A 71988-nucleotide genomic window follows, 5' to 3' on the forward strand; every position below is an offset into this window, starting at 1 on the left:
AAAGTTGTATTGACGTGAACAGCCTATAAACCTATGAAAATATATAAATCACAGGCAGATCATTTGCACAACTGTATGTTCTACCCCCAAAGTGTTATATAGCTGTACAGCATCCCCTCCCCCCCTTTTTCTTCCTGCAGTTAGAGAATCCTCCACACATGAGCAGCCATTCCTGATTAGCCACACATTCGAGAAATGTCAGAAATGTCAGAAATGTTTCATGCGCCTTGTCTCAGCTCAACTGGTGCAGTCAGATGTCCGTACCGGGCTGATAAAGGCCATGGCTCAGGGAGCTGAGGGTTCAGAGGGGAGGCGCTGCGGGCCATGGGGCCACTATTTGGTTTAGAGCATGAACCCTCAGCCAGCTTCTGCTACCCTCAACGTTTCCGAGAATCGTGCGCGGAAGGAGACACTGATGTCTTTCTCTGAGAAATCAAATGACAGAACTGAAATCAGTCCATCATCAAGGACTCGGCCACCTGAACTCCAGTTGCCCGACAGCCCATGAGACCGTAATGGCATTTGCAGAAACACTTAACTGAGCAAATATTTTTATTTCTGGCAAAAAAGTGGGTACAGTCCGTCAAAGTGCCTGGCTCGGGACGAGAGTGGGAGAGGGTGCGGTTGCTGGTGGAGCTGCCATGTGCCATGTGTGGATGGAGGAGGAAAGGGGGACGGATGGGGTAGTGGAGCACAAAGCAGAAGAAAAGTGGAGTCTGGAAAAGACTTCAGTTGGGGAAAAAAGGTGTAGCAGCATTTTTTTCATGTACTGGTCATCTTTATGATATCATTTAGAATAAGTGGTGGTGTGTTCGTGGCTGCCACAGTTACACACTACAATATGACCCCACCATGAGTAGGTTTTTATTATTTTAAGTTTCTACAAAAATGAATGCATTCAATGATTTTGTAAATCTAAGTGTACCCACAAAAACACTCCGGAGAATGATGTTGAAACTATACAAATCTGCTGCTGTGAGATCAGGTAGCAGCCAATACATCAATATAAACCACAACTGTATTAAATACTTTGGTCGATGTGGTTTGCTTGAACAGCGTACGCAGAGAGAGAATTCATGTCTGGGTTTTGACTTTTGCGGTCGCTGCATGGCGCCCGTAAATCGAACCAAACAAGGACCGTGGCCAGATATCATGCTCTCTGCAAAAGCCGGAGCCTCTGAGCCATACCGAGATAGAAGGAGAGATTCACTGATCTCAGAAATCCCCCCGTGGCATGCAGCCTGGCCTGCTCTCATTCAGCCGCTGTGGCCGCTGGATCGGGGCCCATCAGTGGCTCGCAGAGTTGATCAGTCTCGCAGAGCTAGAAACTGTTCCACACTACTGGGGTTGTTGGGTTGTTGAATGTGCGTGAGTGTGCAGGCTTAAAGTGCTCACTGCAGGTTTATTGCTGACTTTGCTGATGCGTGCACGGGGATTGACTGACTATACCTTCATACCAGCGCTCATCCAAGTAAAAACCATTAAGTCGAAATATTTCACTTCTCTGACATTGTTGACATTGTTCTACAAACTTATGTTCAACTCTAGGTCGCTGCGTAACAAAGACAGCATGAACCAAAGTCTCTTTCAGCAGTGATTCAACGCTCAGGTCAGCATGTGAGGCCGCAACGAAGAAACTTGTTGGCAGAGGGGATTTCTCAGAAAATATCCCCTCCGTTGGTTAGCAAGCCACAAATCCCTGCTTTGGCCAGAGGACTCTGCTGAATGTGCAAGAAAAAATATAGGGTAGCAGATGAGAAAAAAAGGAAGGAAACAGTGGGCTGCCATACAAATTAAATGCAGATTCTGTATATATGTATGATTTGTATGTCGAAAATGGAAAAGATAAAAAATGGAGAGAAATAAACATCATGGGGCTGGCTGGGCCTCTGTTCCATTTGGCAAATTGAGCCTCAGTACCATTACGACCCAGTCATTACCCAGGAATCCAGTTAGGGAAAAGAAAACCAGGACTTTTCTCCCTCTTTTTCTTCCTCTCTTCATCTCTTTCACTCAATTTCGCTCACCCTTTACTTCTCTTTGCGTCTCCATTTCCTTGTCGTCTTACTCGTCTGTCTCTGGTTTGTTCCCTCTATTGTCTGTTCCCTCAAGGGCATTTTTAAGGCAGTTCTAATTCACTTACAAGCCCCTAAAAGACCCCAACGTGCTGCATAAAGGGACTATTTCAGCCTTTTTAGGGGTTTAGAATAAGTCTACTGTTGGTGTGAGTTTGGACTGAGAAAGATTCTCGAGTGCAACACTTTGAAAAAGCAATAGATAATTTTGGGGTTAGTGTTCACGAGGCACTCTGGCAGCCAATATTGTAACATGATGAATAATATAACAAAAACCTGATCTGCAGAGCTGCGGGAAAGGAAGTGTTTTGGGCTCTGGTCACGTTATTAGTATTATTCTTCATGAAATGTGTTCCTTTCTGGTGGGAACGAGGAGCCTCAGAGTGAGCCCACGTCGGTCTGTGGCCTCCGGGTTTTACTGCTCAGTAAACAGAGTGGGGAAGAAGATGGTCTACACCACACATGTAGAGAACCCAAGAAACTTCAGCGCTTGAATCAAAAACGTCTGTGCAGGAAATCTCTCGAAGCCTGGTGCCAGCTTCACCACACAGGAAATACAGCAGCTACATGCGAGGAGAGAGAAGAGGAGCGTCGGGGTTTTGGGGTATAAAGTTGGGAATTGAGTGAAAGAAAATGGATTTTTTGTGCCCCCCCCCCCAAAAAAAAAACAGCAGGAGAATGCAAATTAGATTTTGTGTTTTAAATTTGGTATTATGCACTCCCTTTTTTCCCCAATACAAAAAATAGTAATTGGTGTCATTGGATATACAGACAGATGGAGTGAGATACACAGAGACAAAGACAAAAACCATCATGCATGACCTGCATTATCCCTGGTCACCACACTGGAACCAGGTTGTCGTCTCTGTGGAAACCACCATCACAAACTAGACACTGAAACTCGCTCTCATTCGCAAGGAAAGACATATTCATTATCCTTTTAAGATAACACCACATGTGACTTTTCCAGAAAACGTTTTTCTTGCTGTGGTTTTTTCACAGCACTAACCTGTTTATGTGTTTGTTTGTGTGTGTCTGTGTGTGTGCGTGTGCGTGTCCGAGGCTGCCCCTTCAGATTATCTCATCTTCTGACAGTAAGCCTCCTCTCTCCCTCCCATAAGTTTCCTTTTAATTCTTCTTCGGTTCTTCGGCAGCTGGCTTCAGACAGGGTGAGCTGTGTTCCTGGCCTGCTTAGGAGACTTTCCATCACACTGATGTGTGTCTGGAGACAGGACCGGGCCTCTGCTGGCTGGGATACACACACCCCCGGCCTTCAATGTAGGGCTGAGATATGGGGCTGTGGTCGGGTACCAGCATGGTGTAGGGTGCCAATCTGGACAGATAGAGAACATCTCTAGTAACTGTATCCTTTTGGGAACAAGGTAAGATTGAAATATCAGTGTATGTGCTACTACCTAGACCTGGAAATCATACGCAGGTACCCTAACCATAACACAAACAAAAACGGTCATTTCCAGACAAATGCTGGCATTGTACAGTGAAACTAAATCCATCTTGGAAGTTTGAGCTGCAAAAGTTTTTTTTTTAACCTTTACTATTACAGGAAACACTTCCAATTCAGCATTAACAACACTTTTTGCTTGCGTGGTTTATTGCAGCTCAGTTGCATGCAAATCTTCAGCTAATTTTAGGGTGTCGCTTAGAACTAAGTTGCATGAAAAGGTTCCCTACAGTTTGATGAAATCTTCCTTTGCCGCCGAGTTGTAGGTTTTCAGTTAACCTATCCACTTCTTCTTTGAATAACAGCATTAGATGATGCAGATACACAGAGGGTGGCCTGGCACTTATAGAAAGTACAGATGGAGGAAAGGGTAAGTAAAGTGTTGGGAAGTGGCCTTCAGACAGAGATGTTTCACAATCTAGACAGGAATGGGGGGGAAAAGGCAAATCTGGCTATTTAAAGTATGTAAATAGCTGAATTACTGAACTAACCTCTCAGCAAGTCACCAAAACTAGGAGTTTGGTCAACAGTACACTTTATGGTGCGAATTGGATATGATAAATAGAAAACACTTTTTTTTGTATCCAGCTTGTGTTGGTTAATATGAACTGAAACATATCAAAACACACCAGAGTCTGATCAGAGACTCTGTAGCCAAATTGGTACCAAACACTAAATATCCTGTGATGTTGTCGGACACAGCGCTGTGCTCCGAGCCTCCTGCCAGGAGCATCTGTGTCATTGTGCCAGGGGGGAGGGTGGCATCAGTGTCAGTCTTTTCACACCGCCCACCATCCCTTGTGGGCAGATTTAACATGGTGCATTCTTCCTTTTCAAAGAGTCTGGAGGGCCACAGAAGGAGACCCTGTTCATGACTGGACGAAGTGGAGTCATTGGGCACCGTGCCCACACTCTCTCCTCCCCTCCTTCCCCACTGGTGGACTGACAAGGGGGCAAGAGTGCGAGGCTGAAGCTTTTGTCTGTCATATTAGTGAGTGGGGGTTTGGGTGTATTTGGAGTGGGCGTGGTGGGTGTGGGGTGACAGGGCTTGTCAGTCAGAGGGGCTGACAGACAGGCGGGCTGTGGGAACGGGTGACAGAGGCCATCCGAGGCCTTCATGGGCTAACTTGGGGGGCCTTTTATGGGTTTATCAAACCGCTGAACCCCCATCAGGAAACGCTCTGGCAGATGAATGGAGAGATCATGGCGATGAGGAGGATGGGGCCTGCGGGACAAGAGGCTGGGTGGGGGTGAGTCATGTGGAAGGGGGATGAGCAAGGGGGAATTGTAGGTGAACTTGGTTGGTTGGGATGGAGCTTCAGAGAGGATGAAGCTCATCCCTCTCTAATTTTAACCTCTAAAATGTAGAAAGTAATATACTGAACAACTGAACAGCTTATAAATTCAACATACCATTATTTGCTTTCTTACTGAGAGTTAGATAAGAGGATCAGTACCACTCTCTCATGTTTGTACAATAAATATGAAGCTACAGACAGCAGCGTGTTAGCTTAGCTTCGCACAAAGACTAGAAACAGCTGGAAACAGCTAGCCTGGCTGTGTTCAAAGAGTATGTAACAAAATCTTCCCATCTAGCTGTCGGCAAGAAAGCAAATAAGTATATTTCCCAACATGTCAAACTATTCTTTCAAACTACTCTTGTAGATTCAATGACAACAAAAATGTGTTCAAACGTCTTCTTCTGAGACCATCACGTCACCTTCGTGCTGCAGATTCTGAGCTTGAGGCTAACTGTGGGAGTCGATTCTGATCCCCTTCAAACAGCCTTTTGTCGTTTCTCTCCCTCCGCCTGGAGTATTGGTAAACAGATCATGTAGCACTGCAGCAGTGAAGCAAGCAGCCGCAGACAGATCAGCTGGATGATAGAGAGGGATGGCAAAAGTTAGCAAGAGGGAGGGGGAGTTATATCAAGAGAAGGGCAGAGGATAAGAGCATTTTGAAGTTTCAGAAACGTATGTGATACAAACATTACATGTAACATCAAGTGTGTGGGCCTATACTTGTCAGTTTAAACATCGCCAATATGGGGTAACGATCTTAATCTGAATCTGCATTTATAGTTCTTTCCTCCAAAAATCTGTATTGTAAAATTTATTTACATAAAAATCTGCTTTTCATCAACCATCCATGTGGGAGTTATAAAAAACACATCTCACCCTGAGACAGATATGTGAAAGAATAACATAAGAAGTGGAACATCAATCTCCCATTCAAAGCGTGTGGAGCTGAACACATTTATATGAATCTGACCTGTAACCTCTATAACTGAGTTTAAGGCCAGTGAAAGTAAGCCACCATGGCTCTCTCTCTCTCTCTCTCTCTCTCTCTCTCTCTCTCTGTGTGTGTGTGTGTGTGTGTGGGTTGGTTTGGTCCAAGCTGGCCTGTCTGGATTTAAGACCAGGGCCCCTGTACGCTGTGTGTCTGGGTTCAGGTGTCCTCCTCTATCCAGGCTGGCTTATTTATGACCTGAGCCGGGCCCGGACCAGCAGCCAGAGACATAGAGGAGTGGAGGGATCGAGCGCTGCATAACCCTGGTGCATTCCTACGCACACAAGACCTGACTGACACACATTCGCAAAAAACACACACACAGACACACTACAGATAAGAAGATGGAAATATCTCCCATGATCACATATCAGAAACTTTGAGTGCTAGGCTTCAGAGTGGGCCACTTTCCCTCCCTACTATTTTCTCTCAAAACCTTCTCTCTCTTTTTTTTCTTTGTCCAGCAATCACTGTAGGCATCTGCTTTAGGGTCACGGCCCAGAATTTACCTTAAATAATTGAAAACAGAAACTGAATGCCATTTACAGCCATACCTGACGAAAGAGAGAGAGAGTGTTTCACAATATCTATCACACTCTTCTATAATGTGCTTTAATTCCTGTTAAATTGTGCATGCTTTTTTTTTATATTAACTATGGTAAAAAAGCTCTCATTCTAAACACGAATTATATAAATTCAGCCAGGGTTAATCAAGAATCTATAAGCAGGTTCGGCTGCAGAGAGAATCAATTCTGTGACGTCTCGTTTGAACAGCATGACGCCCCACATTGCTTCCATTTTCTGCCCCATTTCAGTTGACCTTTGAGATGTTCACATGGAGCATTTTGAGCCTTAGTGCTTTATGTTATGAGAGCAGACGCAGGCTGTAGATGCTGATGGTGCACAGATTTTCTCAGTTGAGCTGTGGTTTCATGCTGATATATCAAAGTGATTCTTATCTTCTCTTTAAGGTACTCAGGCCTCTTGGATTAGAGAGGATACAGTTCAAAAACTGTGGATTGACATTAAGGCCCTCTTATGCATTCTTTATTTCTTCCCTCCCTGCTGTTTTTTCACCTTTTGCCCCCATATGTAAAGGCTCAGCCATATCTTACATCTCTGCTCAGTAATCTCTGTGTCAGTGAGCGCTTAAATACCAAAGTGCTTGTATGTGGTTGGACAGGGGCACTAAACATCTCAGCAGCAAACCCCGAGGCTGTCGCTGCTGACTTTTTGTGGTGGACATGTAAAAGAGTAGGGACGGATAAGAGAGCGCTTCACTGCACCTCTCTGTTGTTGTTTTTTTCAAATTCGCTCTTCCTTTTTTGTGGTTAAATGCCGCGGAAAATTGGACGGCCTGGCAAAGCAGAGGTGGATGTTTTCTCCGAAGCAGAGTGTGGATGGAGCACATTCCAGGGGAAAGCTGTGTAAATCCCTCCATTGATTTGGTGCGAAACCCTCCTGACCTCTGGAATACATTAGCAGATTAGCCATGGAGGCCATGTGCACACAGCTCTCTTAGCTCAGCCGCCGGCCTATTCAGACTCCACGCCAGCAGCAGTCTGCCCATGGCCCCCCAAACACAGAGCCCAGATACCAGGGGCAGATGGGCCCACACACCCGCTCTTATACTCTCAAAGCCCAATTACAACTCTGTGTGCAGCTTATGTACTTCATGTATTCACTTGGAGTTACGTGCATTTTGTTAGTTTCATATATGTGTTGGAGTGGTGCAGTGTGCTGTTGGTATTATCACTGAACTTGAAGTGGAAAGGTTTTAAGCTTTCTTTAGTAACTTCAAATACTCCTTAACCTTCACTTTCTAGTGTCAGCCTTCCTTTTATATGCGGGTTTACTAATTGATTGCTGCTGCATGACATTGTACTGTCTGACACAGGGTAACTGTCTGTGATCAGTTTAATGAAAGTCTACAGAAAAAACCTGTAAAAACAGAGAAAACTCAATGATGCAGACCGTTTTTTCTATTATCAGTAGATTACAGTCCTATTAAACTACAGCTGCATCATCTTTTCTACATGCCAAACACACGCACACAGTGCAATGTGCTTGGGATGGGAGGTCTGTGGTGTGTTTTGGGGCTGTCTTTGGTAGAGCCTCATAGCTTTCAAAATAAATTCTTCATCCCATCCAGTGTTTTTTTATTTTGATGTTGGGACCTACATGTGCAGGTAGGGAAGATTATGTTTTAACATAGATTTATAGGACTCTTCCAACTAAGGCTGTAAATGAACGACCAGATGGAGAATTGCTACTTTTGCCTTGTTGTCCTGAACAGTATATGGTATTACTAACTTTTACCAGACCCAGAGTGTGAATCTGGTCGCCAGCTTTTCCATTGTACTGCAACCTTTGGACATGTGCTTTTCATAACATTGTAAGCTCATATAAAAGCTAACAGAGTGTTAATGGATTGAGCAAGTGGCCATTGACCTGGTATTGTGCATGTGTGTTTGGATGCGTGTGTCTTGTTTGGGGTGAGGGGTGGTGCTCTGGGTCAGGGGAACAGGCATCATGGTCACAGGCTACAAGGCCCACCAGGACCCCTGTGCCCCCCTCAGAGGGGACACATGGCCCGACACCCCCTGACAGACCCCGACACCATAGGCAGGCAGTTCACCCAGCAGCCAAGCAGCCTGACGCACAGATGGTGGATCCATCTTCTGGCGTGAGACAGATGAAATGAAATCAACTCATCTGTCATCAGTGTGTTTGTTTGTTTTCTCTGAAGACTGAGTGATCCACTGACCTCTGGAAATAATAAAGATATTAATAAAACATATGACCAATTCTACTCTGCTCTACTCCATACTACCACCCTCTCACACTTTATCCTTTATTACTGTGCTGTACTGTGCTGTACTGTACTCTGCTCTACTCTATACTACTGCCATCTTTACTCAGACCCACCCAGCCACAGTTTATTCTTTACTACTGTACTGTCCTTATTCTACCCTACTATTCTCTAGTCTACTCTTCTCTACTCTACTTTACTTTAATGCCTTCTTTACTCAGATCCACCCACCTAGTTTATTTACTACTGTACTGTACTGTAATTTACTCTACTCTACTGCCCTCTTTATTCACACCCACCCACCCAGTTTATTCTCTACTACTGTACTGTACTTCATTCTCCTCTACTCCACACTACTCCTCTATTCTAACCTAGCTTACTCTACTCTACTTTTTGCACTCTACTGTACTCTTCTGCACTGCTACAGTACATGCTATACTGACTTTACTCTATAGCATTTACACTGCTAATTTCTGCTTTACTCAACTGTGCTGTATTCTACCGTGCTTTACCCTAATCTGTTCTACTCAAATATACTCTACGCTACTGTACTGTACTGTACACTACTCTACTCAGTTTTTGTTTTATTTCCCTACCATGCAAACTTGTCAGTTTCAAAAGAACTGTACTGTGTAGCATGCAATGCGTACTGTACTCTACACTGTCAGTTGTGAAATAGCACAATGTGCAACATACAAACTGGCACACAGATGCTGGTTAAAAATAAATATCCAAAACCACAAAGCTAAACATCCTCTCTGTTCGATTTCATTGTGGGCAGCTGACACAGTCACTACTAACCCTAGGCATAATATTACAGATGGGACAATTTGCTCACATGCATTTCTGTGCTGTTGCAGTGGAGTAAACAAGTTCCCTGTCTAGACTGGCTGGGGGCTGTGATGGTCCAACACAGAGGACATCCAATGAAATACACATGGTACACATGCCACCACCACCACCACCAACACACAACGGCTGTAAGAGCATGATGAGGAGGAGGTTTAAAACTTTAAGCACTATCACTACTAAATCTTAAAAACCTGTTTCTCTTATCTACAGGTTGAGGACTTTCTCCACTCTCTGTTTGCCTGCTTGTCATGCCGTGTATGCATGAGTGAATTCCTTCTTTTTCCCTGAACGAGTTTCCCGCCCTCCAGCTCTCTGCACCCTGGTTAATGTTTACGCAGTGATTGATTTGGCTCTTCAGAGTAATGGTAGATAAACAACAACTGATCAGTACTATTAGCACATGAAGCCTCAGAACTGGTCGCGCTCTGCTGAGAAAAGTTTGGCTCCGCGGTTGGAACGCAAAACAGAGAGCCCAAAGGTGTCGTGTTTTCACGGCATCTTTGATTTATGCCTTGTCTTTGGCTGAACCTTGGGTCATGTTCCCTTTTCTCTTTCTCTCCCTCTTTTCTCCCAGCATCCCTTCCTGCCTCCTATTTCCATTTCATTCCTATTTCTCTACTTATTGGTATTCTTCCCTTTGCTCCTATTTTCCTTCATTTCCCTCCCTGGCTTTTTTGTCCACTTTTTATGTACTTAAAGTCTCTCAGGGAAAGAAAATGCTCCTCAGACCTGAACAAAACCTCGAACTAAGCGCTGCAATTGAGAAAGGGTGTGAAACTTAAACTGCCCCCCCTCACACCACCTCTGTCTTTTTTCTATGCTTCGGGGTCAGAGGTCACCAGCCTACTATACCTCAACCTATCAACCCGTCTGACAGGCCCATATTGATTGTCAGCCTCATTGTGGCCTTTTGTAATAACAACAGCTGTATAGCAAAATATATGTTTTTTGTCATAATGTGGAAGGAAATATTAAAATGACTTTTGAAAAAATATGACAGATAATGGGTTTATATACATGACAATAGCTTCCCCTCCCCTTTTGGCCCTTTCCTTCTAGTCTTTCTACCCTATGCGCCCTCTTTCGCTTCTCTTTGTCCCCTGCTAAATGTCCCCGTCTGCACCCTCACTTCTTCTCTCTCCAACTCTCCAACTCTCCAACCCCCACCCCTCCCTCAGTTTTCTGAGAGGGATCATGGGTAGTGTGTAGCATGGCCAGTTGTTTGTTGTCACTGTGAATTACGGTGACATACTAAAGGAGTGACAGCTCGTGAAGGGTAGCACAGGCAAGGGAGAGAGAGAGAGAGAGAGGCCGGGCCAGGGGTTGAGATGGGTGTTTGTGTGTGTTTGAAGTGGGGGCGCTTTCTCCTGCAGCTTTACCTAAGCAGAAAGGAAAAAAAAAAGGGGGGGGGTGGGGGGGAAAAAACTGGGGGGGAAGAGGGGTGTGTCTTTATCTTTTAATTAAAAAAAGGGGGGGTGGGCAAACGCTAGGGAGGGGAAGGGGTGGAAATTAAAAAAAAAAAAAAAACCAGGGAAAAAGATTTGTGTTTTTTTCTTAGGGCTGTGCAGACAGGAAAAAAAAAAAAAAAGGGGTTTTTTTTTAAATATCATTTTTTTGAGGAGTTTTTAAAATGGGTTTTGTTTTTTTTTTTTTTTTTTATATAATAATAAAAGGGGGGTTTTTTCCATTTTTTTGTTTTTTTTTTTTTTTTTTTTTTAATTAAAACATATTTTTTTTTTAAATATTTTTTTTTTTTTTTTTTTTTTTTTTTTTTGACAAGGCATATCATCTTGTTACACAAATTCATCCATTCTACTACAGGTTGTTTATATTGACAGTTTACCTTAAAACATGCATAAGGTAATACCAAACAGTACATTATAAATGTACAGATTGGTATTACCTGAGATTATTTTGTTAAAAACCCTTTATTTAGATTTAAATAAACATGGTTAAACATGCTCTATGTGTAATATGTGTGCTATTAAAGGAACTACAACCCAAACTAAATATTACTTTTTCCTAATGAAAAATATACGCCTCACGCCTCACAATACTACATAAATGGTTAGACGAAGATCCTCCTAATATTACAATGTGGTATGAAAAATGTATGTCCATCTTGCCATTGGACTACATCACATGTACTAAGAAATATGCTTGATGTTTTTGTAAGGGAATGGTCCCCATTAGAATTATACCTAAAAGAAGAATGGTCTAGAGTAATGTGTATATACAATTCAATTCAATTTTATTTATAGTATCAAATCATAACATAAGTTATCTCGAGACACTTTACAGATAGAGTAGGTCTAGACCACACTCTATAATTTACAAAGCCCCAACAATTCCAACAGTTCCAGTAATTCCCTCAAGAGCAAGCAGTGCGACAGTGGCGAGGAAAAACTCCCTCTTGGGAAGAAACCTCGGACAGACCCAGGCTCTTGGTAGGCGGTGTCTGACGAGCCGGTCGGGGGTGTGATGAACAGTGGAGATAGTAGTCACATTAATAATGGAACAGTGACTGGATGTAGCGGGAAGCTGCAGGGTTATATATATATATATATATATATATAGGGTATACGTAATGTGTATATGTATAGGGGTAGGAATTTGAGTTTGGAATGTGACTGAATAAGCACATGAAATATTAAATTTTTCACTGCAACTGCTAGTTTTATTTTACCTTACTTTTATTTATTTATTTTTATTTTTTTATTTTTTTATTTATTTTTCATTTTTTTTCCTTTATGTGACTGTCTGTCTTGTATCACTTGTGGTTTCTTGTATTGTCTCACATTAAAATAAAATTGAAAAAAAAAATTAGAGTGTAGAGACCGAGCAGCTGTTGTAAAACAGGTGTGTATATTACATGTTATTTTTGGGAAATGAATACAAATATTTCAATTAACAAATTAATTTTTTAATGCATTTTTGAAAGTATCAATTACATAATAATAATACATCCATTTATATTTCTCCTTCATTCAGTTACTACAATAAAAAGTAGCCATATGAAAAAAAAGAAAAATACTTTATTTACACTATGTTTTCTATATAGAATATTTACAAGTTGTAAGTAATTGCTTTAATAATGATTAATAAATAGATTAATAATGGTTTACAGATCAATAATAAGACATTGCGAAGGATTTTTGTGTTGCCCTAAATTGTACAAAATCTATTTGGCTGATGCATCTCCTCTTCCTGCACAATTTGTTTTGAGGAGTAATTTTTATTTTTTTAACAACTGCAATTTCATTCATGAACAATATAACTACAGTACTGATGGCTTATTAATAGGTGAGGTAGTCATTATTAAAGGGTTCTTTTCAAAAATATAGTCAACCATGTTAATTATTACTTCAGTAAGAAATTATAAGTATTTTTAAGTGGTTAAACAGTCCATCGGTGGGATCATCCTCATTAATTAAAGCTAAAATGACAAAGGACATTATGATGAAAGAGGATATATTTTAGAATTGTTTTTCTTTTCTTTTTTTTTTTAACAATCTTGCAACCCACAAGTCTTTCCTTAAAATGGCCTATTACTAATCTATAATGCATTAATAAATGTTTTATAAAAAGTCATTAGTTACCACTTGGAAACCCCTTAAACCTTATAAAGTAAACCTCACTTGAAGGTGCATGAACCAAACAAAATCAAATCCTGAGAAACATTTTATTACATCTCAACTCGCAGATGTAATTCTCTGCCGCTCTCTGTACTTCTCGACACAAACCACATTTACAATTCCATCATTCTTTGCTCAAATTCTGCCCTGTTGGAACAGTTCTGCACGTTGGCCTCGTCCCACTTTTCCAGAGTGATTTGATCATGATTGATGGAATATGCACTAACGGGGCACCCATAGTGCTTTGAAAGGAAGTGTAGCATTCAGCTTGATTAATTTATTTGTACGGTGCAGTTTTCCAACGAGTGAAGTGTACATTAGCCGAGACATGTTCAGGCATACATGTCTGTTTACATGAAGAGAGAATTGTAAAGACTTTTCCCGGCACGTCTCCAAGGTTGGTGTAGGTATAATCCTTTATATAAATGAATTAGTCAATAGGTCTTTTGTCTTGAGGGGCATTCAGTTCTACAGAGTAGTCTATGCAGGTGCCTTCATAAGTACTTGGTTGCTTTATAGGCCTAGTAGGAGTTTTTAATCTGCTATTCTTTGCACAGCTCAGGGTTTCTGCCATCGCCTTGGGCAAGAGGGCAGGAGAAATAGAAACGGGTAGATGCTGAGAGATGGGTTTTTCAAGGGATGCCATTGCTCAACAGCATGATTAGGACTTGCAAGTGCAGAACAATGTGGAAGACAACAATGTAAATCTGTCAGTCTGCTGCGGAGGTGGGCATGCTGCAACCTGAAGCCTTGAGTCAAGCCAGCTCGCTCACAGCCGCTCCTCTAAGACTGGGAAACTGTGGAAACAGGGGTGTAAACAGTAAGCACAAATGCACGCAGAGAAAAATAAGTGGAAATCTAAGTTTGTACGTTTTAAACTTGTATTTTGAGAGTTGTGGTGGTTCTGCGATGTGTGCACAAGAGTTGTTTGTCAGGATGCAGGGTGTAGAGATGTTTAATAAGACATAGATCTCTGTCATTTTCCTTCTCTTCCTCTATCTATCTATCTATCTATCTCTTTGGATGTAGTGCAGAAGCAGCTTGAGTGGGTCACAGGTCAGGGCCCTGGTGAGGAGGTGACTCCTCAGGAGACCGTTCAGCTCAAATTAGCCCTCAGATTGGCGTTCACGGTCAAAATAGTTAACCTCAGCTCACCCCATCGTCTCTTAAGAAAACATATGCTTTGCCTCAATGCCTTAGTCTCATTTCAACAATCTCTGTCAACCACACAAGGGCAAACATGCTTCGTCATACAGGACCACCGACACATGTCTAAATATCTCCTGGATGAACAGATTATTTCAAATACAGCATATTAGCACAGAGTAGAACAAGAATAAGGAGTTGTTATATGTTACTAACAGGACCAAATAAAACATGATGGAGCAATATTGTTTACTGCGCCCATAACTTATTATTTCTTGTGCTCCTGCCACTGGACAGAGTGGTAAGTAGGGACACAGAGAAACAATAAACAGAGTTAAATGTGGGAGCGGGGAATGGAAAACAGCACCAAGCCAAGGTCAAGTCTATAAGTGCCGCCCTGCAGAGTGATTTAGATGCTGTGACCAGAGGGCTTGTCCAATAGCAGCTCAGCAGTGTGAGTTAGGGTGGGACGGTAGAGGTGTTGAGAGCCTTGGTGGTAATGACTTGCTGATGGCATCGGGATATAGAGCAGTCTTTTCTCTGCCCCGGGGGTTAAAGGTCAGACAGCCCATTCACTGACCTCGTGATTTATTCCCTGGGCCTCCCTCGATCTATAATCACAATGAAAGCTATGTGTATGCTGGGAATGCATGACTCGCTCTGAGGGAGGCACTCCAGAGAGACGCTAAATACGTTCGGTTTGTTTCTTCAGCCCTCTTTAGTCCTCACTTTATCACCGTCTGCGACAACAAACGCTGTCTAAGGATCAGCCACATGACAGGCTCTGCTCATCTTCAAATGGCGTCAAGACTCTCAATAGAAAACACCTGCTTTCAAAATGCAGTGAAAGTCTTTCAGAAGCCCCACTGCCTTTAGAAGAGAGTCCATGAGGACACGCTCAAAGATAGCATCAGTTCTCTTCATGGCACCGGATAGCGCTGCTGGTAAGAGCAGTAGATTACAGGTACTACAAATCACTAGTCCTGTCAGTTGTCACTCAGAGCTGCTGCTAGTTCTGAAACAGTTCGGCTCTGTACACCATGTAATGTTTAACCTGACTTCCTGCTGCTCTGGGCAGAGGGACTGCAGGGATCACTACAGTCAGCGCTAATGTCTAACTCCCTCTGACAACAGGGAAGCAGGAACAGGTTGCATATTATATATGCCTACATATAAACAAGTAATCTAGTCCAACACTGAGCAAGTCTTACTTTTGATATACTGTAAAACAAGTAAAAAAAAATAAAAATGATTTCAATGGTGACAAGCCTCATTTCTTTCTAACTTTTTCTAACACGTTTTTTGAGTTAATGAACTGCAGTTATTGTTGAATGTTTAATATGAAGCTAGCTTTAGAGCTGCATGTAGACATGTGTTATTACCCTTGGACAAAGCCAGTCTAGCTGTTTACCCCTGTTTCCAGTCTTTATGCTAAGCTAAGCTAACCGGCTGCTGGCTGTAGCTTCGTACAGATACAAGAGTGGCGTCAATCTTGTCATCTAATTCCCCAACAGGAAGCGAATAAATGTATTTTCCAAAATAACAAACCTTTACTTAAAGCAAGATTGTGTAATGTTTAAAGAAGAAATTAAATTGTCTTTCTTTTACAAATGAAAAGAAGGAATCATAAGCAATAAGACGTGCCATTGTGCCAAGGTGTTGTTACTTACCTGGTTTGGTATGACCAGTAGCTTATGGTGGCTAATGTTTCTGTAGAATGGATATTACTGAGGTAGTTTACTAGCTTGATGGCTTGTTTTCTGTACTTGTGGAACTCTTATGCTAGGTTTTAGGATTTATCATTATTATGTAATTTCTACATGAGTCCACCGTGTTTAAATAGCAAAAGTGACATTTTAAGACATTTCATGGATATTTTGATTTAAGAACAGTAAATTCAAACAGCATCAGGAACAAAAAGGTTGCTATTTGTTCACTTTTTGTAAGAAAAAACATTCAATATGTTTCACTACTTAAGACTATCCATAGTGACACAAGGACTAACTGAATATGTCGAAGCTCTTTACTACTGGTATCGTTGAGCCCCGAGTCACTGAACTAATGAATCCCTGGCTTTGTAATGATGTAAGCCTTACAACTCATGGTGTGTACGTTCACTAAAGAGGAATATTGGGGTGTTGTACAGGACTGTTAGCTTGAGGAGAAAAACAAACCAAACTTCAACTGTGTCAGCACAGGCTGTGGTCTTGACTTGCAAAGTATGACTCATACCTAGTATACCCATACTCAGAATGACTGAAGTGACCTGTTCTCTGAACCAAATGAGCTATGTGATGTGTTTGTACTATGTGTGTGTGTGAGCATGATGCTTATGTGTTGTGTGACCATTGGACTGTGGAAAATGCGAGAAAGGAATGGTGAAATAAAGAGAGAGAGAGAGAGAGAGAGAGAGAGAGAGAGAGAGAGAGAGAGAGAGAGAGAGAGAGAGAGAGAGAGAGAGAGACATAGACAAAGAGAGTGAAGAAGTGAAAGAGAAATACTTGTCAATTTTAAAATGCCAGGAAAAAGCTCTATTCATTCTTCATTTTATATAGAGGTATAAAGTTGTCAGTTCTACTCAGCATTTCTCTGTGTTCCTCCCTGGAAAAAGTCCTGGGTTATTTTTATTAGGAGTTATGGTGCCAGGCAGGTGGGCGGGAAAGCAGACATTTTGATCAGGAGTTATACTGCAACACTGCAGCGGGCCCCATGTTTCTGCTTCTTGTTTGCTGTTTCCCATTGCAGCTTGAGGGAGTTGAAACTACCAAACTCCCAGTTTCAAGCTGGAAACGTCTTTCCAACACTCTGGAGTACTGAGGTGGAAACATGTGAGGAATCTGGATGATTGACCCTCCACTCCCCCTCCATCCACTCCCTCTATCCCCGCTCTCTGTTACCTGCTGAGGGGGAGGAGAGGACAGCGGAGGCCTGGCTTTGTGGATGAGGTTATTACGGCGTATCAGTGACAGTGAGGAGGAAGACCCGCTGACTTATGGGTTGATGCCTCCTGAGCTTAAAGCAGAGGGACTTTGCTGTGTGAGATGGCTTATGTCGGGCAGACTGGGGGGTGGTTCAGCAGTAAGAGATGGCCTCCTAAATGGAATGGAGGAGATGCCCAGAGAGTCAACATCATTTGAATAGGCCGTTTCTCTCAAAATACTTTGCCATTCTCAAACACACTTCTTGTACTGCTACTACCGATCCCCCCCCCATGCCCCCCTCTCTAACCGAACACCTAAACTTTCCTTCTGCCAGGGTCCTCTTACATCGCCACATGGCTGCAGAGAAGCTACAGTATGTGGTTCAAATTAGACCCTGAGGCGTGTGTCTACTTCTTACTTCTTTCTCCAATCTTCCCCATCCCCCACCACACACAGCTCTACGTATTTGCTTCATATTTTTCACAGGATATGACTCACCCACGTTTGTTGTTTTAATGATATAGTGTCAGTGATATATCGGGAGAAAAAGGAGGGATCTCACTAGGATTTGGCACAGTGAAGTTACAATAACATATCACTGCCATTCATGATTAACGGCAGCACCCTCAAGGAAGAAGAAAGAAGGATCCTCCAAAGGAGAACAAGTCTGGTTTGTACTCAGTGATTCTCAACAGTGAATATCTCCGTTAGGCTTTAATAGCATTCAGGCCGCTCTGGCCCAGCTCACTGTGAGGGAGTGGATTGTCTATGTGCCACTGCAGGGAAAAAAAACACTGTATAATGGTTGATTGCCTCCAATAGAGGCGTACACCACAGCTATTGCTTGTGTTTTTACTAATATAGCACTGTTAAGATTTGAGAAGATGAGTGTGGCTGTGTCTGAGACATGACCCTCAATAGAAAAGTAGCTGCTATTGAAAAGTTAGAAACACCTTCATAACACCAGAATAAGGAACAGGAGTCTACATGCTCATAATGGCCCTGTTTATTTTGGTCTGGACCAAAGTGGTTGGCATACTGACCAACAGACATTCCCATCCATTGAGCCAAGCCGCTAGTATGGCTGAAAAGGTAGGAGTTACTGGCACCACATAAAATAATATCACTATAAACTGAGTAATGAGGCTTACAAGTAAGGACTGGTTAAAGATTCCATCCAGAAAAAAACAAAACCTGTTAATGAAATAATAATTTGTGCCTTTTTCTTTCCTTTTTAAAATTACATTAAAAAAATTACAAACAAAATGTTTACATTCAAAAGCTGGATGCATGGTTTTTCCTACATCTCTGAAAAATCAATTCTCAGTGTATGTTTTTCAAGTTTCCACATCACACTTGTATAAGTAGCATATTGGAGCACGATTGGCTTCCAAACTAGTTATGATGTCACAAAATCATATTTGTACTTACGCGTCTTAAAGGTGAGCACAGAGAGACTTTCCCTCCTCAGCGGATGAATGTCAAATCAGCCTTCTGCTGTCAGTCTCTGCCCATTCATCATTCTGCACGGTCAAACATCCATGTGAAGTTACAATGAGCCAAACACATTTTGTAATGTAGGGGAACTTTAAAGTGAACCAATTAGCCGGTCCATGGCTAGTTGTTGATTAGCTCTGTTCAACAGCATCTTGAATTTGCATAGCAGCAGGAGGCATGCTTAATGACTGGTGAGTGGCTTCGCTTCAAACATCCCTCCCAGCTCCAATCGTCCCAGCAGTAAGAAGTATTCCCACCATTAACACACGGCTATTGGAGAACATTTGGCTTCCTGATGATTTCTATCAACAATGAATCAATATGTTCATCTAAGATGCTGATGACAAGCTATTAGCTTGTCACTTTCTCCTCTCACTCTGCTTCCTAATTCCTAACACTGTGGCTGCTGGCGCAGGAAGGATTAAGGAAGAAAGAGGACTGAAGAAAAGATTGGAGATGAAGAGGGACAATGACAGGTTGATGGATACCACAGTGCGAGGGCATTGACTCCATCCAGTTCTCAGTCAAAGGCCCATGAGACTCTGCTTGATGAGGTTCCTTTCAAATGTGGGATGCCCGAGCAGTGGAAAATAAATTGGGGGATTGTAAATAGACTTATGTTGTAGGAGGAAAGAGACACAGAGAGGGAGAAACAGTGGGGGGTGTTTTGTGCCACTCTTGAAAAATGAGTCAAACTCTCCTTCCTCACCTCTCGCGCCCTCTTTATTACTAGCCAACCTGTCAGCTCCACTGTTATCTGATGGCTTTACTTGTGGAGGCAGAGATGGGAGAGGAGAGAAGAACAGACATAGAAGTCTCCATTCCCAGTCCAAACCTTTGCCTCAGAAAAAAAAAAGCCTTGTTAGTGCCTCTTTTCAAAATGAATGGTAGAGTTTTCCCTCCCTTGTTTAAAAAAAGAGGGTTTCAGCAGTGGAAGTGAGACAAAAATAAAAAAAAGAGTCTGTGGAGAGTAGAGTCTTCCACCCCCCTGTGTCTTTTTCAGAGCACTTGAACGCCTGAACCAATGCAGGAGACAGCTTGAAGCAGTGGGGGACGAGCTACAGGGGGCCAGCCTTCAGTCTCTCTCTGGGTAGCTGTGGAAAGATCTGTTCATCTGTAGAAAAGTTATGAACTTCAGTTATTCCTTCTGCAACAATGCACTGTATCATAGACACCTTACCAACATTTCTTTCATGTGATCACGTAATATATGAAAGTATCCTGCAGAGGACCTGTGACCTGTAAAAGAAAAGTAACTTAATTTTTTTTTTTACCTAAGCACAGTACTAAGCTACATTTCACTACTGCGTGTATGTCACTCTTTATCAAAATGTGTACAATGCAAAGGCGTTATTCCATATAAATGACAAATAATCAAGATTGTGTTTTATTTCCATCATGCTCCAAAAACCATGACATTAAACCAGATAGTTGACACCCAGATATGCTTTTCCACGTGCAGATGTTGCAGATTTCACTCACCTGCCCTTCCTGTAAAAGCCAGAAAGTTGACATTACTGAAGCAGTTAGCAAGCTTGCCGAAGTGTCCTTGAGCAAGACACAAGTCTGCGCTATAAGTGTACTACACAAGATGTCGGATTCTAATTTTATTGGTTGATGTCTCAACCCTCATGTACCATCTCAGCTGTGGAAAATAATAAAGTATTTACTCAAATTGTGTACCTTAGAACAATTTGGATGGATTTGTACTTTTCTTGAGTATTTCCATTTTATGCTTTCAGAGGGAAACATTGGATCTACTAATTACATGACTTTCAAACTGTTATATTTAGAAGCAGATGACATGCTTTCCATGTTTTTATCTTTGAGTTCGTTTTGCTGATCATTTTTCGGTACTTTTACAGGACGTTTTCGTTAAATAAGCTATACTTTACATTGTGGTATTTCTACTTTTACTTAAGAAAAGTATCTGAATAGGTCTCCCACCACTGCATCATGTAAATATACTGAACAATACTGTATGGAATGGATGCTGTGTGTGTGTGTGTGTGTGTGTGTGTGTGTGTGTGTGTGTGTGTGTGTGTGTGTGTGTGTGTGTGTGTGTGTGTGTGTGTGTGTGTGTGTGTGCGCGTCTCCTCCCGCAGATGTCTTGCCTTGGCCACTGAGGGGCGTTGTTACTGCGGTCTGACAGCTCCGGAGCGGAGCAGGGGCCCTCGCATCGGACCCAGTTTGAGCAAGTTGAGCGCAGGCAGGCAGGCAGGCAGGCAGGCAGCGCTGCAGTTTGATGGGCGGAGGAAGGCAGGGCCCAAAAGCACTGCGGCCAGGAAGCGGCTCGAATTACACTGGGGGTGCTTGGGGGGGAATGACACCCACTGGAGTGAAGGAGGAGGGCAGTGTGTGGATACGTAAGGAGGAGAAAAAACCCTAGTAAACCTGACAAAGCGTCTGAGAAACAGTGCGAAGGCTGTCGGCGGAAGAAGAGAAAGAGACGCGAAAGACGCTCTTTTCACCAGGGGGAACGCACATTGATGGATTTTATGACATTTTGCATCGGACAACTATCATCTTGTACCTTTTAAAACCGCGTTCCACCTCCTTAGTGGCTGCAAACTTTCTTTTGAGTTGACAAGTGCGCTGCTTGGGAACACTGGGCATGTTTTTGCGCCCTAGAAGAAACTTGGTGACGGGGAGGAAAGTTTCGGGGGGACAGCGGTATGGTTTTCCGAGTTGTTTGTGAAGGATAACTCGTGTAAACTCGGATTTCCTTGCATGGCATTGGACTACGCTGCCAGTCGGGGTTGGAATATATCCTCTGATCTGATTTGATGCCGGCTGATTGTGGAATAGTAAACTGAAAGAAGGCAGCGCCTCGCAGTTTTCTTTTTCTTTTTTTTTTTGGGTGCATTGTGGAGTTGGAGACATTCCTCTCTCTGGATTCAGCTCATGCTCTCTCCTCCCTTATCTGTGCATGCCAAAACAGAGATCTCCACGATTTTATTCCTCCCTGGTAAGTAGTTTCTGTTTACCTCTAAAGCTTCCTCACATTCTCATCTGTCAAGGTTTCGGCTGACATGACAAATAGGCTACGTTGTTGATGCTTTGCGCTTTTGGGTCTGTACTATTTATTTTCTTACGGCTGCATGTGAAAATAGGAACGATTTTACTACTTATAGTTGAATTGAAAGAGTCTTCTAACCAATAAATCATTTGAGCCTTTTTTTTGGTAAAATATACAAAGTTATCCATACAGTTTGATATTTGATATTTTCTTAAATTCCCATCCAACAAAATAATACAATTTGTTTTAATGTATATGATAATTTCTACCACACTTTTATTACATTAAAATCGGTAAAATCTATCATTGTTTATTTTAGAAGGCGAGGACCCACTGCACCTTGCACCATCACTTTAGGGCTCATTAACAAGTGTCCTGGTTATTTATTACTTTGCTTAATTTTCTACATTGCATTTATGGTGCCAATTATCCCATGACCGCAGTTGTTTTTTCACTGCTTGGTGCCGGAGCCCTAAATCACTGAACAGCTCCAAATGAGCCCCCATTGTGGAAAAAGCCAACTGATTTGAATTTCAATAGGAATTCAATCAGTGCCAAGACATTTCATTCAAAGCCGGGTTTGAATGAAGGCTGTGGTCATGTATGGAGCAAAGTCCATCATGTGCCCAAATGTCATGTCGTCAGCAACATGCTAAATACGTTTTTCGACGAGGAGCACATATCAACTCTATAAACCTTTTTCTCTGTAGTTTAATGCTTTTCCCCCTTCTTTTTTACCCATTCAGTTCTTTAAGTGTGTTTATATTTGATAGCTGCAGAATAATAATCCATTTTCTTTTATTGTGTTCTACACTTTTAAACAATTTAAAACAAATGGAAGGTTTCTGGGTAATTCTGGTCTTTATGAAGTTTTCAGACAGCGGTAAGCTCAATGGTTGATTAGTGCACTGATTGGTTTACAGTCCATTAATAATTCATACGTCTGAGCTGTAGCTACGCAGAATTATTCGCCTTAATTGCAAAATCAAACTGGTGCATAATAAAGTTAGGATGTCGGCTTGCATTCATGGATTCACCCCGACACCATGTGCGCGTCCACCGTCCGTGTCGCCTGCAGTCCCCAAGGGGTGAATTAAACCTAAATCAGGTTGCACGTTTTCAGGTTGGCTTTCTAAAAAGTCAAACTACATGTGTCTTTGCGGGTAAAGACCAATCGATACGTCCAGCTGGAGCAGAGGGAGCGCAGGGGAGCGTGACTTCAGCAAACCTCCAGAGACACACTTGGTTGAACCGCAGATGTCTGGCTAAACAGATTGGTGTGTGTGTCTACAATATTGGAATATTGCATTTCAATTAAAGCCTTACTGGTTCCATAATCAAGTCACGCAAATGCAATAGGAGCCTCTTACGAATACAATTAACACGGATGCAGCAGCGCGGGCAACAGGTTTGGCGCATCTGTTGCGCACGGGAATAAACGGTGTCCAGCTAAACCAAATTGGTGCCACATCGGCTGATATGCTGTCCATCCTGCGCCATGGGTATTTTCAAATCATAATATGCCTCGTCATCAGTTAAGTATATATTGTATTATTAATACAGAAGCAGTGTGAAGGTAAAATAATACAGGAGTATAAACATCAGATTTGTGTGAAATCTCATTTTAATGAACTTAAAAAAAATAGTCTTATCTTTGAGTATTGCAGTGGCATGATTCAGGGAGACATTAAACTGGTTAGACTGTGAACACCGACCGAGCTCTTGGTTTCTCTAATACATATTTCAATGCATATAATTATAGATGAGAAGTAAAGTAGATGCAGGTTGGTTGTGTGTTGACTGCTGGTGCCTCACAGCTTCGGTATGTCTGGGGCATGGCTTGTTTGACAGCATTTTGAAACCCTCTCTGTCTCAGTCTCTCGTTTCCTTTTTCTGTTTCAATTAGTCAAAAGTAATGTAAGGAGGTAAAAGGTTGAGAAACAAGCTCCATGCAATTATTTCACACTAACAATTTTCTCCCCCCCCCCTTGCTGCCTTTCTGTTCGCTCCTCTGTCTGCCTCTTCAATCATCACTCTGCCACCACCTCCCCTTTATTCTTCTCTCTCTCTCTCTCTCTCTCTCTCTCATTCACCTCTCAGCCCAGGTGATTGGGTGAATTCAAGTGAGTGACAGGCCGACCCTGCAGCAGTTGATGGTTGGGCGGACCCCCTCAGATGGGATCAGTGTCCAGGGGGAGGTGGAGAAGGGGGATATGGGGAGCACTTGCCCCCACTAACGGGATGGCCTCATGGGCCTGGCTGCTGGCCGCTGTCCTGCTGTCCCTGCTGACCGTCAGCGTGGCCCGGCCGCCCCTCACCGCAACCAAGGAGGAGGAGGCCACTCTGGAACCTGAAGGTAAGCAACGGGGGGGAGGGACAGAAAAGAAGGGTGTGGGAGGTGGAGCAGGGGGGGGAATACCATTTGTTTGGTTTGTTTATAGAGAGCAGGTGTAGGTCTGTCAAGTTTGACCTCAGAGTTTTGGTCAACTTTTCTATCCTTTCCTGAGAATTCCTGTCCTTGTACACATTGAGATAATAATGACACAGAGTTTGCACATTAATAGATGTATGCATCAGACACGTGCAGACACGTGTCCTGAAAATCCAAGATTTGCTTCCAGCAAAATTAGGGATATTTAGATTTCTACAGTTTCATCCATTTGAAGATAGAGCAGTAACAAAAATAACATGGTTTCACTGTTTTCCACTGTCACACAAGTGAGTATTTGAAAATTTCAATTTTTTGAGCCCTTCTTTTCTTTTTGTTCTGTTTAAACTGCACTAAATATCTAACAAGTGGAAATAATTTAGTCCTTGTAAGATTTTAGGGGGATTCAAATAAATAAACCAAAGGAAAACAACTAACCTCAGCATGGCGAGCCTCTTGTTTTCCTCACTGTGAGGCGTGTGATTCACACTTCTTCGTTTTAATTCTCCTGCTGATGTCTGTGGTAGGTTAGGGTATACTTGAGTGTTTAAAGGCAGGTTTGTGACCCCGTGTGGGAAGACAAGGGAGAGCTGTGAAGGAGGGTGGGACAGTGTTTATGCTGGCATTTCTCTCATGCCCTACTTGCCTGGAAAGAAGCACAAAGAGGGACGGAAAGGGAGAAATTAGGATACAGAGTTCGGGGCTTCTCAGGGTTTCTTTGAGTACTTCGAGTTTGTTTGTGCGCTCCGTTGTTGGTAAAGATTGTGAATGCAAATGTTTTAGAGTCATATGTTTTATTGGCGAAACAAATACTTTTGTGAGAGCTTTTTTTTTTGTGGTCTTTCTTTTTCCTTTGAGGCTTCTCCATTTTCTGTCTCCGGTCTGGTCAGAGACTAGCTAATTAGAGTTGTTGTGATTGATGGCAACTCACATTCCAAAGCCTTTTGTTCCCGGGCTTTAATCAGCATGCTAATTGTAAGTTGGGCCAACAACAGAGCATCACTTATTTTAAAGCCACCTTCAACCTCTCTCGGTCTTTCTCAACGCACACATACACTCTTTGCCCTTTGCCCTAGAGGTCAGGTATCGTTCTTACCTAGCTTGATGCGAGGCCGCCGGAGCTCTCCTCTCCTGTTGATGTTTTCGTTGTTCTGTCATAGACTGTTTGGCTCTAAGCCGGTGGGTTCAGAGCCCCACATGGCCCCGATGCTACGCTACATGGCCACAGAGAGGACAGAGAGAGTTTTCCACAGTTATACAATCCTCCAGGAAAGGTCCAAGAGGATTTGTGCACATTTGACTTCTCCTTTAGATGGAGAGATTACGGAGCGCTGGGCTGCGGTGAAGTCATGTGACTGGAGATTAAGTGGCTAGACCTGGGGGTCACATGATGAGAACCTGGCCTGCTTATCTGATCTCGAGTCAGTTTCCCTGCTGCACACAGCAAACATGGATTTTGTTTTTAACTGCAGCTGTGTGTGCATCCATAGCTCCGGATTGTTGTGGTCCTCCTTCCGTTCACTGCTCCTGATGGGCTGCGCTGGTGTCACCTGCAGGGCATAGACCTTAGGGAGACAGATTGGCTGGTCCCACCTTCTACACCCCTGCTCCACCCCTTTCTGCTCTGCAGCCTGGGTCACCCCACTGCTTGTGTGTGTGGGAGCATTAATTGCTGTAGATTCATCAGATTGCATATCAATTGTTGTCTCTATAGAGCCCACGTCTGCACTCCTGGTGGCCCTGCTAGTTTGTTTACCTGTGGCTGCTGTAACAGTAGAAGTAGAGCGAGTGCGCTGCTTAAAGCCTTCACAACAGACCTATTGTTGTCCATGTAGCCACTTCAGTATCTATGGGAGTGTTTACCTTGTCCAGGCACTCTCCGCTTGCACAGTGATTAAAATACTCTGAGTCAGCTGAATAACAATGGTACCAAACACAGCGGGTGTGTAGCAGTGGTATTCGCTTGCTCTTTGGTCTGTTCATGGTCCTCTTTGCATATAACGTGAAATACATGTGGCACCAGTTACATCAGAACGAAGGCTGAATGTGAGTGCAGTTGACAAAAGTCTGCTCATGGTCTCGATGTTCCTTCGTGTACTCCCTGCCAAACTCTGGTTCTTCAGAAAATGCTCTGATCAGCATGGAGGCAAACACTTCAAAAGAGTGGTTTAAGGCTACAACAGACACATTTTATATAATGAAGAGTTTCTGGGCACAGTAGGAACATAATTGCTCTCCTGGCACATCTCTGTATTCACGTATTTGCTGCATGATTTCAGCTCTTAATCAAGTTTCCACCAGTATGCTGTACCTTATTTAATAAGATACAGCTTGTGTTAAACACGGTAGAAATTGCCTTTATTTAATTAACAGCCAGGATTATTATGGACTGCTAATCAAGATCATAGTTTTCAGTAGAATGTTGTAGTTGTATGTGAAGGTGGAAATGTGAAGGACTAACAGGCTTAATATCTATCTGTAACACTGTGCTATCTACACAGTAGGAGTCCAGTGGTAAAAGTATACAAGAGTCAGCTGGCCAGTTAATGACACAGATTGTGTGTGTGTGTGTGTGAGACTGTGGTGATGGCAATGGAACTGAACTCCAAACAAACACAGTGTGTCGGCCGGTGGTGTGACCGTGGGGCAGTTGGGCTGAATATACGGCCTTCACACAATGACTTTTATTAGCCTGCCATTGGCCGGTGTTAATCTTGAAGGCTTGAGTGTGTTAGTGGTTGTGTGTGTGTGTGTGTGTGTGTGTGGACTGTTATTTGCCTTGGCAGATGTGCCAGAAAATACTTTATCACTCCACCGCTCAATCTCACACCTGTCTGATAAGAGGCTGGGAAAAGCTGCTACCTGTGCCAGCTTGTGCCTCAGGTGTACGGCAGGAGGCAGAGGGGAATCTGAGCCAGTATTGATAGGGTGCAGGATGATGGAGGAAAAACACTGACGAAAACCACAGAATAAAATAAAATATATATAGATGAAGAAACTAGAAACTAGATTTAAAAGAAGCAAAATTAAAGCAATTACTTCAAAGCGATTTACTTAAAAAAATTGTATTTTACCTAGATAATGTTGCACCGACTGTAGGCCTATGTTTTTTTAGAGTATTTGTAGTGCTCAGGATGATAGATCTTCATTTAATGTGTTTTTGTGCAAGTCACTGCTCAAACAATTAGCTGAAAAATAATCACCTGTTTTGATTTCAAGTATGAAATAGTGGAAAAAATACTAACTAAACAAGATATTTACAGATGTTACTCTGGGAAGTTGTGACGGGAAAATATAGTTGTTAGAGTCATGGATAATGAAAATAGCTGAATCTCTAGAAGCCAGAGCAAAGTAGAGGGAAGCTCTACTCTGAGGGTCACTAGAACTCCAACCACAGAAGAGTTTTGGAGATAAGCTGTAGCCAGTGGGTTAAAGGGGTCGGGTGGGGTTCAGGGAAGGCCTTGATGAGGGGTGAAGGGGTGGGTGAACCGGAGGGGCTGTTGCCATGGACGCCAGCAGGAGCCAGTTCATGGAGCTGCTCCTTTGTCATAATAAAAAAGCTAAGGAGGGATTTGAATGTGAAAAGACACTGACATCAGAAAAGAGGGAGAGACAAAAAAGGGAAGAAAAGTCCGGGGATTTGACTATGTGAGGAGGATACTGAGGGAAGAGTAGAGGAAAAAAGGAGGGATAGGAAGGGCAGCAGAGATAATGTGATTTGGCAATGTGTGTGTGTGTGTGCATGTGTGCGTGCGTGCGTGCGTGCGTGTGTGAATGTGTGTGTGTGCGAATGTGTGTGTGTGTGTGTGTGTGCGCCTGTTGGTCTGCATGCATGCTGAGTGTGTGCCTCCGAGATGGCAGTCATTACATTTAGTCCACCATCCCGTTGTGCAGAACGCAACAGGGAGGGGATGGGGGAATAGATTTGCAGCCGAATGTGCCTCCCTGCAGAAGTAAATTAATGAGATCATATACGTAAAAAAATGATTCGTAAACTCTGCCCTCGCCACTTTGCCAACATCTTGGCTCTTGCCGGCTTGACAGACAGACAGAACGACAGATGGGTGAGCAGACGTTAAGGAGATGTTGGATGTGAATTGCTCTCTGCATTTTGCAGCAGACACTCAGGCTGCGAGACTAATTATTGTCAGCCAAGATGGTGCGAATGAGGACGAAGAGATAGCGAGGAGTGGACAGCCTGAGTCTGTCACACCTGATAGACACTTGTAATAGCTGTCAGAGAAAGAGAGAGATGTGTTTCGAAAATGGAGCTCTTCAGGAGAAGAGATGCAAAATGATAGTGATGATGGAGGAAGGGGAGAGGAGAACGCTGTTAGAAAGAAATCGAGCAAAAGTGCGAGTGTGTGTATGAGATAGAGAGGCTTCCGCCCCCTGCCTGTGGTGCAGAGGGGGATGAAACTTTGCAGAGATGAAAAATTCTGCAGTGAAGCGTTTCAACTGTTCAACTTAGCATGCATCCCTGGACCCTTGTAAACGTTTTTCAAGTGTAGCAAGGTGTGTGTGAGTGCGTGTCTAGGCCTGGATCTCCTGGTGTGCACGTGTCTGATGCATACATCTATTAATGTGCAAACTCTGTGTCATTATTATCTCAATGTGTACAGGCTTTCTTTAGGTTCTTGCTGCATTCAGTGTGTGTGTGTGTGTGTGTGTGTGTGTGTGTGTGTGTGCGCGCGCTTACGTGACACAGGTTCCCATGAACAATCGTGCATGCTGGAGGTGTCAACAGGTTTGGGAAGGGTCAGGGTTAGGTCAGCAGGGTCAGCGTGTTGGGGCCGGGTGGAGATGACGTCTGGGAAGGGGGAAGGAGAGGGCAAAGCTGAAAGGGAAGGTGAAGAGAGGGAAATGAAGAAGCAGCAGCAGGAGGAGGAGTTGATGGAGGGGGACAGATGGACGCAGCCAAGATAAGAAAATGATGAAGGCAGAACTAACACGTGCATGCTTTCTTTAGTCAGATGCACCATTTGGATAGATTCCTTGCCTTTCTTGTAGTTATTTTCCCTCCTTCCATGTCTCCTTCTTCCTTAGACTTGTCCTTGTAGTGTAAGACACACACACTCACACACAAATTCTCTTAAACATTTCACATTTGTTTTAAGCAATTTACTCATTGGCTAATACAACACTGTCAATCAACAAAACCTGTTGTACCTCTCAACCAAGTTTCTACATCAGCGATCACCATCATTTATATTACAAAATTAAATCAAATCTTGAGGATTGAAAATAGTCGTCTTAGTTACAGACGTATTACTTTCTATGAAGCAGTGCCCTTTCTTTCTCTTCAATGTGCTGACAGACAGTGCAGCCTGTGTGTGTGTGTGTGTGTGTATGTATGTTCCAGGTGTTGCGTTGCTACATTAACCTCATTGCCGGTCCCACCATCTTGAAATTGTCCATACCTGTTCGCTTCCCAGCAGATAACTACGCTGCTTTGTGTCCATGACATCTGTTAATCTCTAAAATCCCAAATTAAACAGCAAAGGAAAAGCTGAAGCCAGTAGTAATGTCAAAGCACAGGCAGTGGCCCTCGGTGTGGAAAGCCATGTCGTAAAAAGGTAGCGAAGACAGCTACCATCAATCAGCGCAGGAGCTCCACCTCTTATAAGACCACACACTCAGTCCTGGGTGGGGAAGGAGGGGTTAATTATTTCCGGATCGAAGGAAAGAGGGAGTGAAAAAATAAAAGACAATACAGGAACTGTACCTTAGTGTGTCTGCTTGCCCAGGGGGAACGTTTAGAGGCTTGTGGCGGAATGACTTTCCCTTCCTGTCGAGGCTAGAGTGTGTGTGTCTACTTTACATTTAACACACACATAGGGGCACATAAAGGGGGTGGAATGTTGTTGAAAAGGTGTATTAAGGTACAGGAAAGGCTTGGAGTGCCACTGGCTCTATAATTACACCTATCAGCCTTCAGTCAAACACTAAAGATACCGTCATCACTGGCTTTTTCATAAGCTTTTCCATTGTTGCTACTTTCCCCACTCAAATATTTTTTAATCCCACCCTTTTTTTGCCCCTTTCCTTCAGTTCTTACGGAAGACAAAACACAAACACACAGTGATGGACATTTTTGTACTGCAATAAAAAGAACTTGCAATCATCCAGTTTTTTCTCACTGTGGATGGTTGCAATGGTATCCATGTTTGAGCTGAGTGAATGTACACATTTGTGCATGAATGTTTGTGTGTTAAAGTCTCAAGGTGACTGGAATTGGCTTCGGTATATATGGCAGAAGTCAGGAAGTTTCTTTTTCTTCCTTTACCTCAACATTCAGTCACAGTCTGAAGAGTTTGCATGGATAGTATAAAGTCCATCCTGATGTAGAAATGCTGTCTCAGCTATGGACCCTCAGAATTCCCTCTAATAAATTGGACATTCACCTCATTCTCCATGCAGTTGTACAAGTCAGAGGACACAGTATACACACATTATACGGACTTGGATTTTGTCCCAGAAGTGAAGGTTTTATGCACTTTGGAGTCGACAGGAGTTTCTTGCTCTCTGCCTTGGCCGGCAGATCCTGTGCAGTGGTTGTAGATCCTCCATGGCCGTGTTATAAAAGAGAATGAAGAAGTGAGAGATGAAAAACAGAAGAGTAGGGCTAGAGCTAGTTCAAGGTTTTCTAAGTTTAGGCGCAGAGTCAAAACCAAAGGATCGCCAAAAAAAAGAGCCCCCCCCCCCCACACTCCTCATCTTTTCCCTTTCCCTGCCTGACAACCGCTTCCGTCCCAGACCTTCCTGGCTGCTTTCTTTTGTGATGGGCAGACGTGCTGGAGTTTTATTACCTTTTTTTTAGGTTGCAGAGATCTGTCTGTACTGCTCATACTCACCAACACACACTGGCTGCTTGGCACTTATGCTAAAAGGGATGGGTGGTGGTGGTGGGGCGAGGGCTATCGCTCAACACAGTGATGTTCAATTCTCACCTGCTCTCAAAGCATTGATTGTTTTTTTTTCTCCACACATGCTGCTATGGCCGTACCTGCATGCTCTGAATCTATAAACTCCAATCACCCTGCACACTTAATATATAACAGAACAGTGGTATTTTCTAAGGGCTCCATTTCAAATGACTGACTCGGAGTTTGTGGTAACGAAATGTTGGTGTGAAGGTTTAAAAAAAAAAATGGGCCTCCTCTTTTCTGTATTGCTCCTCCTGCACAGGTATAATTTGAGTGCATCCATTGGGGGTTATGTGGTGATGTTGTTTCTTACACTTTGGCTTGTTTCTTCCTCTCCCACCTCTCTTTCCTCCTTCTTGTGCACCCTTTTCCTCCTCCAATCTGTTCTTTGCCCCCATTCAACCTCTCCCCCCCCATTCGCTCTGCAGAGGCATCGAACAAATATCAAATTTCTAAGCCCACGGTGTGCTCAGTGCACCCGGGGGAGTTGCTGAAGCTGAACTGCCCCCTGCCGCCGACGGGGACCATCACCTGGACCAAAGACGGCAGCTCTCTGGGCACCAACAACCGCACGGTCATAGAGCAGGAGGTGCTGCAGATCCGTGATGCCACGGCCAAGGATTCTGGCCTGTATACCTGCACCAGCGTGGGCAAAGACACGGTCTGCTTCATAGTGAATGTCACAGGTGAGTCAGGGAAAAGACAGGTCAGGATACGACAGGGAGTTTGGAGATTTAGGGTTGGACTGCAGAGCTTGGTTGAGTCCAGGAAGTGGCCATGGAGCAGATATCATCAGGAATGAACAGCCTGAATTTTGTTTTTGCCTTAATGGCTCTGGGGTCTACTGTGTGTGTGTGTGTGTGTGTGTGTATACAACTACAGAAGCATATTGAGAGATTTTTCAAAAAAGGGCCCGTATCTAGCATTTTCTTTACACGTGTGTGTGCGAGAAATGGACTGCATGCGATACTGCACGTGTGCATGCGGGTTGCGAGAAGGTTGGCAGTAACCGTGGTTACTCTCTGCAGATGCCATCTCGTCAGGGGATGACGAGGATGATACGGAGCGATCGGAGGACACTGGGGCGGACGGAAAGCAGATAAGTAAGTATGGGAGGAACGAAAAGAGGGATGAAAGTGTTAATGATGCGCTACCCTTCCTCACCAACTAGTAGAAGCCAGTAGGTGCACTGATTGGACCATGCTTTCTCTCCACAGTCCTTTTCTTTGTCTGTGATATGTTGTTTGTATCGTGAACTCAACCCTCACGTTCTAGCAGCTACTGCTATGTTTTCAGGACCTTTCCTGAGTAAAAATAGCAAATGCTTGCCCCTTATTCTAGTGAAAATAACCACATTTTAATTCCTACAGTAGCATTTGGGAAATATGGGAAAAAATGACAAATGAAAGCAAAGAAATGTGCACAGTGTAAACTTTCCTGATTGTCTTCATGTATGATAATTCAATGATGCTACATCACAGTACAAACAGTTTCTCATTGGTAAGATTTCAGTGAAACCAGCAGAAGATATCCCACTGAATATGCACATTTTGGACATGGCAAAGTGCCATTTAAACTCTTTAAAGTAGCATATCTCCCCATATCTAAAACTTAAATGTTACATACCTCTGAAGACGTGTCCTGGTCTAAAACAATAATGCGAAGTCCCTAACAGCTTAAGTCTGGAATGCTGATTGTGATAGCCACAACACTTACAAAGACTTAATCCCTAAATGAAAAAATCTACTAAAATTCTCAGTGTTTATTAGCACAGTTCAGACTGCAGAGTGCGTGTGTGTGTGTGTGTGTGTGTGTGTCTCCAGGGAATTCAGAGATTCCTGACATTCCTTTAGCTAGTGTCCCTCAGGTAGTCAGGCCTTATGGAGCCAGCCAGCCAGTCAGTCAGCTGGGCTCATCCATTATGAAAGACAAACCATCTGGACCCAGTTACCCACCTGATGGGCCTCTGTGTGTTTGTGTGTGTGTGTGTGTGTGTGTGTGTATGTGTGTGTATGTGTGTGCGTGTGTGTGTGTTTATCTGGGAGTAGTAATGTGGTTATGTAGCCACATGCACACATGCATGCGTTCACATACACATACAATCACCGAAGAAAAGATGAGGGCTTCCACATCTTGTTAAAATTCTCCACACGCATTGCGTCTCACCGTGAGTCCTCCTCCACTTTTGGGCTGACTGTGATTGCCTGAAATCCATTAAATATGGGGGAGAGAGAGAGGAATTTAGCAAGAGGGAAAAAAATGGGGGAGAGGGAAAAGATCCAGCCATTCTGGTGGTAATAAGCTGTTTGAAAACAAAGGGAAAGCTGTTCTGGTAGTACAGTGGCATTTTCTTGCTGTGTGTGTTTCTGAAAATTCAAAACTGAGATCATTATTAAAAGAAAGGCGGAAGAAGAGGACAAGGAAAAGAGGCAGGGGGAGGAGTTTTTTTTTTGGGGGTTGTTGGATCAGTACCAGCTCTTCTCTGAGCATGGCGTGGAGCCTTGGCCAAGGCGCAGAGGACTGGAGCGAGGGAGGGAGGAGGGTGTTGGGTGTGTAGGCGTGGGAGGGAATGAGAGCGCAGAGTGCGGGGTGTAGCTTTATATTCGTGGCTTTTTCCCCCCTTTTTTTCTGGAGCATTCAGAATGAGTTGGGCATCAGGGCACTGCAAAAACAGAGCATTTTGATTTGACTTTAGAAGATTGAACATAAGCCGGTCCAGAGTGTTTGTCCATCGTCAGCAGTGGGTGGTGTCATTGGAAGAGACATGGAAGAGCCTCTACAGTAAAGCTGTGTTTAGGGGAAGGGTGAGAGTTGGAAAGTCTCTGTCCTGGTGACGACTCGGCTCATTATTTTTACCATCATCTCATTAGGCCTCCCCTTTGGTTTAAGCTGCACGGCAGGATTTTCATGGAAAAACAGATCTATCTCAGCAGCATAATTAAAGTCAAGACTGAAACTTAAAACATGCAGCTAGAGCGCTCGTGCACAGCCAGGAGATTACAGTTTTCATTAATGAATAAATATTAGATATTCACTGATGTCCTGTTATATGCTATTATGGGGACTGAAGAGGAAAAATCAATCTATTAAAAAAAATAAACTGAATTTGAGGCCTCCAGTGTGCAACTTACATTTGGAGATGAAGGCCACTGTTGGGAAACAAATAAAAAGATGAAAAGATTTCTAAAATAAAGTCATAATATTTTGAAAAAAAGGCATATTATTAAGTTTATAAAAAGCATTGTGTTGTGACGATGAAGTCATAATGTCTAGAAAAAAGTGAGAGTTTTTGTTGTTTTGTTGTAAAGTTACAAAAAAAGTTTTGACAAAAGCATTTTAAAGGCTCTGAAAACCAATAATCAGCATCTTACGATGGGTAAAGGTTTGAACAGTTTTAGCTATTTCACAACAGTGATTTCAGTATTTTTATTTTGTCTGACCTCCCTCACTTGTTTCAAGTGGGTGGGACTCAATTGGAAAAGGTTGATATCACATATTTCTGTAAACCAATCAGGATTTAGCAATACTTAAGTTAGATTTTTAGATAAATGATGATTGTTTGTCAATGGAGAAAATTCTCCTACCTCTTAAACTCTATAAAAGTATTTGGATTAGCAAAGAAAATGCATTGGCACAAATCTTAAAAAAGGGTGTTTCTTCTCATGAAAAGCTTACATTTTGGAGATGCATGGTTTTCACAGGACCAATACTCTTGAAACGGTATCCTCGAACATTGTTTCCCCAACAGTGGCCCTAAGTTGCCTTGTCCAGCTTGCATAGATGCATGGTAAAGAGGAGGATATCACAGCTTAACAAGAACACATTTCAACGTTGAAAAACTACTTTGGGTCAGTGATGGATCTAGCTTTCCGGAGGAACTTAGAGGGAAAAAAAAGTTGACTCATAGCGCAGGAGTTCGATAACCTCAGCTCACCCCAGGCCAGCTTAGGATAAACAGCCGTGAGTGGGGATCCGGATGCGCGGGGCTTTGGGGGAGGCGGGGGTTCCTGGCGTCCACAGCAGTTGGGCCAGTGAGAGTTTGGCTTCATCTGGACAGAGGTCTGGGGGTCGTCTCGTTTGAAGTACTGCCCCTCCGGACGGAGAGCATGGGAAACAGCACCGCTCACCTTTCATGTCCCAACCTCATCCTCCGACCCGGCTGCCAGTTTGGGGTCAGAGGTCATTTCGGAGAGACAGCCTCGCAATGGGCCAGTCACCTAATACCGTTCACCTAATCTGTCTCTGTCCGAATGGACGGAGCGATGACAGGGAGAGTGAATGAAGAGAAATGGAAGGGGGACTGAGAGGTGAAGATGCTGGAAGAGAATCACAGATAGTGAGAGCGAAGGAAGACGAGGAAAGGGGAATGACTAATTATAGTTTGAGCACTTACTGTATGCATCCATTCAGGAAGGAAGAGCACTGTTTACTGACTTTACTATCCAAGTATGTGTGACTTGTCCGGTTGTGCGTTCCAGAGAAAATTATGGGAGGTGTCTGATAGTATGCAGATTGGACAGGCGGGTAAGGGAGTGGAGGATATATTTTCCTGGGACGTAAACTGATGTTTGAGGGCCATACTAAAGTCAGTAGTGGTCTTATCTGTGGGTATTCCCTCTGTTGCTTGTACTCCTGCTATAAGGAGAGGAAGTGATGGTGTGGAAGACCGTTTTGGTTGTTGTTTGACTTTTAGTTTTTCTTCCCCTCTGAGCCCCATCTGCTTAGGCAATCACACTCCCAGGTGCAGAGAAAAAGGGCGGGTGGGGGCTAGGAAGAAAATCCAGCTGACTGAGAGACAGAAATGGGGAGAAAATAGGGAACCAGTGAATGGACAAAACACAGGGAAGGTGACAGATTTCAGTTGGGGAAATGGTAACAGTTTGCTCTTGATAAACGTGTGCATTGAGAACTCTGAAATCCTTCGTTAAACATGACATTCATTTTTTCGCCTGATGGCACATAATGATTTTCCAAGGGTGATAAGCATCCCTGGCCCTGCCGTCCATATCTTGCCAAGTGACAGGCAGATAAACAGGGGAGCTATGGTAATTGGAGGAAGTGGAGGGGAAGGGGGGGTTGAATGTGAGATGAAATTGAATGTGATGGTCTAGTTACCCTCTTGGCAACGCCCAGGCACATTCTCCCCTCAGAGCTGATGTTTTCCCCCCTCTGCAACACCCCGCCGAGCCTACAGAGAAAGTGTGTTTTTATTTAACTGTGTTAGTGTGGAGCTCTGGGTTGTGTTATGCAGACATGGGATCAGTCAGTGTTGCCAGGGTGGATGGGGGTTGGGGTGGGGGTCTTTGGGAGTGTTAGAAATGGTTCAGGTTTGGCTCCTCTGCAGTCACGCTTCCCTGTATATCGGCCTTAGCCAGTCCAAGGCCCTGAAGCCAAACTGTTAATGCTGAAGACATGATTAGGAAATCTCACCCTGACTGAACACCAACTGTTCTCTGGTTGTAGGCGCTCCGTATTGGACCTCGTCAGCAAAGATGGAGAAGAAGCTACATGCGGTGCCAGCTGCCAACACAGTCAAGTTCCGCTGTGCTGCAGAAGGCCACCCCACGCCTAAGCTGCGCTGGCTTAAAAACGGCCGGCCTTTCCGCCAAGAGGACCGCATGGGAGGGTATAAGGTAGGATAAACAGTAATACATCATACTTTTTTATTACAAATGTCAACTCACTGCCTTCTCTTGCTTTTTTACTGCTTTCTGTGCTGCAGTACTTCTGGCTGTGTGGTGAAATTATTTACATGGGACGTCAAGTTTCCTTCTTCCAATCATTCTCTGGCGGTCCTTTCCCCCCTTTTCCACCCTTCACTGGAGAGACGGGAGGAGAGTAGACAGAGGAAACGAGGGCAGGGTTCCTGGTGTGAAATTGGAATTGCTCATCCGTGCGCCTCCTCTCACCAGGATACTTTGCAGAGCCTCTCACTGTATCTCAAAATGGTTCTTTACCCCCAACAATTAGAAACTTAAGCCCGGGACTTGAGGGTTAAATGCCCCCAGACAGTAACGTATAGAGAAGGTAGGTAGCGTCAGGGTTGAACTGTGTTGAGAATGCTGAGGTAACTCAATCAGGGAGAACAGGTCCCACTGGCTTTGGTCGGAGACTAGTATGTGATTCTGTTGTTATGAAATGTGATTTACAAACACTATTGCTGAGCTGGTTAAAGTTTAAACTGAAGGGGTTTGAATTATTTGATTCTTGGACCAAAATACCGAATGAATGATGTCAGTAGTCAACATAAAATACTTTCTATACTGTGGTTGAAATTGTCTCCCGCCCTTGTCCCATTTTGGGAAATAAACAGTCTGAGTTGATTTATATGTGCTGGAAATACCTGATTGTGTATGTGATGGGAAAGTAAAACTAGTGTGGTTGTTTTTTATTTTTTCTTTGTAAAAAAAAAAAAAAAAAAAGCTTGAAATCAGCTACAACTAGTCTTAATGTGAAGAATTCCTCTCCTGTGATGAAGTCTCCATTTGATTCAGTTTAGTTATTTGGCTCGTAAATTCCTCTTGTTGCCTCTCTAAACAAATAGCATTTACCGTATATGCTAGAGCCGTACTGATAGAGTGGAATAACAGTTCAATCAGACAGTTTAGAAATTAATTTATGAGAAGATCCAGTGATGCTGAACGAGTCTGAGGTTCCTGGTTAATGACTGATGGTTTATGAGGAAACACATTTCCCTGCCAGGAAAGTTGAGGAGCAGATTATGTTGATGTAGCTGCTAATGTCCCTTCCCTTTGGCTTTCAGCAGACTTATTATACAGCATAGACAAAAAAAACAGCCACAACGTGACGGAAATGATATGTCAGGCTGTCAGATACACTGTGGGCAGCTCGTTTCTCACAACAAATGTTGGACAAAAGCGGTACCTGAGCCCAGCCCTGTGGCATAATCTCTCCATTGTGTGAAATGTAGGCCTGTACTAGCAGCAGCTACTGTCTGTCTTCAGTGTGCAGACGGAAACATTATTGTTAGCTCACACCTGTGGATTCCACACAGGGGTGAAACTATTTTTTGCAAATAAATTATGAATAACTGTGTGTTTGCTGATTAGACTTAAAGGGTGGGGTTCAGCCTGTCATCCGCCGCAATGTTGTTTTCCAGCTCTCGTCTTTCACTCTTCTAACCAAATCCCCTCTGTCGTTTTCTTTTTTCATCTTTCTCATTTAGCGCCAGCTCTTTATGTCTGTTAATGTCACCTGCATTTTTCTGTATGTGAGTGTTCATTGACAGTGTGTTTATCAATGACTGTGTCTGTGTAACAAGAAACCCCTCTGCCTCTCGCACCCAGGTGCGTACCCAGCACTGGACCCTGATCATGGAGAGCGTGGTGCCGTCGGACAAGGGCAACTACACCTGCCTGGTGGAGAACGAGTTTGGATCCATCAACCACACCTACACCCTGGACGTAGTGGGTCAGTACCCGTTGAGGTGTGGAGGAAGGGAAGGCAAACAGAGAGGGTTCTCACAGTGGGAATAGTTTTGTGTGTGTGTGTGTGTGTGTGTGTGTGTGTGTGTGTATGTGCACGCGCTGTTTGATCACCCAGGTGTACTCTGGATGCAGGTGCAGGTCAGGGAGTGCTGCCAAGTGTGGATATTTAATTTGGTTATATATTATATTAAATATTATACATTTTATTAATTTAGCCAAATCCTACTTCAATGGTGGTATTATAAGTTAATGATTAAATTATAGTATATGTATAAGTATGTATAGTCTTATAACTAATTGTTGTTATTTTAATCTATTTTAAGCATTTGTTTTCTCCATAATAGTAACCCTCTAGACAGGCTAAACTTACTCAAATATGTATTTCTAAAGGTTGATTTGAAGGGTCAGTTCACCCAAATCACAAAATAAAACTATTGAGGAAATGTTTCCTCATACAATTTCTCACAGTGAAGTCTGTGAGTAACAGGAAAACAGTTCCTGGAAGAAAAAAAGACACCCAAAAAACACATTGTTGTCCAGTTTTTCAATGCAATTTTCCATGATTTGAGCCCCACAGTCTTGGCTAATAAAACAGAAACGATCTGCATTAAAACCACAATGCAAGTGGAAAGATATGTTTTTGTGTGATTTGGATGAACTGACCCTTTAAGGTGGGCTAAGGTGATTGGGACTTAAACCCGCTCCGGGTGATCGTTTAGTGTCACTCTCTGAGTTCACAGAGTTCTGGCCTCAGCACTATTACAGCGAATTCAGACCCAACTCAGTCACCCCTCAGCATGACCTTTGGAGCTGAAAGCAAAGAGTGTTTTTCTGCTCAGTTTGCAGAATCGATAAGCAGCGGGAACAACAAGGGGAGTGGGATAAAGATAGTAGATCAATGTGTGCATGTGTGTTTGTGTGAGAGTTTGCGCTTAATTTGATGCTCTCCTTTGGCCTCACTTGAACCACAATATGAGCAATCAGTACACATCAAAGTTTATCTGACACAGTTATTCTTCTAAAGGCTGGCCAATAATCCACAGATAACCTTTAGAGAAATGCAGCTGCAGCAGTTTGATTCACAGAAGAGCATTTATGGCCCATTGGTCACTCCGTGTCTGTGTCTGTATATGGAGTACTTCTCCTACTGGCACCATTGTCCTGTGCAGACCTACTGTAATTACACACTTCTGTTTTTATTAGGGTCACCATGGTAATAAGGAGTATTATTTTCATTATATCAGTTGGAGATTGAATACCTGAGGGTTTTTTGCACAATGAGCATATAGGCACATGCACACAAATGCATGAAGGTCCACACATGCTCCCCAACTCCGGCCCCCTGCTCTGCTCCCCTCTGGAGTTAGCTAAAGCGCTCCTTCAGACTGCATATTTCTGTTTTTTGTTCTGTTTTATTGCAGAGCAGTAAACCCCCTCCACGTCTGGCTCCGCAGCCGCTGCCCCCTGCAACCTCTTGCTTCATTTTCCTCCATTATAGTGGGGTGGACAGAGGGAGGAGAGGGGGAGAAAGAGAAAAGGAGGGGAAACAGAGACAGAAAAGGCTGTTTTTATCTGGGTTTTTTTACCCAAATGACCTGCAGGATCAGCTTTTTAAACCAAGAAGGAACCAGCCTTTTCTGGTTCAAACTGGCCTCTGGAGAAAGGAGAGCAGTGGGACATCCACGAGCAGACACACATGACAAGTAGACCCAAATGAGGAGTCAAAACAGACGTCGGCTCTTTCAGTCTGAATCAGAACTGTGGCACCCAGTGGCCATGCGGCACTTTGTTGATAGCCCCATGCCATCCTGTGCCATGTTGGGCTCTCTTCTTGTGCCCTTATCCCACCCTGACCCTTAGGGCCCTGTGTGCCAAGCCGTCAGGTTACCCAGAGTTCACCGGTCTCGCATGGGACATCATAGAATGCCCCTGGTTCGCCCCCTTATGCTTCTTTCTGCCTCTATCCCACTGCCTCTGCCATCAAATTGCTCCACTAATGACTTAATTGATAAATGGATTCAGTTTTGAAACGGGTCACTACATATTGGTCACAGTAAAACATAAAAAAGCACCGCAGGGTCTGCTCTTTCATTCGATTTGATACGTGCAGATTAGATTAGATTAGATTTTTGACTTAAGTAAAAGTACTAATACAACAATGTAAAAATACTGTTGAGTGTTATGTTGAGTCCTTCAAGTACAGAAGTATCATTAGCAAACTTACTTAAAGTATCAAAGTACAAGTACTTCTGCAGTAAAATGGCCTGTGACTGATGTAATGTTCTATATGAAATAATTAGTGTTAATGTTGATACATCAATGTGTAAGCAGCATTTTGTAGCTGCTCGAAGTGGAGCTAGTTTGAACTACTTTATAAACAGAAAGCTAGTCTATTCTAGTTTTTCCCAAAAAAAAGAAAAAAAAAAAAAAAAAAGGGGGTTTAGATAAAAAAAAAAAAAAAAAAAAAAAAAAAAAAAAAAATTAAAAAAAAAATTTGTTTTGTTGTTTTTTTTTTTTTTTTTTTTTTTTTTTTTAAAAAAAATTAGATGATTTGACCTCTTTGAGCACTGAAGCTTTTGAAAACATCTGAGAAGATTAAAGGGGTCACAAACAAAAAAGGTTGGGAACCTTTATATATATATATATATATATATATATATTGTGTAATTAACTAGTAATTCCAGCTGTCAGATAAAGTATAAAGTAGGAAGTAAAGCACAAGTACCTAAATATTGTACTAAAGTATGTTACTTGAGTAAATGTACTTTGCTACATTCCACTTCTGGATACATGTAAACTGTCCTGTTCTGTCGCCATTCCCTCATTTCATGCTGCAGACAGAATCCTTCTTTTATTATTTCTTTCCCCGTCATCCTTCATATCTTTCCCTCCTAAAGTGCAGCTTTCTTGTGTGAGGTTGATGTGCTAAAAAGTAGCTTCTCTGCCCACACACATGCACACACACAATATCCCTTTATCTTATTTAATCCGAAATTGCTCCACAAACGTTTATTGTTTTGGGGTTTCGCCATAATCATGATGTGGCCTTTTTTTATCGCACTACACGCCCATTCTGTCATTTGGTCTGAGTTGTCGGCTGTCCAGCTCTAAATGCTCCAGCTCACATTTGGACATCGGCTATAATGAAGGTTAGAATGAATGTCTCATGTCTACACGTCTCTTTCTGCACGACTGTTTTTAGTAAATGTATATCGTGGCAGAAAGTATTCTGTTTGGCTGAAGTCCATCACCTCTCTCTGTTCAGGAAAGATCGAGAGGGTGAGGAGGCCTGTGAAAGATGGAGGAGGAGAGAAAAGTGTGTGTGTGGGGGTGGGGGGTGGGGGGGGGATAAACAAGACGAGCCCTAGGAATGTGCAGGAAGGAGGAGGTAGATGGTGAGGCAGGAAAGAGGGGTGGGAATCATCTGATCTGGCAGATTTCAGAAAGATGGAGCAGGAAGACAGGCAGGCAGGCATATGGAAGACGTCTCTGCCTCCTAGTTGCTGCACTCTCCATCTGTTGATTCCTCTCCTTCCCTTCACTCACCCTGCCACTCACTCTCCCTTTTTTAGCCCTCCTTTTTAAACCCAGCCTCTACCCTTCATCACACAGCCTCACCCTCTGACCATCCCTCCCCCCTGACCCACCCCCGACCCTATACACACACATGCACACTCGCACAAACAAATTTACTGCACCTACCTTAAGGCTATGTTTTGGAAAGGCAATGCAGCGCCCCAGGCTAAGTGATGTCATTTTGTGTGTGTGTGTGTGTGTGTGTGTGTGTGTGTGGGGGGGGTGGCAGCGGGTGGTTGCTGTCAGTGTGGGGGTTGTGGGCCGGGTAGTGTTTGAAAGGAGGCATTGTTCAACAGGTCTCGCTCTGTTTGGATTCACAGGCCAAATGTTTGCTTGTAAAAGAATGCAGATAGCTGGAGATGTGATGGTGCTATGAAGGTGTTTCACTTTCCAAGACTGGCACATATACTGTAGTTTTGCTGAACCTCCCCACTCACATGCAATATATATATATACACTCTTCTTTATGGAAGTCCTCCTCCACCTGAGTTCTTTATCTTCCAGTGATAAATGCCTCCGCCTATTTGTTTTGTGTAAAGCCTCTAAATGCTTCTGAGATAAGGAAGAGGCAGTGCAGTCATGATTTTACCTGCCATGGTTGCCGGGAAACATTCACACTCACAGTATGTGAAGTTCTGCTTTTGCAAAGATAAACTACACTATGTGATTCTTAAAGGGAAATGGCACGTTTTTGAGACACTTCCCTGTTGGTCGACATTAATCGACGGTAATGAACCAGCCTCCTAAAAGTAACGTTTCCCTCCCTCTCAACAGAACGGTCCCCTCATCGGCCTATTCTCCAGGCTGGCCTCCCAGCCAACACCACGGTACACGTTGGGGAGGACGCCCGCTTCGTCTGCAAGGTCTACAGCGACGCCCAACCTCACATCCAGTGGCTGAAACACATCACTCAGAACGGCAGTCGCTACGGCCCCGACGGACACCCCTACGTCCGAGTTTTAAAGGTACATTTCTGCACTTCCTCTTTTAGATTACATTCTCTTGATTAGAGTCCTTCCCTCTATTTTTTTTCTTGGTGTTTTGCCAGCGGCTGCATGTGTTTCAGATGGATATCAAAAGTCATATCAGGAACTAATTACTACATTTCCTCCCGTATTGAACTGATAGGTCTTTTCCACGCTGGCTCTTGGTGGTGATTCCCGCTCTCTCCTGCAGATTCAAATACAGTAGCTGTTAGTCGCAATGTTTGCACGTCTGTCTGATTCATTTGACTTATTTGTCTGATCATACATGTTCATGTCTAAGTATGTGTGTGTGTGGATTGCAGCGTTCAGGCATTAACAGCTCAGACGTGGAGATGCTCACCCTCACCAACGTGACGGAGGCTGATGCTGGAGAGTATACCTGTAAAGTCTCCAATTATATAGGCGAGGCGAGCCAGTCGGGCTGGCTGACTGTCATCCCAGGTAACCCTCGAGACCTGACCCCACCTACCCTCCCTCCCCCTCGGTGTGGTTTCCCGGGCTTCGTCCCTGACCTGCTGTGCTGTGGTGGTTCCTGCTGGTGGTCTCTTGGTGGTCCTAGGGTTCACAGACCTACTCTCCCCTAATGTTACACCCTTGTGTTTCAGCTGCTCCCTCCACTGCTGAGACTAGCGCAGCCATGGAAGCACTGGTTGGACCTGCATACCAACACTGAAATTGTCACAGCTAGCATCTCCCTTTCCCTTCTCTTGCGAGCTGTGTCGAGATGGTGTATGGTGTTGCAGAGCAGTGCTCTCCATGCTCTCTGTGTTTGTGTTTGTGCATGTGTCCAGTCCAACGTGTGGATTAGACTGGCTTCTATTAGCAGGTTCTGTTGGTGACGGGAACCTTTTTTGGGGTTTTCATTTTTGGTGTATTGGTTCTATTTTCTCATGTTTTGGTGGCGTACTGGGCTCTATCTGTGTCTGTGTTTATGAAGCCTCCTGCTCCTCACCCATGAAAACTCCCAACATTCTTTGCTCTAGATGGGACCTCAACGATGGACGCCATCCAGCTCCTCTTATTTCTATCTTGGTGTTTTGGGTCTCATTTTTTTCTTTTTCTCTCTCTGTTCTCTCCCGTCTCTCTTTCTTTTTGCTTTCCCGTTTCCCCTCTTCTCTTATCTTCGTCCCTCTCTTTCTTCATCTTCCCCCCCTTCCTCTTCCTCCTCTTCTCCTTCTCCCCAGACGGCAGGTGTTAACACCACAGATAAGGAGATAGAAGTTCTCTACTTGCCCAATGTAACAGTTGAAGATGCTGGGGAGTATACGTGCTTGGCGGGTAATTCTATTGGGATCTCCTTTCACACTGCTTCACTGACGGTGCTTCCAGGTATATACACTCGTATGCTGTCCCCTTTTTTCTTTCTCTCAGCTTTTTCTAAAATGGTTGGATTATGTCATTTCAATGACCTCTGTGGAAGGCAAGTCCCCCCAACCCCCACCCCGGAGTCTGAGGCACACAGCTAAAATATTAGATTACGGCGATGAACCAGCACAGTCAACATCCAAGACAATGTAACGTAAGAGCGGGGAGCATATACGTATTCTATAATATTATCTGGATTGGCGAGCTGTTGAAAGCTCAGAGCAGATAACGGGGTAGTTTGCAGACGACTTATTATAACTCTGAGACGGAAGTGGAGCTCCCAGAGCAGCTCGAGTGTCTCCAGACTCCAAAAGGAGGGGAGGGTTTGTCGCCCGCTTTCTCTTTTCCTTCTGTTACAGCTCCCTTTTGCACCTTGGGAAAAGTCTTTCAGTGCCACATTTCTCAAAATGTTCTCCACCCCTTCTCTGGCTCTGATAATTGGCTTCTTTTAAGATCCTTATTTCTCCTTGAAATAAAGATCGAAAGGTAAAGCTCAACACTCGCTTCAAGTTGGCTTGACTTTCTCAATTATCAGGGCCAAACCGCTCCGCTTCTATGCAGTTAATGAGTTGTGCATGTGAATGTTTGTCCACGTGTGTGTTCTCATTTATCAACTCGTTTTATCCTATTTTTGTCCGCTGCTGTATGTCTGGCCTGTAATTATGCATACCAAAGAATCGAATACATAAAACTTAGTGTACAAGTGCACAAGTTCACTCCAGGCTAAACAGACAAATGTTTCTGCTCAAGTTCTAGCCCGAAGTAGGGTGGGCATTAAATGAGATCGATGAGAGTAGTTGACTGTAGCCCACAGCAGACAACCAGTATAACCCCTCCCTTAATGTCATCAGCAGACGATAGTTTTATTTTGTCTGTAAACAATACAGCGTAATGATCACAGGCGAGCCATTTCCTCTGGGAGTAATATGTAATAGTTATTGCCCTGGATGTGCTCTATCTGCACTGATGGCGCCTTCGAGGCTGTGGCTTCTCTGTGTGTGCGCTGTGGTTTTTGGACCAGCAGATACAAGATAGACAGGAAAAAGGTTCCTATATGTAGCTTCACCTCCAGCTGGCTGGTTAGTTAGCTGTGCTGCACAAGAGCCTTGTTTGTGTCTGGAGGGTTATGCATTATGGAACAGTCCATTTCGATAGCACACACACACACACACTGACACACACAAACTCAGCCAATTTCCTCGACAGGAAGTTCAGGCCATATACAACCACGAAGGACACCGCTCTCTCTTGTTTGCGATCTGAAGTGAAGCGCATATTGTTCCGCTGTCTGTGGGTGTGTGTTTGTGTTTGTGCTCGCGTGTCTCCAGCATTAGTACAGAATGCAGACATATGCAGGCCTGGTTGTACTGACTGAGTCAAGATTTTAAATCTGTTGAGACTGTTGAGTGTTGGTTAAAATAAAAGTAGGCGTGCTGGTACCCTGGAAAGAAGAGCGAGAGAAGGATACTGCAAAATAATTTCTGTTTAGTTTGCTAGCTGATGGTGATTACATTTACGCATGAGTCATCTCCAGAGCATCTGTCTCTGTGTTTGCCTGTCTGATGCCCATGCGTGTCTATTCAAATGGAGAATGTGCCTGTCTGTCACCCGTACGTGTGTGTGTGTCTGTGTATGTGTGTGTGTGTGTGTGTGTGTGTGTGTGTGTGTGAGAGAGTGATCAGTGAGAGTCTTACTCTAACTTTCTTCCCCTGACCTCTGTCTCTGCTCACCCTTTATTTTCCTCAGCCCTCGAGAAATCCCCAGGGCCCATTTCCCCAGACTATGTGGAGATTGCGATATACTGCGCGGGCGTCTTCCTCATCGCCTGCATGGTGGGCATCGTGGTGGTGTGCCGCATGAGGAACACCGCAAAGAAACCCGACTTTGGGGGCCAGCCGGCGGTCCACAAACTGAGCAAGCAGATCCCTCTGCGCCGCCAGGTAACAGAAAGTAGATAAAGAGTTCTAAAGGCATTTAACACCCCTAGAGGAGAAAAACACACACTGCAGAAATACAATGTCAGACAACAAACTTTACATAAATAGATATATAGGAGGCTAATGCTGAAAAACATCAAAGTTGCATGGATGATACACTTTTTAAAATACTTGATTAATTAATAATGAATTAATAATGAATAGAACTCCACACTCCATACTATATACTGTTGTGGTATTTTAAACAATCTACCTCCAGCCTCATTTAGAAGGCATGCATTTCTGTGCAAGTTAGCACTGCTGCCTGAAACTACAGCCAGAGTTTTTTTTCCCTCTGTGTGAGCCATGCTTTTCCCTCAAGGGAAACCAAAAGGTACAAAAAGTGTTGGATTACATTCTGCGGAGAGACTGATTCCTGTGTCAAGGTAAGGTTAAGGTGCAGCGAGGAGAGATGAGCCCCGGGGACAGTGGCGAGGCTGAATGATCCACACACATTCATCAAAATTACTGTTGTTGCTCGCTTCTTAATGATCATTGAAATGTAATCTCTGGGCCAGAGACAGACTCTACTGTAATGTTAAAGCATTAACCGTGGAAATTAAGAATATATTCATATTGATGTGTCATATTTACCAACATTCCTGGTCATTTCAATAAAAGTACCACAGTCAATTAGGCATATGCACATTTACTCCGACTCCTCTAGTGATGCCTTAGAGCTTTATCTGATCTGTGAACCCAGACTCCGGTGATCAGCCAATCTTTCTCATCCTGTAGGTGTCGGCAGACTCGAGCTCTTCCATGAACTCCAGTACGCCGCTGGTACGCATCACAACGCGGCGGAGCTCTGCGCACGATGATCCGATCCCTGAGTATGACCTTCCCCAGGATCCACGCTGGGAGTTTTCCCGAGACAGGTGAGGCTGTCTGTTTCTCATGCTCCTGATCACTTGTTATTTTGCATCAAAAACAAGTGTAACTATATGGCAGATTTCTTTTATTTTTTTTAAAGAAAATTCTACTTTGGGATTCTGCTGGTTTTATTAAAATTGTTGTTTGGCATTGAAAACAGTAATTATGATCTAGTCCTAATTGCAATGTTTTACCCTTTTACAAAAAGCAAAGTACATCATTATGTAAATCAGATTCAGCTGCTGCATAAAGCATTAAAAAACCTTTAAAATGCAGATCTGCTTTGCAGTGCCACTTTTATCCAAAAGGGGTATTCATTATAACACTCAGTATTCAAGGCCTGTAATTGGTGCCTGTTTGACAGTATGCATGATAACTTTCAGCGCTACACCTTTTGTGATTGTCCTCAATGCAAATACAGCTCATCTTTGGCTAACAAGATTCACTACAGTAGTCGATAACACCTACATAATGAGCATCTGTGTGATTGTATCTGGGCTGTTAAATGATCAGATAACTATTGTTCTAGGTAAAGAGTGACATTAACAATAATGACTAACTGCTGAATAATGGTTGTGGTGTCTGAGATAAATAGGTAGGCTACTTTCATCTGTTGTTGCTGTAGTAAAATGACCTGAACTTGGCGCCCTGCCCCATGCCTCTTCATTACAACTGCTGCTGCGTCACACTCTCACTCACACACATGCTTCTGATGGTAAGGAATGAAGCGGTGCTAATTACTGGTTAGCACTCGCAGCTTTCATCTGCATGTCTGGGCTAAGAGTGTTTGTTCGGTTTCATACCAGAAGAATTAGCACCACTGATGTTTGGATTTGTCACACAGTTGCTGCGACCGGTGATAAGCTTTCGGGTGGATTTAATAGGACAGCAAAGGATAGAGTAGTTTAATACCTACTTGAGGCCTTTGGTTTTGAAAGAAAAGAGGGAAATTCCCAAACCATGGACACGAAGGCCTGTCTTCTGTTAAAAAAAGTTGCTTGATCATAAATCCTACTATCACATTAGTGAAAAAAACATTTCTGATGTAAACCTAGACTCTCTTGTGTGCATGCAGAATGGCATTCTGGGGAAAAGTTGATTTGAAAAGTAGATTCTAATTGATGAACCCACCAAATGGGATGTTTTGTCTAGGCTGAATAAATGTCTGTGTGCCTCTGTGTTTGGGTCTTTATTCTTCGCCTGTCATCCCAGCGCCTGAGGGATCATGTTGGGATTGCAGAAAGCTGAGGAATGCTAACGGTTGCGGTTTGCGTGGAGGAAAAATAACATTGATTATGTGCGGCTGGATGGACAGAATGGTTGCCATTGAGCGTGGTGAGTGCGTGGACAGATAGGGGATTGTGTTACTACGGCAGGGCGCTGGCCTCGGGCTCTAGGCTTTGCGGCATGCAGTGTGAGTGTTTACATAGCCAGGATACTGGGCCTTAGGGGTGGGGCTACAGCTGTCAATCAAATGAAAAAGCACCAAGGTACACAGCTCGTTCAGGGGTCAGATAGGTGCAGAGGTTCTGATGGATAGTTGTGAAAGAGCGTGTCTGTATGTCTCCTCACTATATGAATCAGTGTAATATAGTTTGGACATACAGTTTAAAACACCAGCGATTGTGACATGGCTAACAATTGAATAGTACTTACATTTCCATCTGGTATTGTAGTCAGGCCCACTAGCGTTCCATCCATCACAGGCTAATGTGTCAGAGCTAAGCTAATCCCTGTGTAATGACTTGTAAAGAGTGTATATTGGAACATGCCAAGGCAGGGTAAACAGTTTAGAAATGAGTGCCTCTCCCTGGCTTTATCAGGTGATTATCGTTGCCATGTCTGCCTTCCTACCTACTGCCCTGGCACGGGCTTCAGTCACCACGCCAATAAAGCACTCACACAGACACAATCTGATTGAAACAGAGAGAGTGATCTAGTAAAAGAAAATTCAAAGGGTGAGGTTGAGAAACTGGCATAGTGCCTGGTTTCATTACCTCTCTCGCTCTAACTAACCTGTTTATTTCTGCACAGGGAGCGAATCGATGCCACTGTCAGGTCAAGTCGATGAGTTTCAGTTTGTGTTTCAGCAGCCTAATAGTTTTTCTTGTTTCCCTTTTTGTGTCTGCTGTCTGGTGGCTGCAGGTTGACCCTGGGCAAGCCCTTAGGTGAAGGCTGCTTCGGCCAAGTTGTAATGGCAGAGGCACTGGGCATCGATAAGGACAAACCCAAGGAGGCTGTAACTGTCGCTGTCAAGATGCTGAAAGGTAAGTGATAGTCTCCTGCCGCTGCACAGTCACAGTGGGGTTGTAATGGTAAACGTCTGACTTAAATCAGACCACTGGGATAAGACGTACACTGCTTCATTATGTCTTGTGGGCAACCTGAGTGCATTTTATAGGTGATTTATGCTCCAGTGAGGGTTCAGCAAAGGTGCAAGGCGGAGCCTGGGGCTTTCGTTATTATTCGTTATTGGTGGTTGCTGAGTGACGGCTAGGGGGAGGCGGGTTGTTCAGGTAAGGGTTAGGGGCGGTCAATTACCTGACCCCAGAGCAGCAGCTGGCTGGAGCTCAATCAGCACCTACACAAAGAGGCAAGTCACACTAGCATATGATTAATGAAAGCAGCAGTAGGGGGCACTGGGTTGGTTTGGGGTTAGGAGTGGGGGGTGGTTAGATTAGGTAAAGCAGCAAGCTATTGGATCAACAATGGGAATCTGCTGTTTAGAATGACTCCAGGTAAGGTAATGGTGCAGAGGAATGCAGGCAATGCCATTCTGACTGACTGGATACCTCTACTGGCTCAATCAGTCCCATGAAAACGGAGCCTGTGCAGCAGATAATGAATCCAGATTGAACGTCTTTAATTCCTCCTCCTCCTCCCTCCCCCTGGCACTGAAAGGATGCCTCTGTAGTCTGTGTGAGGAGCTTCCCTCGCTGCAGTAACTTAAGCCCACATTGTCTGTCAGCCGCACTTAATCAGAAGCACCTACAAAACAAGGTGTTGTCTCGCAGGGCAGCTACTGAGTCAAAGGGTTAAAGGGAAGGCGCGACTAGGGTATGTTTGTTTTGCTGAGTTTTCCCTGACAACCGACAATCCAACTTCTTCTGTTCTTAGATGACGCCACTGAGAAAGACCTGTCTGACCTGGTGTCAGAGATGGAAATGATGAAGATGATTGGCAAACATAAGAACATCATTAATCTTTTGGGTGCCTGTACACAAGACGGTGAGTAGGACAGGACACAACATGTCACATCATGAAGTACATTAGGAAAGGAATATACATACTTAGAATATTGTATCATTTGTTGATGCAGTATTCAGTGATCAGCCTTGTTAACTTTGTGTATAATGTACTAAAGGTGGCTGCACACAGTCATAACATGTTTCATCACACCACATCAGACATGTAGTGTAGGAAAAGGTGGCGGTAGAAGCCATTTGTATGTCATGTTGGATTTTAATTGGATGTGAAGATTGGATAAAGCTGAGCACTCTAAGAACGTTTTTATTTTCTTCTCTCAAATCAGTGGAGCCATGATTGTGGGGAAATTGAAAAGATATAATATTTTTTTCACACCTAAGCACAGATTTTCAAATCCTGCAGAAAATGATGGTGGATTAAATTTGAGTTTTAGAAATGCACATAAATTCTGGGATGCAGCACTGGACAAGTCTGGCCATTTAGAAGGTGTTTTCCATACAGACTTCCTTGTGTTTTGGAACAGAATCCAGCATCAAATTTAAAGTCTTAACCTTCAAACTAAAGGTGCCTCTTTCCTTATGTACTGTATTCCATTAAATAATCTCTCTGAATTTTATTCAGTGCCACTTTCTCTCAAAGGGAATAATTTATGACCATGTTCAAAAGGTAATGTGGGTCTTTTCTCTCCGCTGCAGGCCCCCTCTATGTGATAGTGGAGTACGCCTCCAAAGGCAACCTCAGGGAGTACCTCCGAGCCCGCCGGCCGCCTGGCATGGAGTACTCCTATGACATCGCCCGTGTCTCAGACGAACAGCTTACTTTCAAAGATCTGGTCTCCTGCACTTATCAGGTGGCACGGGGCATGGAGTATCTAGCATCACAGAAGGTAAGGACACACACACACACACACACACACACACACACACACACACACACACACACACACACACACACACACACACACACACACACACACACACACACACACACACACACACAAAATGTCCTGTTCTCACATCAGTTTCCTGCTGGCGGCCTTGACAGATCACTGTGCCAGTACACAGCATTTGATGTGCTGTATCCGGGAAGGTTTTACGTAGGAAAGCGTGCTTGTGCGTCACTGTGGGAATATTGTCTCCTAAAAACACTTCTCTGACCCCCTGCCCAATCCCTGCATTGTCTCTCATACCATGACAAAAGCCTCTCTGTGGAGAAGAACTGCGAGTTTTCACAATGGGGGTACGGCCATGTTGGCCAAACGCAGCCTCACGCTCCCTCTCACTGTTGGAATGTGACAGAGCTTACTGTCTCTCTCACGCACATACACACACACACACACACACACACACATACTTGAACATGCGTGCTGATGCACAGAAACGACTTGGACCATATATGTGCTAAAGTATGTGAGGAATCCTTACTTATCCAGACATGCTCACGTTGGTGCAGTCATTGTGGCGTCATGTTATGCAGTCAAGTGCTACCTCTGTGCAGTAGATTTCTGGATGATTACATGCACCACAAACATCTTAACACAAATTAAGTATATACCAGTTTGAAAGTTGATTTATTTTCGGCATGAGGTAACTGTCTTATTCTTCTCTTCCCCTCACTTTTTCCACTCTGACCTCCCCTCTTTTCCCTTCTTCTTTTCTCCCTCCCCTCACATTCCTCACTCTCTCCATCCCAGTGTATACACAGAGACCTGGCAGCCAGGAACGTCCTGGTCACAGAAAGCAACTTCATGAAGATCGCTGACTTCGGCCTGGCCAGGGACGTCCATAACATCGACTACTATAAAAAGACGACCAATGTGAGTCCTCAACCTGCGCGGCACGCATTGAGGGAGAGGAATTTTTTTGAGAGCCGCAGTGCGAGATCAGTCTATTCGTCCCTCTCTTTTTTCAAATTCCCTTCCCTCATCTTTCTATTCCACTCTTTCCCTCGGCTGGTGTCTTGGCAGAAGCTGCAGGTTCCCAGGCAAGCCTGTGAATGTAGTGCTTCTGGAGACTCTGCCTTGTTTATCCCTCAGTCTCTTGTTCCTTTAGTTCCAAAGACACTTATACAATTAGCCAGAAAGAGAGACAAAGTGAGAGGGGAGCGGCTTAAACATAATTGACATTTCCATAGTGGCCCAGTGGTGTCTTTTCTTTCCCACCACAGAGCAGCATTGCCTGCACATCCTCATTTAGTATGCATGGATGGCTTTTCATCGCATGCACAATCATGCTGAGAACTAGCTGACAACAACAACAAAAACAATATGCAATGAGGTTGATGGCAATGATGATTAGGACAGTGACAGCACAACAATGATGAGCACTTAATGACAAACTAATCAAGACAGAGCCATCATTGTAGAGACACATTTGTTTTATTTTTTCTTCAATATGATTGGTGCGGAATTTTTTTTACAGTGGCCTTATTATTGTTTAATATCCGTCATATTATCCTGTTAAAATGTATTGTAGGTGCACACAAAGCATCTTTATGTAATAAAGGAACACCTACAATATAATTTTTTTACAGACATATATTCTAGTATAGTATAGTTTCTTACCATTTTCCTTGCATATTACTGATGTTGTTAGTAGTAAGCTTTCCCCCATTAGTATTTAAGGATGCTGAAAAATCAGTTTTATAAGGATTTATTTAGGTGTTCTCCCTCCATTTAATAATTCAGAGTGTCTGATGAGATTATTCTTGCCATTAACCTTCCACACAGATATTGACCAAGGCCGCCTTGTCAGCTATGCTTAGCAGAACAATGTTTTAATGGCACAAGGAGATAAACTCCCTCCTTCATCTGTGACCCTGTTTATCAGCTCTATGGCTTAAACAATGTAAACGTTCCTCTGGGAAATCCTCCTCCCAGACAGTCGCTCTAGTGCCTAATTCCCCAGGCTGCTTTCACGTATCGGCCTTTTTCAGGAGTAATGAGATCTCCCAGCAGTGAATGAATTCAAACATGCTTATCAGGCCAAAAATTAAGGGTTGCGTGTAGATTTAGTTTGACCTCTTACATGTTTGTGTCCCCTAGGGTCGCCTCCCGGTAAAATGGATGGCTCCAGAGGCGCTGTTTGACCGGGTCTACACACACCAGAGTGATGTGTAAGTATATGACAAACTGTTTATGTGTTCCACAACCACAATTACATGATAAAAAAAAAAAAATCCATTTACACACATCAGTGATGCAATTAAACCTTCTCATACAGTAAAACACACAATCACTGCTGTTTTTAAGATTTAATTTGAAGCCAAGCTGTTTGCTTGTAGCCTGCTGTCAGATTCAGAGAGTTGTTTTTCAGGGAGCGGGTGAGGTGTTTTGGTGCAGCGCTGGTGATTGTTAGGTGGGGGGTGGCTGCCTATAGGGGGCCAGCACTGGCCAGTCTGTGGCAAAAGTGAGGATTTCACGCTAGACTTGTAGCCAATGCCGTGTTACTAATCTGACCGGCTTCAAAGGGCCCTAGAACAAGCCCATGGCCCACCAGCGCCTCCTCCCCCACCGACTCACCCCTCGCTCCTCCGGCTCTGCTCGGCTCGGAAGTCTCCCCTCCTTTTGGGCCTCCACACATGTCTAAACGCAACAATACCGCAGCCCTCCAGTGCGGGCCTCATCCTCCTACACCCTCCTCCTTTAACCCCCTGCCATCCCCCTCTTCACTCTCCTCTTCTCATTCAGCAACACTTTGAACATGTGGCTCATCGTTTTGGAGCCGTTCCATGATCAAAATAATGCCCCCCCCCCCCTCCTTTCACCGTTCTTATTTTTATTCATCTGGTATGTGAATTCCTGACCCGTCTCTGTCTCTCTCTCTCTCTCTCTCTCTCTCTCTCTCTCTTTTTAAGTTCAAGAGTACTCATTCTAAAAACAGAACAAAGGAAGAGCGTCCCTCTCTTTTTGGTGTTTGAGTCTTATGCGTTCTGACAACGTTGTTTGAAGTTTCTGCTCCAGACACTGGCGGCAGAAAGTGTATGTGGCAATTAGATAAATGCCTCACATGCTGACCCCTGGGAAAGGAGATTTTGTGTGTGTGTGTGTGTATGAGTCATACACCAGTAGCACACTAAACATAGCGCTCATCCAGTTAAGCACTTGGATAGAGGATCCCTCTACTGTCTGTGTTGTGTGTGTGTGTGTGTGTGTGTGTGTGTATGTGTGTGTTTGTGTAAATAAAATGTGTATATACACATTATGCCCTTCATGTTCCATGGCGCAGCACCAATCAATAACCTGGGGGAGTACAGGGGGCTAAATGTGGGGGTGCGGGCATGAAGTGGCTACTGTAGCCCTTTCTCTCAGCTCACTGCTAATTATGTTTCATCACTCACTTTTAGTAATTGGCTTTTTCACATAGCGCATGAAGGGAGAAGGAAGATGAGGAGAGGCGTTGGGGAGGTGGAGGGCAGTGGGCTCACACTCAAACATCACTAGAAGCGTAGGGCGATCCATACATGACATCAGATTAAATGAATACATGAATTCCAATGAAACTCGCCACTTGCTGTTTTGACAAATGGGCCCAGGGGACTCAGCTCTGGCTGGCTTAGGTAGAGTTGTGGTTCAAGCTCAGAAAGATGATATCATTGGTGGAGGCAAACTATGGGCGGCCTGATCATTTAGCTCTAGTTCCTATACAACGTTTCAGAGTCTTGAATCTTCATATTTGGATGAGAGCCACTGAAGTATGTACATGTGTTGACTGGTTTTCTGACATTTGTATTCATGTTGCTTTCAGTCAATACTGAGAACGTACAACCTAACTGCTTGAGATATGAATGTAATGAGATTTGAATGCGACTCCAGAATATGAACCATTCTAATAGAGTCCCTTTTATACTGATCGGTAGTTTATGCAGTTGGCTGGAATACATAATTGCACACTATAAGGCCGGATGCCAGGTCAGTTAAAGTGACCCGAAGCATGTTGGTTTGTTTATTTGGTGAGTCAAGGTTGGTTGCAGGTGGACTGCAACACAGCAACAGATTGACAAGCACTGAGAGACGGTTACAAAGTAGCCCAGAAAGGGGATGAGTGTGTCAACAAGTGGAGAGATACAACGCAGTGATAGAGGAGAGAAAAAACCCAGGGCTGGTTGTGTAAACAGATGGAGGAGCTGATTAACGCCCCAACCTGCCTGTCCATGCCTTTTTTCCTGGTTGGACCACTAACATGGCCTGTGGCTGCCCGATGCGTACGCACAGATTAGCGTTTGTAAGCGTGTCTGCATGTTATAATAGAGCCTTTGTGTGGACATGAATCAAGCATGCTGTCAGTGCAAGAATTATTCATTTGAGACACTGTGGATCCACACTCTCACATATAAACATACAGTGTGACAGTGACGGAAATCAGCGGCGTGGAATCACTGATATTAAACAAGTAAGGATGAGGAAGTAGTTAATAGTTAATAGTCACTAGCCATCTCTGGGCCTCTCCTTCCTCTTTTGTCTGCCGTGGGTGGTCCACTGTTTGTTTTGGTGTGGTGTGACTGGACAATGCCAGCCTGTGTGACTGGCACAAAAGCCATCATTGAGATCAGCGCCAGAGTGGCACTGGGAGCGAGTTCGCGCCACAAGCCACCGGATGGCAGAAAGAGGGCATTGACACCACTGCGGTCACACTGTTGAAGTTGTTTCCAAACTTTATCCAAGTAACTCTATGTAAATTATCTGTAGGTTAAAAGAAAGTGACACTCAATGGGCCTAATGTTATTTAAAATATATATCTGTGGTCGTTTTTTTTTTGTCTCAACAGCTGGTCATTTGGGGTGCTGATGTGGGAGATCTTCACCCTAGGGGGCTCCCCCTACCCTGGCATCCCTGTTGAAGAGCTCTTCAAGTTGCTCAAAGAGGGACATCGCATGGACAAGCCTGGCAACTGCACCAACGAGCTGTAAGAGTCTTAGTTTTGCTTTTTTTCCTTCCAAATTTACATCCACCCTAACCACACCGTCTCCCAAATACACACTAGCTCTTACACCCGACTCTTAATGCCATCCCAGTCTTTATCAGATCCATGACTCCGGGGCTCTATGTCCACTCTGTCGGGCTTTTGCACAGCTGTGACTGGCTGCTATCAGTGTCCTCATTCACAATTACTCCTTTGCAGTCAGCGGACAATGGCACAGCTCTGCTAGGGTGCCACACTGAGAGGGTTGATAGTGAACAAAGCAGAGATAGACACAATGGCAGTGCGTGACACACACAAAAATGCTAAACACTGTGAGGCATGTTTGTGATCAGCAGCAGGCCATCAGAAGTGTCTCTGTTATGGATGGCAGACCAAAATAAGTTTCGAAATGAGATGGTGTCAGAGAACACCTGCTGTTTTGATTTTTTACTCGACATGGAGACCTGAGTCCAGAGGCATAAATCATTCAGCTGGCACATTTTGAAAGTTGAATACAAGGTAGATGAGGAGTGGCACAGCTTGAGTTTAGACAGGCTAAATAATGCCTGCAACACTTCCCTGAATTACTCTTGTTCTCTCTCCCTTAATCCACTCTTCTCTCTGAGTAAACAGGTACTATTTTTTTTCTCTCTCAGGTACATGATGATGAAAGACTGCTGGCATGCCATCTCATCCCACAGACCTACCTTCAAGCAGCTAGTAGAGGATCTGGATCGCATTCTCACCCTCAACACCAACGAGGTGAGTGCAGCTCTGCTTTTTCTTCCCACATATTCTTATTCCATAAAGTTCACTCTATTGAGGGTGGACAGAAATTGTACAGAAACCCTAACATTTCCTGGCAAATAGGAGTCCGGCATTTCATAACATTAAAATAAAATAATATGATACATTCCTACACACAGTACCATGTTTCTCAGTCCAAACTAAATCACGCTCTTTCCAGTGCACACAGGTTTCAGCAGAATGTTGCTGAAAGCTTTAGGAGCATTAGCAGCCACGTTTCTGACACAAGGCCTAAATGGTGAACGAAAAAATGGCCGGATGATTTGATCCAGGCCCAACATGGAGGCTATGGCCCAGTGAAGTTGCCCAATCATCACATTCATGCCTCGCTCCCTCCAATGGCCTTCATTTCTTTCCATTCCCCTTCCTGTCTTACGTGATATCCGAGTGCCGACCTGAAAAGAGGCCGCCGATGGAAAGCTGTCAAGACTTGTCTGCTCTTGGAGCTGGAACTTCATGAATTTATGCCAAAAAAGCCCAATTTTAAGTTTGAACTTTTGAAATGTAATAAAGCGCCTTTTTCTTGCCTTCTTTCCCCCTCCTCCTTTCCCTCTGCCCCAAACCGCTGGCAGATGTGGAGGTCTTTAGTAATGTGAGCCTTCTCGTGTTGAGCTGGGAAAATGGAAGCCAGCACTCATTTTCTAGAAAACCCCAAGAACTCTTCCTCCTCACAACTAGTCCCAGTAACAGCCATGAAAGACAAGCAGGAGGGGGAAAAAGACCAAAACAACTTCCCAACACTGGGCCGAGGCAAAATTAATAACAGGGTTTCTTGGGGTTTGCATTTTCCTTCATCTTCATTTCTTTTTGGGGAAGGGGAGGGGTTGAGCATTGTGTGCCTGTTTCTTGATTTTTTTTTCTAGCCATTTTACAGTGTTTATATTGGGTGTTTCAGATGTCCGATTAGTTTGGACTGAACTAATGTGAAGGGATGCTGTAAAGGCTGGAATTACACATCTATGCCCCAGTTCTCTGGTCTAAACGTAACCTCTTTTCCCCAACATCCCAACCACATTAAACCATTTTGTAGTGGACCAAAACCGCAACTAGGCCGACCCTGCTATCTTCAAGCTCCGCTGGATCAGCCAGCAGTCCAACATTCAATTTACTACGTATTATTCCTTCAAATATTTTCATACAGTATCCAGTTTAAGATGATCCTTTCTGTTCTGTTTCATAAATCCTCCCAGGGTGATTTGGTATAGTTTAGATAAATATTACAATGAAGGTAATACTCTTCTTCTCCACCTCTCTCCCCCTCCTCTGGAAAGCCCCCTTGTCTTGTTGACCGGGTTTCAGCACTATATTTATGTTCTCCTGTTTGCTCTAGGTCTAGTGTTTTTCCCCTTTGTAACATATGAGCATGTGTCTGAGTGTAAATTATTTCACCTAACCCTCTCTTCCCTGTGTCTGTGTCTACAGGAGTATCTGGACCTATGCGCCCCAGCAGAGCAGTATTCCCCCAGCTTCCCCGACACTCGCAGCTCCTGCTCCTCCGGTGACGACTCTGTGTTTTCCCACGATCCCTTACCGGACGAGCCCTGCCTCCCCAAGTACCAGCACGTCAATGGAAACGTCAAAACATGAGCCCCCACCCGGCCTCTCTTCCCCAGCTTGACCTGGCCCAGTCTTACCCCTCGACGTAACAAAACACACGTAGCACAGGCCGAAATCCTCCTAACCTCCTGCCCCCCCATCACCCCTCTGGTTCCCAGTGGACTAATGGGCCCAGATGGGACTGGGCTGGTGGCAGCGCTGCTGTCACACACTCATACTGCCATGCACACACACTACATGAGGTCTTAAAGAAGAGGACAAGGACCCTAGAAGTGTTTTTTTTTCTGACTTTTCCTTCTCCCCCTTCAGATAAACAAACAGACTCTTCAGTTTGGTTCTCATGTTTGTACCCAGATTATTATTATTATTATTTGTTTTTTTTTGTTTTTTTATACAATCAACTACGTTACTTGTTTGGTGATCCCATTCCAGTGGCTGACATTCCAAGACTGTAATTTGCTCCTGGAGGAATGTATGGACTGATTTGAACTTAAAAAACAAGGGACTAGAAGAGGATGACGAATAGGAAAAGGACTGAGAGACACAACTTCAACTAACAAAACAGAGGATTAGAAGGAAAGCACATGTAGAAACTGCTCTCCTGTTTATTTTGTAATATTGATGCATTTCTTTTTCAGTTCTCTTGATAAACCTTCCCAATTATTCTGGAGAGTGAAAAATACACAGTATAATGTATAGTGCTGGGTATATTTGTAAATATATTCAAAAATGTATAAATATATATTATATATTTACAATGAATTATTTTTTGTATGGACTCTGAAATAACCCCAACCATCCCCACCCTACTTTGAATTTGAGGCAGGTATTCTAACAGGTTATGTGTCCTATATTTCTCTTCACACACACACACACACACACACACACACACACACACACACACACACACACACACACACACACACACACACACACACACACACACACGCACACACACACACACACACACACACACACACAAACTCACACATACAGACATGGAGACACACTTTAATATACACAAACACCTGTTTTACTCTCACTCAGTAACACAGTTGAGTATTGGCTTTCAGGGACTGAGGTAGCATGTTAATTTATTGACTTGTATTTTTTTGAAATGAATCAAAAAAGTCTGTAAAAAAAGAACAAAAACAATATGGCAGAGATGATTACATTAATGATGCTGATAATACATAAATAATCCATTAAATGTATGGTAATTTAAAATGATCTTTCAGCAGTAACAGAAAACAAAGCTATTTTTAGTTTGTTTGAAAGATCCAGGTTTTGTAAGTTTTATATACAAATGTGAATATTAAGTTAAATTTAAAAAACTGTACATTTTATAGTCAGCTAATCCCTTTCTTATGTAGATGTTGATGCAATTTCTATCCGGTCATTTTACTCTTTCTTAGCTTTGCTTTAGGAAACGAGATTGATTTCTGGATATTTATATATAATTGACAGAAAAAGATTTTGGAAATACCTACGAGCAATCCACTCCCTCACTTAGACAAAGTATAGACTCCAAATTTACTTGACAGAATTGAAAGCTGAAAACAAAGTATTAAATCATTCAAGTGTTTTTTGTCTTTTTCTACTGGACCAACTTTAAGATGTTCTTTTGCAAGTGTTCATGCCACATTTGCGAAATAAAAGATGAAAAAAATATATTCTTGTCCTTATCTCTGACTTAGTTGGGTATTAAGCGTGAAGTTGTACATTTTTGCTGTGAATGGCAGAGATAACTGGCTTGTTTTATTTTTCTAAGTTGGAAGAATGTGTTATCATTAAACTGCACATTCCTCGGCGCTAAATAATCTTCCTTACTGTATAGGGGCAGAGATGATTAGCTGGCATTACAAAGTGCTCAGTGCATTTTAGAAGAAATTATTTTTCTTGTATGCTTTAAATCTTATGTGAGGAAAGGGATTTTCCACCATATCTGCAATTAATTCAGAGAAACTGGACGACTATGGGCTTGGTAGGTGGATAGATGACAATATTTTCTGTATTTCAGAAGGTTTATTCCAGACTGTTCTCATTCCGAGGTCGTTAAATGCTAAAGCTCTGTCACAGCCAAGCTTATTTTTATTGTGATGTGAGCCAAATAAATAAGTGAAATGTGAGTATTTTGTCCTCCTCCACTTGGAAATTTAAGATGTGCTACCTTTTTTTATTTTTTTGGAACATGCTCATTGGATTTGAGCTTTTTCACGGTACTGATGCACAAGGCATCTCTTTCAGGACCCAGCGTCCCTATTTGATGAGTTGGGAATCAAAACGGTTTATTTATTCTTATAGGAGGCATAATTTTACATAAAAACTCACCTACTTCAGTTGTCCTGATAGACCAATACTTCATGCAACACTGCTAAGCTCAGCAAAAACACAGAATAAATGTGATCAAGTTAGATACCGAATTCATGCCATTAGCCAAAGCAATTTTGCTAATGAACAGGGATCTCATCCTTGTCATGATAGTGTGGCTCTGTGTCTCGATCTGTCTGACTTTGATCAGACAAAACGTCTTTGTTAACCTCCTGGCAGACTAATAGGTGCTCTGATTAGCTGATTGATTTCCCTTTTTTCTCTTATCAGAACAGATTTAATTCAACATAGTGGGTATTTGATTTATCTGATTTGATGTAAGTAAATTAAAGTTAATCTATGAGCAAGTGTGATTGATAATGGCAGCCGTAGATGTGGTCGTATGTAGTAATGGTGGTTGCTTATCAATCATGTAGTAAGAATTTTCTCACAACATAGACAAAGATGGAGCCAATAGGTCATGGCATTAGAGAAAGCTTCGGAAGCAAGAGTTGTATTGATATAATTCACATCAGTATGCATTATAAGTATTACTGTTGCAGGTTCATGTAACAAGAGGTATAGAATTAACAAGTCTAGAGTCATGTTAGCAGCTCTGCTAGGCTGCACTTAGGCAGTGGTGCTTTAAACAAAATGCTAATGTCAGCATTCTAAAATGCTCACAGTAAAAATGCTAACATGCTAATGTTCAGGAGGTTGTAATGATTATCACGTTCACCATCTTAGTTTAATGTGTTAGCATGGTACCAATCTTTTATTTGGCACCAAACCCAAGTATATTTATGTTGTGGCTGCTGTAATATGTTTTATTTATTCTTTGTTTGTGTAAAGTAGAGTATGTTGTGTGTGGACTTTGGACCGGAAGCTGTTGAATTAGTTACTGTTGTATTGGTGTCATGTAATTCCGTGTGAGATGGGCCACTTAGTGGCATGACACGTAAATAAAAATATCAATCATCATCATCATCATCATCATCATCATCATCATCATCATCATCATCATCATCATCATCATCATCATCATCATCATCATCATCAAATCATCACATAGGGGTTGATGGGAATGCCATTAATCTTGAAGGTATTTCATCAAAAATTCTGCACAAATCAAAATATCAAAGTGAGCAGTATCAAAGAAAGTATCCCCAACGTTTTTTTCATTTAATTTCATGTTTATTTGAATAGGGGCGGATGCTACGACAGACATTTATGCAACAAATCTTCAATGTAGAGCATCACAGCATTCATAACTATTGCTATTGCAATTCATCCTGTGGGGAACATGGATGCCATCAAATTTCATGGCAATCCATCCAAACAGTTGTCAAGACATCTTAGTCAAAAGCATAAATGTCTGGAGGAAAAGTCAGGGGTTCAACAATTTTTATTTTTTTAGAATACATTATGAGGAAACCATGAAAGTAATGTGGTTCCAGTCTATCTAGTAAATGTTGAGATATTTTACTAGCTACGTAAGGAGTTTGACCTGCTAGTGGTGCTAGATAAAAGGTCAGGGGATCACCCCAAGTGGGGTTCATGCTCTGGGCATCATGAATGTCTGTACAATCCATCCAATAGTTGTTGAGATATTTAAGCATGGACCAAAGTGGTGGACAAACCGACAGAAAAGATACATTAAAGGTTAGAACATGCTGTGAAATAATTGTGGAGTGGAAAGTAACAAATCATCTGGAAGTCAAACGTCTATGCACTCAAACCAGCAAAAATGAGAGCAACAATAGTTCTTGGCAAGGTGTGTATTAAGTTAAAAAAAGGAGTCCTTTAACATATTTCTTGATCCCTTCTATTACCAGGTTTGAACTTGTTCTGAATAAACATACACACAGTCAAGTCTTCCTTCAATAGACGTGTCCTCTCATGTCTCCGGAACCTGAAAAAGTACTGGAGGGAAAAGTCAGTCAGAAAACATTCCTCTTTTTCCATAGAATAAGGGGGAGAAAGCTACAGCCCTGGAGGATTGTAGGAGGACTGTAAAAAAAGAGTGGCAGGATAAACCTCAGCACCATACATGCTCATTAAATTATCTGGGGGGGATATCTGCACTGGCTATTGCACACTTTCATCAGAACGACTATTGTCTATTGTGCTGCAGGCTGATGGCACACACTGGCAGGGAGCAGGGAGGGGTGAACTCCAACGGGACCAAATATAGAGAATTAGTTTGTTCCATCTTTACAAAATGCCCTCTGAGCTGCCATTGCATTTATGTTAGACAAATACACTTTATCTGATGTCAGTAATGTGATGCCATGGGCCCTAACAAAGCTAGCTCTTTTAAGAGTCTCATTATCAGTTCTGTTTACATATTGATAATGATGTAGGGGCAAATAAATAGATGGGTTACCTATGACCTCAGTCATCAGTAAGTGACAATGTAAAGGCAAAATGAATTGTAACAGACAACTCTCTGTAAAGCCTTCATTTTTTGTGTTTTTGCTCCAGCAAAACAGAGCATATTCATAGCATGAATTTAGATTTTAAAGATTAAAACGAGCCTATGAAGGTGATTATACTGTATTGTGCAATCCATGAATCCTCTTTATATGCTGCACAGTTGCGTAATTGATTGATATTAACATTTAAAATGTATGATGACCCATGTGATTGCATAGTTTTGCATAACTTTCAGGGGCCAAAATAAAAACTAATACTGTTAGTTTGCAGCACAGGTTTCCTGTCATGAATTTACTGCAATGGGAATGTAATCTGATGTTGTTTCCCCCCCTGCACAAATGCCCCAAGGACTCAGGGAGCAGTGACACTTTCTTGCCCTTCTCCGATAAACAGGACCCACCACGCTCAGCCAAAGCCCTAAATGAGTTTTTCATTTGGAGGGGTTTTTACTCCATGGTCTCCTAATGCCCTCAAGATTAACCCAGTGACCCTCAAATATTAGCTTTGACTGACTTTAGGGAGACGGGGAAGTAGATGGAGGACACAAAGAGAACACCTTTTCTTAACCAGAGCATTAAACCGAATGTGACAGACGAATATCAGCTCAATAAATGTTTGACAGATTTGTCAGAGGATAGAAGGACATCTGGCAGTGTGACACACCGAGATGAATTGCTAGGGTAGCATGACATTTTGTGGTAAAAGCAATTTTCTTTCTGATCCTTCTGTTTCTTCCTGTCCTTCCTCGTCCTCCTCTGCGTCCTTGGTCCTAGCCCTGTCCTCCCTCGCCTAGCCATCTGGTGGGGCCTGGTGTGTTTGCATAAGGCTTGGTCCTCTGGAATGTCAACATGAGGCTTTGTGTGAAGCCAGAGTAGCCCACATCAACTGGAGATAAGACCCCACCAACCCCAGGGGAAGAGGAGGGGTCAGGGCTGGTGGGCGTAGTTAGTGGGTGACTTATAGTTTAACAAAGCTGCCAAGTGATCGCTATACCCACGGCTTAATCCTTAATATAACTCTCTCCCCTCACCAAACATGTAATGAATGTTACAAGGACACCAAAATCTCATTTCTGGGTTTAAAGACATTTGTGCCCACCCTACATGTTAATCTTATTATTTTATTTCCTGCATTTCAAGCAGATATTTTCTTTTTTCCATTGACCAATGGGTCAGAGTATGCATCTGTCAAGGATGCGCTCCTCAACCTACCATTTGCATTGAGAAGCAGATAATGAACGGTTCAGCACTAGGTCAGTGCTCATGAGAGGGAGGGGTCTACTTGTGTTTGATTAAGGGCTTGCAAGACACCGTGTCTGGTTTTGGATGGAAGGATAAACAAGTCGAGTGTGTGTTTGCGTGCGGGACTGTTGTGCATGTGCGAGCGACGATGTGTGTGGTTTGTTGCCCCGTGGGATCTTCTAAACATTCACTAATGGCGCAATTGTGTCTGAGCAATTGTAATTCACAGATTCCACTTGCAGTTAGTTTATATGCTGACTTTGCTATGTCTGAAGGTCTGAGGTAACAGCTCTTGGAGCGTAATCAGTGGAAAAAAGAAGAGCTGAAGCTAAACTGTTTAGAAGAAGATAACAGGGTAGAATTGCCAGACATCAAGAACTAACATCTTTGAGCAGAGTTTAGATTGCTTTTGTTTGTCGAAGCACGGAGACAGGGGAATAATGTGTCCCATTTAATTGTGTTTAGTCAGATTTAAGTAGGTTAAATATTGCACACTCAAACTAATGTTGATCTATGCACGCATCATTTTTACGTTGCAAAATGATGTTGCACTTTAAACTGGTGAGGTTTGTTACATTGGGCTAATGTTTTACAGCTCTGGGTGTGTTCTATAAATGAGCTTAGTCATTATGTTCCCTGCCCAGTTATGCCAATCACAACAGTCACCCCATCGGTCAGCCCTATTCCCCCATGTCTTGTCTTGCAGTGATGATGTCACTGGTGACATCAAAAGCCCTAAACCCTGACGCTTGCTAATGATGTCCTGCCAAGGTGTCAAACGTGGGTTTTCCAATGGCAAGATTTTTTATTCTCTGCACAAACAAAATGCCTCATGTAGTAAAGATTTATTTGGGCTTATGACTGAGCGTGGGACTGAGGCAAAGTTGTTTTTTTTATACGAAACTGAGCTTAAAAGAGCAATTTAGTATTGCCCTTCATGGAGACAGATTGAAAAAGAGGTTAAAGTTAATGCAGCCGACGTAGTTAAACTTCCAGAACACAGGCTCCCAAATTTCCTACAATGCAACTCAATAGCGTCTCTACCTGGTAAACGCCAATGTCTTTAAATCCTCCCCACTTTGTAACGCAGGCTATACATTAAAAAAATTGCAGTCTCCACAAGCCCTAAACGAGACACCCAGGTGATGTCACTTGAGTACATTTCTCAGACTTTAGAAAGCTCCCTCAAAACCAGAGAAGACATTATACAACATACATTTATTTTGACGTTAAATTGGTGGAGTGTCCTAAAGAATCTCTTAATTGCAGTAAAAAGTAAGTAAGTAAATGTATTTATGCCTTAAAGATAGTGGTTTATTCTGTGACACCGTTTATATTCACATACAGTTGGCTTTATTTAATGATAAAAGTTATTTATTGATTGTGTTTTATCTGTTCTTCTCTCATGCTTCGCTGGCAGCTGTGTTTGCAGGGACACCTGTCCAAGCCAGAGTCACAGCAGAGAGTCTCTGCAGTTTATTTACAGTATAATGTTCTGTGGAGTTAAATGTGTCTGAAAAAAAGTACAACAAAATCAGAGGCCAAGTTTAGAGACAAACTGCACTTCTTCCCTCACACAAGTTCAACTGAACTTGAAGTATATTACTGACAGGAGGACAGACAGGTGGCTGTTAGTGCGTTGTAGACAGTAAAGAGTCTGTTGTCTCCTCTGGCCTCCGTCAGGAGACAGACAGGATGGAGATATATGGCAATGTACACGCAGGACAGTTAACCACTCCAGCACTGTTAGTGTCATGAGTCAACATAGGCCCAGGCAAATAAAAAACAGTTGTAAAAAAAAAAAAGGAGTGCCCATAAATTATGTTTAATTGAAATTGTGCAGGAGTGCACTTCGTCAGAGCTATGGCTCCCAGCAGTCCACACACATACACAGTGGCGCTGGAGCAGGAGGAGGAAGAGCAGGAAGTGGAAGAAGGCAGGTTAGGATTGATTGAAAAGGGAGGTTAGGATTGTTTTGGTCTCCAAAAGTGAAAGCAGAAGAGAGAATTGTCAAATGCATGATTCAGGGCCAAAACGGCTTCCTTAAGAGGCATTCATTTTTTAATATTTAACTTCCAATCATTCTGAATAAGATGGATAATTTCCTGGTTACATACCATAACGAGATGTTCTCCCAACATTTCTAGGTCTAAACAACGTTATATGCACTGAATAAAATTTCCAACCAGAGTTCAGGAGTGAAGTTTATGCATACTCAGCTGCAAATGTTGGCACCTACCTTTGTCAGGTGGACTGTTTTCAAAATCTAAGAGACAAATGATCACCATGACAATGCCATGGTGACAGACAAGGGATATAAATCACATGGGAAATAAATCACCCCAAGACCCTCCTCCCCCTTTTTCACCTGCATCACTCTTTCCAGCTAACAAGAAGTCCACTGTTTCTCTGAATGCCAACACAGCTCATTTCCCTTCGCCCCCCTCAACTCAATTTGTCAATTTCAAATATGCTTTCAACGTTTTGTTGGTTCTTTCTCTGCCTGTGTTTGCTTCTCCCTACTTTTCCCCGCTCACTCTTTTTCCCCTAGTCAATAAAACACACCCCTCACTCCTCTCTGACTTGAATGGCTCGAGTGATTGTGTGCTGCTGAAAGTTTGGGGGCAGGTAAAGGGAAACTTTTCTCTCTCTTTATCATTCTGTACAGTAAGGAGGTCATTAAATAAAAGTGTGCAGTGAGTGACATGCCTCTATACCTGCCTGCCTGCAGAAACAACAAGAGCCAGCTCTGTCCTGCCCGGGCAAGAAGGGATAATTATAGCTCCTGACTTAATCACTTACCTCAAAGCCTTTTAGGTCTACAGCTTCTTGCCTCTTTGCCTCTCTTTCTTTTTTCAGGTTTGCCGCCACCTGCCAATAGTAAAGTATTGCAACATTATGGATTGTTATGTTTTTCATTCAGAGACAATGAAGGGTGTGGGCAGAGTGTTGCGGTTGAGGTAGTTCATACATGCACACAGAGGGGCAAACAGTTCAATGTGTGCTGCAGGCTTAAACTCAGACACACTGTGAATTTTGGGTTCACTTGCAGGTTAGCATCCATCTCCTCTAGGCTTGACACATTTGTCCATTTCTCACTTTTCCCAGGAACGAGTTTGTGTTCCTGAGTGAGTTAGAGCTGCTGCAGTTAGCCTCACTCCGTGTCCTTAATCAATAGGATGCTGATCAATAATACATTGCTGCTGTGCTTCTACCCCCTGTGCACACTAAACTTGTCTATGTTATGCATACAGGGTCTAGAATCTGTCTGTCAGGTCTTCCCTGTCTGTCCCAGCTGGGAACATATGAATCCGTAGGTTGAACCTCAGCCCATTTCTGCTGTGAATACACTCCCTCCCAGGCTCCGTGAGGTAGCTGGACCCTGGCTGATCAGTGAGAGGGGTGGGGGAGCAAAGGAGAGAGGGCCCCTGAAAAGGTGCTTTGTGCTGGTTTAGAAGGGCCCAAGGCTTTAGCCTGTCAGAGGTTGTGGTTCTAGGCCAGCAGCCAGGCCTTCAGACCCTCTCGCTGGCAGGGACTGAACTACCATCTGGAGTGACGGGCCCTTCCTGAACTGCTCCGTGAGCTGCACAGAGCCAGGCTGGGCTGAGCTGGTTCGGCTAGGCTGAGACACACCACAGAGGGCTGCAAAAATAAACCATTGGTGCTTCGCTGAAATTCCTTGGCTCCGGAGCCTTAACTCTGAAGATCATTCCCATGGGAGAGTAGCAGAGTGGCCTCACACTGAGCAGCAGAGTACAGGACAAACCTACTTTACTTGTAACCTTTTCTAGATACCTTTAAAACAAATCCACGAATGCGATCTGGCTTGTTGACAATTTTATGGGATGATTATGATGATGATAATGGCGTTTGAATTGCACTCAGAAACATGCTCAGGTTGCATTTGGCTGCCCGTGCAGAATGCCTTGACAATTGATGAAAAGAAAGAAAGGAAAAAAAAAGAATGAATGGTTTAAGATGAGTCATTATCATCAAAAGTGATTTATTATGTTTATGGGGAGTCTGTGCCCTGGCTGTCATCAGCAGAGGCAAGTGGGAATGATCAGTGCACTATGTGGTGCTGCAAACACAATTAGGTAAAGAGGCAGAGACAGGCGGACTCCTGACTCACCCAGTTCTTTCATGGGGTTTATTTACATTTCGGATCCAGACTTATATAGTGCAGGAGAAGTATGTCTGAAGACGGAGTGAAAAGTGTGTCAGAGTGAGTGGCCTGGCAGTTAGACTCATGTAGACTCATATTTGGTCTGTGGTGTGCATATACTGTAGAGCTTTATGCTGCATTTCAGTCACACTGCTACACATGAAATGAAATCAAAGTTTTTCCCTTCAACTGGAAAGCGAGATAATTCATGGTACATTTAGTACGAGGGAGAAAAATGTGAACCATATTGTGTCGGGTGTGTTAGTGGGGCAAGTTTCTGTTCTTCCCCATCCCCCAGCTCCTGCAACAGAATAAAATTCCTCTGCCTTTCTGGAGCTGGCCCAAGCCAAGCAAATTATGGACCAAAATCTTATTATATGAACCTCTGTCACGCAAAAAAACATCACTAAGCCCCATCTCTAGCTCTCCTTCTCCTGGAACAGGCCCTGTTTTATCCCATTCTTCCGAGCGAGGCCAGTATGTTGAATCCTTGAGGCATCCCTAATCGAAAGGGAGAGAACACAAACAAAAGAGCAGTAACCCAAAATTACAGCTGAGGTAAAATTTGATGCAGAACAACAACAAAAACAAGTCACATCGATAGGCAATCTGGACAATATAGCCCAATGATTGATCAATATATCAAAAAACTCATCATCTCCTCTCTGAGGCTTTGGAGTTGAGTCACCAACCTTGCAGCAATCACAGCTGGAACCATCATGGGGTCCAAAAAAAATGTCCGTTCCAATCCTTTGGAGGGTCATACAAACCATTATTAAAGGACAATTAATTTTTTTTGGTATTTATGGCCATCGTTACGATAGATATGAATGATATTGTATTCGCTAAATTAATTACTGAGCAAGAACCATGAGCAGTCAGACGATCAGATGGGTTTTGGACGAACCCTGTGGTTAGCCAAGCGTATTTGGAAGAGAAAATGAGGGTGAACAGAAAAATGTTACTCAAACTGTACATTGTAAATATCCATCACAGTTTGGAAGAATCTCTAATAACCGCCACAACTTGCAAGGTGAGGAATGAGATTCAGGAGCTGAGTAGTTTTGCGATATGCGGTTGAGGTACTCATCTGTGGTTTCCCCTCCAAATAAAGTGGTTTAGATAATTTAACGAACCACACACAGAAAAATAAGACACACAATGTAATAAACTGCAATAATCCTTTAAAGGATACCCCTGTTCAACACCACCATAGTCTTCATACGACCACCACAGGCCCATATGCATTCAGATTTTGTCCCCCAGCTTTTACCTCCAAAGTTTAGCCTGGTGTGAACCACTCAAATGGCACTGTTGTTTACAGTAGTGTTAAGTGCGTGCCCCTCCAGGATTAGTCAGAGCCATAATCCCCTCTTCATTCCCACTGAGGCCCAGAGTGTGTGTAAGTGGACATGGGTGATGGCAGACAAGGAACGGCTCACCAGCCCACCCATTCAAGCCGGCCATGCAGCTTCAAACACACACTCACACACACACACACACACACACACACACAGAACAACACACATGTGAACACTCAAATTCAGACGCATACACACGCACAAACGATGAGAGAACACAAGTGCAACAGAGAAAGAATGAGAGCAAATGAGAAAGGTTTTTGTCTTTTTTCCCAAGATATTCCCCCCTTCTTTCTCTGTTCTCCCTGTTTTTATGTCATCTCACCTTGTAAAAAGGCTTTATGGTCTTCCTAGGCCTCATGGCTATGAGTGCGGTGAGGTGGATTGTGGGAGCTTTTGAACTCCTCCAGGAACAGCACTTAGTGCGAGTGACATCTCCAGAGAGCTTTACCTTGCAAACTGGGAAACTCTTTAATCAGACTTCCTCTCCTATTCCTGATCTTTTTTTACTTCTTTTTTCCTTTCTACTAAGCCTTACAGAAAGTCAAAGAACTTTAGTGGCTGTTTATCAAAAATTCAAAGTAGAGCTACTGGAGAATACAGTCCAGAAAGATACATTATGCACTTAATATTTTTGTAATTAACTGACATTAAATTTGAAAATAAATACATGTTCCAAGTGAGATTTATTAACTTTACCAACAACATCCAAATAAAACTGACCAGTGACTTCCCAAAAATGCATGACTACCTTGAGGTTTTTGTCACAGTTGTACACTTGCCAAGACCAGAGGGAAGGAAACAGTCTTGTCTGGTTTACACCATTAAATAGATTTCAGTGAATTCACCTGTGGCTCTCAATTGGTTTCCACTTTCCCTGCAGGTCACACAACACAGGACAGCATGTGCTGCTGCAGCCATTTATATGATGTGAAATATAATATAACTGTTAAAAGAAATCGACATGAAGGACTAAATGGGAAATCCACATGACAGAAAGGAGAAAAAAAAAGAAAGGAGAGGCTGTGGTCGTATGGTAATCTAATCAGGCACCCATTAGCACCGAGGTCTCATATCAGCAACTGTAACTTCTTCATACACCCACCTTCATCCCCCTTCACACTTTCTATCTTCCAGTCCCTGCGCAGGCCTGCCTGTATAATGTCCACACAAAGCCAATGTGGGGCCTCTCCGAGGTGTTCAACAGCTATGCTCTAAATCATGCAATTAGTGCTCAGCTGGGGATTTATACTTTCTGGCAACAGCACTTCTTTAGATTATATATGGCTGTGGGGAGATGGCCCTATAACAGGAATGCAACAATAAAAACAATCTGAAAATCAGATTGATTCATATTACATCACATATAGTACAGCGCTTAAATAATATATATATTAGGGGTGGGGGGAAAAAATCGATACAGCATAGTATCGCAATATTTTCCGTGGCAATACTGTATCGATACACAAACGGCAAGTATCGATCTTTTATTATATATGTGTTGGTCAGTTTGTCAGCTTGACAATCTCATTTTGCAGCAATAAAAGTAAAGTGAGATGAACAAACTGAGAAATGCATCTTTTTAAATAAAACCGAGGTTGACAAAGTTTTCTTTTGGGGACATAATTTGAAATTGAAGTTGGAAAAAAGGTAATAAATTGCAATATATCGCAGTATATTGCAATATCTTTTAAATCGCAATAATATTGTATTGTGAC

General features: G+C 43.2%; 1 protein-coding gene across 5 annotated transcripts; it reads left to right on the forward strand.

Moving 5' to 3' along the window:
- Nucleotides 1-20892: 20892 nt before the first annotated feature.
- fgfr2 (fibroblast growth factor receptor 2) lies at nucleotides 20893-60428 on the forward strand. Of its 5 annotated transcripts, none has more exons than XM_039783731.1 (18): nucleotides 20893-21657; nucleotides 23809-24064; nucleotides 31491-31748; nucleotides 32091-32165; nucleotides 36526-36695; nucleotides 38370-38493; nucleotides 42861-43051; nucleotides 43375-43513; nucleotides 46184-46383; nucleotides 47152-47291; nucleotides 49432-49553; nucleotides 50404-50514; nucleotides 51189-51379; nucleotides 52187-52309; nucleotides 53537-53607; nucleotides 56259-56396; nucleotides 57050-57155; nucleotides 58623-60428. In XM_039783731.1, exons 2-18 carry the CDS (start codon nucleotides 23884-23886, stop codon nucleotides 58785-58787), a joined length of 2505 nt encoding a protein of 834 aa, XP_039639665.1. In that variant the 5' UTR covers nucleotides 20893-21657; nucleotides 23809-23883; the 3' UTR covers nucleotides 58788-60428. The 5 variants fall into 5 exon arrangements, with proteins under 5 accessions (XP_039639665.1, XP_039639662.1, XP_039639664.1 ...); XM_039783728.1 differs by lacking the exon at nucleotides 43375-43513 and adding an exon at nucleotides 44257-44401 and having other exon boundaries at nucleotides 20895-21657; XM_039783730.1 differs by lacking the exon at nucleotides 43375-43513 and adding an exon at nucleotides 44257-44401 and having other exon boundaries at nucleotides 20895-21657; nucleotides 46184-46377.
- The last annotated feature ends 11560 nt before the right edge of the window (nucleotides 60429-71988 follow it).

Source organism: Perca fluviatilis, chromosome 19 (genome assembly GCF_010015445.1).
Source record: "Perca fluviatilis chromosome 19, GENO_Pfluv_1.0, whole genome shotgun sequence".
Taxonomy (NCBI): Eukaryota; Metazoa; Chordata; class Actinopteri; order Perciformes; family Percidae; genus Perca; species Perca fluviatilis.

Coding starts and splice junctions, on each gene's coding strand:
- fgfr2 (XM_039783728.1), top strand. CDS start 23,884: ATGGGATCAGTGTCCAGGGGGAGGTGGAGAAGGGGGATATGGGGAGCA. Junction 36,696..38,369: donor ACCGCATGGGAGGGTATAAG/GTAGGATAAACA, acceptor TCTCGCACCCAG/GTGCGTACCCAGCACTGGAC. Junction 47,292..49,431: donor TGGGAGTTTTCCCGAGACAG/GTGAGGCTGTCT, acceptor TGGTGGCTGCAG/GTTGACCCTGGGCAAGCCCT.